This window comes from Equus caballus, chromosome 17 (genome assembly GCF_041296265.1).
Source record: "Equus caballus isolate H_3958 breed thoroughbred chromosome 17, TB-T2T, whole genome shotgun sequence".
In the NCBI taxonomy this organism is placed as follows: Eukaryota; Metazoa; Chordata; class Mammalia; order Perissodactyla; family Equidae; genus Equus; species Equus caballus.
Window position 1 is genome coordinate 63,872,774 of NC_091700.1, and position 72,089 is coordinate 63,944,862.

The 72,089-nt window shown below is 35.4% G+C and overlaps 1 long non-coding RNA gene across 2 annotated transcripts; it reads right to left on the minus strand.

Annotated features, from left to right (window-relative positions):
- Positions 1-16,218: 16,218 nt before the first annotated feature.
- Positions 16,219-59,622, minus strand: LOC111768689 (uncharacterized). 2 transcript variants are annotated; one of them, XR_011428001.1, is made up of 8 exons: positions 59,424-59,622; positions 48,364-48,525; positions 47,666-47,710; positions 44,763-44,923; positions 28,137-28,246; positions 26,516-26,753; positions 17,579-17,698; positions 16,219-16,983 (listed from the first exon to the last, which is right to left on the minus strand). It is a non-coding gene; the product is annotated as an uncharacterized lncRNA (long non-coding RNA). The 2 variants fall into 2 exon arrangements; XR_002801162.2 differs by lacking the exon at positions 28,137-28,246.
- Between the last annotated feature and the right edge of the window lie 12,467 nt (positions 59,623-72,089).

A 72,089-nucleotide genomic window follows, 5' to 3' on the forward strand; every position in this document is an offset into this window, starting at 1 on the left:
CTACTGTAGAATGCATTGGACAAAGAGGAACCCAACTGCTCCTCCTCTTTTCATAAGCTTAGACTAGCTTATGAAATGAAATATAAAATAAACAAATCATTAAATGATGCTCATACAGGTCTACTTTGTGTGTTATTTGGCCATTTACTCTCATTTGCATGATACTGATTTGTATGGTATAGTCCATTTTTTGTTGAAATATGTTGATAAAATTTTTGATAATGAAATAATTTCACATTTTGAGGAAGAACTTCCCTTAATCATAATCAATTAGTTTTAATTTCCCATTAGATCAAGGGACTTGTTGCATTTAGATATTTTGCATCTGCATTAATACATGAAATTAGCCTATAATTCTCTTTTCTTAGTTTGCCTTTACCTTATTTTGGTAAAATGTGTTGCAAAGTTTTCTCCTCTTTTCCAATACTTTAAAAAATTTCTATAAAACAGTGATTATTTGCTTGTTCAAAGTATAGTAAAATTCATCTGTAAAGCCTATAGGACCGAGATTTTAAGGGGTGCAGAAGTATTTTTTCTAATATTTTCATTTGTATAACAGCTGTTTCCCCTTTCAAGGTTTCTATTTTTCCTACCGACAATTTTAGCATTTTACAAGTGAGGAAATGCTACTATATTAACTATGTTTCCAAATTTATAAACAGAGCTTAAATAGTATTATTCAATAGTTATTTAAAAAATCTCAGCAGTTATTTGTATTATAAAACACTTGGGTTCTACTATTGCTTAATATCACTCGTCTTTCTTTAAAGAGAAAACTTTTTAAAGGATCCCAGGAAAGTGACTGAGAATGAAGATATAAAAATTCACGTAATTTCTATGAATAATAAAAGTAAAATGCGGAGGATTTTGCAATCTAAGCAACACATGATCATAAATGTTTTAAAGTATAAGAATGATTTTAGATACAAATTGAGAGACTATAACATGTCAAAACAATGCGAAATTCTGTTGTAGTAACGTCACTGATCATTGGCTGTTGAATTTAGAGGCATATAAGCAACTGATACATTTACAAAGTTCATTAAAATAACGGCAACTGTACTATAAAGATAAGCAAAGGATATAATTTTGAAACTTAGAACAAACAAGGGTGGCGGTCTTATGTTTTCATATTTGGTGGGAATTGATAACACAATAGTTCATCATAAAATTCTGCAGCAGTTTCAGTCTAAGGAACATTGGAGTGTCAGGATTAGAGGAAGGTGGCAGGGAGGAATTAATGGAGCAAAATATTTCGCTCCATGAGCTGTTATGCAGGGATTTTACATAAGGATTTCTTGTATAAACTCAGTATATACACTCCATAAATTTCAGAACTACTAATTTTCGTATTTGATGTGGATTATCAGGTTGCATGTGATTGTGGGAAAATATTTCTTTGCAATCCTTGGAAGTATATCATATGAATGCATTTTATGTATAAATAACCAGAAAATTAGACTGAATACTTTAATAAAAACATCTGGCATGTTACGTGGAAAGAAGTCTATAGGTCCAGTAGATGCAGAGATACAGAGTATAATTTGGGGATATGTTATATCTAAAAGAACTAATGTAAAGATGGCAACTGATGGCAAAGACAGGGGAAACAATTGGTAATATATACAATGACAAGAACTGTAGAAAATTATGAAAAATTAAGGGAAATAGAATAATGGAATTGTAGAGATAAAAGTTATCTTATATATCGAATACCATAGCGCTCCCATTTAAAAAAAATGATATTGAGTGACTATCCCTGGAAAAAATAGTTAAGACTGTAATCTATATTCTTGATTCCTATTTTACAGTGCTTTAATTCCAGACCTCTGTTAGAAGAGACTTTTCATGTCTACTTCACAGATTAGTTGTGTTATTGATGTTGTATGTTCCACTAACTCTCTTGGATAGAAAATGGCAGAGAAAAAGAAAGTAGATCTCTAGGGAGGAACAGCAGACAGTGGGACAGATAAAAATAGGCTACCATAAGTTCAACTGTACTCTTTTATCTGGCATCATTGCCAACCCCACTTATCTTCTGTTTCCTTGAGTTTTAGCAGCCTGAGGCTTGAGAGTTACTTATCTGAGGCACCATGGCCCCCAATCTAGCAGGAAAAAAAACTGGAATCCTACTCTCCCTGGAAGCCGTTTGCCCTCAAAGTGTCATATGCTAAGTCACTTGTCACTGCTGCCAAATCACTCTTCTGTGCAGGATGCTACAACTCAACAAAAATAAGTGTTCTTTTCTACCCTGTGGCATGTTTTTGGAATTTGTACTCACCCTGTTAATTTAAAGTTTGTGAATCACCCTAAAATCCTTGAAGTTGACACATACATTGTAAAAAATAGAAACTACGTAATATAACAAGGAGATTGTTAAGGAATACCTGAGGTAGTTGGCGTTCTCAAGAGGATACATATCAATGACAAGGTTGGCCCAGAGAATATGCCGGGTTCATGCTGAAGACCTCCAACAAATTAGTCTGGGTTCTTAATTCAAATGAATATAGTTGCTTACGTAAAATAATATTCTTTAGATCTAATAGCAAATATTACTTTTGAGGTTGTGCTGCTGCATTGAATTTTTCTTGCTTCTTTGCTTCTAGCATTTCCCCAAGTTATATTATCAATTCAGCTTCCCTTTCTTATATTTTGATTATCAGCACAATTTATTCATTAAGTCATGAGAAAGATTAAGATGTAATGATAACCTTTCTATTTTGTTTTTAGTAAAAAATCAAGGACATTCAAATGATGGCTACATAACCATATAGAGTTTTTTTTTTAACCTCAGTTTCCTAATAATTATGAAGTCTCTTTATAGAGAAGGATACAGTCTTAACTTATATCAAGATGTAGTGTTTGATATGTAAGTCTGTCAAGAAAATTCTTCAATTCTAATTTTCATAAATTAACCTGGTAATTATTTATTGAGACATTTTGAATTTTATATCTGGTCATTAGCAACTATTAGTGAATGAAATTTAACTATGAAATTCCCAATAGACTGCAATTTGACTTATAATGTAGTACTGGCCTTTTCAATTCACTTCTAAAATAAAGCACTTCTAATAAAAATAATTAAAACATTTAAAATTAATTGGTGCATTAATAGAAAATTACAATATATTCTGAATAATCAGCATAAATAACATTCACATTTTCTCCCTTTAAAACTTCTCACTTTGGGTATTTGAAATTAGGAAGAATGTATTCACACTGAATATAGTTGCCATCATTTAATATGAATCAGTACTTTATTCTATCGTCATGGTCCTATAATGGAATGTATTTTTTCCTCTAAAGAAAGTAGGTAGAAAATGAATGTAATGGTATTTCTTAAAAACACAACAACAGGGGCTGGCCTGGTGGCATAGTGGTTAAATTTGCATGCTCTGCTTTGGCGGCATGGAGTTCGCTAGTTTGAATCCTGGGCACAGACCTATGCACTGCCCACCAGGCCATGCTGTGCTGGCATCTCACATACAAAATGGAGGAAGATTGGCACAGATGTTAGCTCAGGGACAACTTTCCTCACCAAAAAAAAAAAAAACAAAGAAAACAGAAACCACAAGAACAGCATCAACTATAACATATCTCTTTAGATGCTCTGGTTTTAGATCATGGTCTCCTATGTGGTCTTCATGCTGGGGGGAGAGAAGCTTCACTTGGAGAGGTAAGAGAATACTCTGCTCGGATGGGATGACCGTAATCCTCCTTATTTGTGTACCTAGTACTCTCAGTACTACCTGGGAGTAGTAGAAGACAAGGAGGCATGAGTGACATACACATAATCCATATGCACATCTATGTTGATCATTCTCTCGAAGGTACAACTGAGGACTATGGCACCAATATTCACATAACCTAGTCTTCTTATTCCACATTAGTATATAAGGCTCTCTTCCCAAGAGAAGTTAAGGAAAAGAGCAAAACAAAACATTGAATGCTATTTCTGAGTAAGTTGCAGAAATGAAGACATGCAAACATATTGATCTTTTCTCCCTTTTTTCCTCCTCCTGTTGTTTTATTCACCATCATCCTTTTCATCCTTCTCATCCTTCCTCTTTTCATCTCTCTAATTATAACTCCTCCTTATAGTTTCTCTATTTTCCAACCGTCCCTTCACTGTATATTCAGCTTTGCTTAGTACAACATGTCCTGTAGATGCTGAACAAGGAGATTCTATTTTCAATCTTCTCCCCATCCAGGATAGACACAATTCTTTTTCTTCCTACTATACATAACACTATTATAATACCTATTATAGTACAGCCAATGTTTCATAATGATGTGTAATACATAGTGTATACATTTTAACATATCCAAAGGCTTTGGTAAATCAAAATTAGCCAAATTAGGAAAAAAACTAGGTTCACTGTTTAGTTTATCTATATTCACCTTCAAATATGTAGATGTCTGTAATGTTCACAACAATTAAAGTTAGGGACATAACATCAGTATGCACTACTTTATTAAAACATATTTAAAGTAATGTAGAATTACGTATCCAAATGCTTGAAACAGGATGTGATGATTTACAACGCCATCCTTCTTCTCCCTCAGAGTGTTAGAACCACCTTCAATATATTTGTTAGAGGAGAAAGAAAGAAAATTGCTATCACACAGCCACTTCCCTGTGTCTATCTGAAACAATGCATGCACAAACCACCCCACTTTCCTTTGCTCTCTCCTGAAACACTGCATAAATATACATACATACACCCACTCCTAACAAAGCAGCCAAATGAACTAGGCAACAGATGGGAAACCGAGAGTCCATGTGTTCACATTCTTCCTATGCCAATAACTTGCTGGGTGATCTTAGGAAAGCCACATATCTTCAGCTAATTGCTTTCTCTGTAAAAGAACAGAGCCACAGGGCCTGGATATTAGCTCTCAGAAGCCAGTAATGAATTTGTCCCACCATCCTTCTTAATATGGAAAACATATTCAAATAATAAAGAGCTGGAATTGATCTTATTATTATTGCATAATCTCACTAGGTCTTCCCTGCTGTTCTGAAGGCTATAACCAAATGCTTTAGAAAATCCATTTTAAAAAAAGAACGCTCTCCACTGCTACCACAGTAAGAATTATAAAAAGATGAATTCTCTTATACTCACACAAGCAACAAAAGAAAAACAGATACATCTAATTTGTCGAAAGAAGGTAAACAAATGGGCAACATGTGCATGAAATAACCCCCAATATCATTAGTTATTAGGGAAGTGAAAATCAAAACTCTGATGAAATTTCATTTCACACACACTATGATGGCTAAAATAAAAAAATACAGAATATAACAAAAATTGGTAAAGGTGTGGAAAAACTAGAACCCTTATACATTGATGATAAGATTGTTAAATGGCTCAGCCACTTTGAAAAACAGTTTGGATGTTCTTCAAAATGTTAAAGAGCCACCAGACGTTTTACTACTAGCTATATATCCGACAGCATTGAAAACTCATGTCCACGTAAAAATACATACACAAATGTTCATATCAGCATTATTCATAATAATCACAAGATGGAAACAATCCAAATGTCCATCAACTGATAAACTGATGAACAAAGTGTGGCATATTCATACAATGGAACATTATTCAGCCATAAAAAGGAGTGACATACTGAAACATACTATAACATAGATGATCCTTGAAAACATCATGCTAGATGAAAGGTCAGTCACAAAATGCCCCATATTGTATGATAACATTTATATAAAATGTTCAGAATAGGCAAATCCATAGAGACAGAAATAAGATTAGCAGCAGCCAAGGACTAGTTCAATATCACCTCAGTGTACCCTCATGGATTTTAACACTGAATTTCTGGAAGGTATTGGGGTATCTTCACCTGTTTTCTGCAGAAAAGAGAGCCTAACAAAACGCTTTTGTGCAGGTTGCTAATTTGATAAGAGTGAAACAAGGAATATAGTGACAACTGATACCAGATCGCATTATGGAGCAAGTACATGCGCCCTCCCCCATACAGATCCATGTAAAATGCAACTTGAAATCATCTACTGGAGGGAGGAAAGATGATCATTTATCTGCCAGTACCCATTGCCCATTGGTTGAAGTTGACCCATTGCATGTTACCACCCTCACAGTCCCGTTGGTGCACACAAAAAACTAGCAGTTCTCACAAGCATTCCAGGTTGAGGCCTCAGAGAAGCTCCTGTCCAGAAAGCAAGAGACAGAGGCTACAGCTGAGGATAGGCACTGTCAAGCTGCACTTGGTTGCAACATTGTGCAGCAACAGCTACAGAAAAGATATATTGTGAGGCTATCATGCTGAGCACAAGGAGCATGCAATAGAGTGTTTATCCTTCTATTCCCAAATATGTGCGGTGGTGTGTGCTGAAGCTGTTTGCACCAACTCACGAGAGCTGATTTTGTACATCTCTCGCCAATTCTGCACTCAGTAATATCCTTTTAGTTGCTTGAAATTGGACATGTTGGGAGAATTTGCACAATGGAAATGGGTAAACACTATAAATGAGCTTTTTTTCTTTGTGCTGGTGGAACATTAACAATTTACCAGCACGTCTCCTATCCATCATTCTTCCTAGCTTTTGCTAACTAGACACTATACTAGGGAATCAATGTATTTACTTATGCCTAGAAATAGGAAACTACCTCTGCCCCCCATGTTTGGTCTTGCTGAGACAAAAAGTTAAGGAATGTAAGGGGAGGAAGACTATGGAAGTATACGTTAAATGTTAATAGCAACAAAGAACTTGACACATCCAAAGACTATGCTTTTATATATTACGGTTACAGTTTCCACCACTGCTGCTCTGAATTTATGACAGATATAACACTATCTAAAAGTAAATAATATTCATAGAACACCAAATCCGTGCAAATACTATAAAAGGTTTTTTACACTTTATTTTTTTGTTGTCCTCATGATGACCCTATGAGATAGGTAGTTTTATTATTCTCATTTTACCAATGAAAAAACTAAGAATCAGAGAGATTCAGCAATTTATACCAGGTAACAGAGATGGAAGTTATTTAACTTGAATACAACCACAATTATTTCAGACTCTGAACAGCAGTGGTTTTTCTACTATACTTCAGAAGCCACCTTCATAACACATTATTATTGAGAATAAAGGTAGAATTTTATTAAATGAATTGTTTTGGCATCTTCTGATGGATGATCATATAGGTGTTTGTCTCCTTTTTTCCTGCTATGTGATGAATTCCACTGGTAAGTTCAATACTATCAATTTCACTGAAATGTATCAAATATTTTTTGGTCTGCAAGAATAAATAGGAGAGTAAGCTGGTCACTTTATTCCCTCTCTTCACAAGGAAGAACAAACATTGCTACCCATACTTCTTGCTGCTCTTACTGTCTCATCACCTGGAAAATTCTATTTACATTCAGAGGCTAAGAGAGCAAGCAGAATTATGGTGCCTTACAGACATGCTCACATTCCTCACTGCTCTTCATCTTCCCTGTTTCCAAATTTGTTGATCCAAATAAGTGACCCTATACTTTCACAATTTTTTCTGCTATGTCCTAGCCATTTCCTCACTGCTATCATTTCCCCACGTTAATAGCAGGCTTAGCTGCTGTCAAGTTCTGAGCTAAGTACACCAGGCTCAGGGGTCAGTGGCTGGGCTATCTATGACAACTTAAGTCCCGAAGTGAGGGAAACATGCCTTTCTTGCTGTATATTTTATTACTGGGGATGTACATAAGATTGGCCTTTTCATCCAGCGCAGTGGTATAAATTTATCTTTAGTTTGGAGAGTTAAAAATGCAGGAATTCAATGAGTGAAAATAAGAGTCTTCTTACTGGCCAACAGCTAACTCAAACCAGAGAAATCTTGAAATTATGGGGTGGGGGGTGACATGCAGAGGAAAAACGATTCAAAGATTTGCAAAGCCCTTAAAAAATCATACTTTGTTTTCCTCTTGACAGGGAAGAGAAGAAATTACGAAGATCAGGACGTCATATTCCATCTGAACAATTTACATATCAGGGGTTGATTTGGGACCATATGAGGATATTTAAAAAGAAATGAACCTTGGAACAAAGTTTTTGAGAAGAGTCTGAAGATTCTGATGTGGCAGAGGTAGTAACATTAACAAGTCTGTTGCTGTGTTATTGGCAAAAATATTTTCCTTCCAGTAAGGCTCATCCCAGAAGAGACAAATATAGGCAGAGTCGGTGACAGGGGTTAGTAGAATAGTTTTTTTGCAAACTCTGTTTTTATTTTTCTCACCCAGGTTTACAAAATGAGACTTTAAAATAAAAACAAACAATCAAAGAAATAAAAAAAGCAAAGAGTACTAATATGTGATGTTGGGAACATGTAAAGCCTAAGACATTCATGGGCAGCATCATAGGGCCTGGCCTGCTGCAATGTTTTTCTCTGTATCTTTGACCAACATTCAAGGAAGGAATTGTCTAAGAGTAACCTCTGAAATCCTTGTGGCATTCCCCGAGGCTCCTGTAGTCACCTCCCACTCCATGTTTTCCAATGAGCTCTGACATTCACCCAGATTACAATGTGGATTTCAGAAACTCACAGTCTGTGGATAAATCAACATCACCGTGGGGTGGGTCTGCTCAGTGTGCAGACAATGGAGAACAGAGATTTGATACCACGAGATATCGTACCACTAAGCTAAGATAGAGAAAAAAAACACTGTAATTATTATAAACCCAAGGGCTAAGTGATAATTTAAAAATCCTGTTCTCGTAACACTTTGTCAGTTGGACTTAAGATTGCACAGAGATATAGTGAAGAATGAAATGAATTTAAAGAGCAGTTTATATTTTTACTCAGAATTGGAACTGTGTTCAAAATGAAAAAAAAAAGCAAAAGAAGGCATGTTGATTTAGCAAGAGAAGAAAAGAAATTTGCTTAGAAAAATGTAAAGATCTTAAATAGAAATCTACAAAATGGGGAAGAAGAAAGATAATGTGCCCACACAACTGCTTTTGAAATCAAAATTAGCAAAGCTCAAGCTACTTTCTTTCTGCATCAGGATTCAAAGAGATTTCATATAGTAAGAAAGAGTCAAGATGTTAGCAAAATTGAAAAAAAAAAGAATTGGAAGCCTTCCACAAGGAAGGTGGGAGCAGAAAAATATAGAATTATATCCTCTAACAGTGTCCTTTGTTTATTGGAACAATTGCACTAATTTATTAGGTAAGATATGGACACATTTCATAAAGAACGTTTGAGAACATCAGTATGAAATTCAAGCATTTATTGAGTTTCTTGATTAAAAAAATAAGATCCTGGGGCCAGCCCGGTGGCGCAGCAGGTAAGTTCACACATTCTGCTTCTCGGTGGCCCAGGGTTTCCCAGTTCGGATCCTAGGTGCGGATACGGCAATGCTTGGCAAGCCATGCTGTGGTAGGCATCCCACATATAAAGTAGAGGAAGATGGGCACGGATGTTAGCTCAGGGCCAGGATTCCTCAGCAAAAAGTGGAGGATTGGCAGTAGTTAGCTCAGGGCTAATCTCCCTCCGTATTCCCCCCCCCCAACAAAAACAAACTTGGGAAGGTTTGGAAAGGAAGAAAGGGATTGAGATCATACCCAGTTAAGAGATTTCAATATTTTCTCACCACAAATTGGAAGATATGGTTAGATACTTGGAACTTCCCCTCAGTATCCATTCTTCCATTTCTCCTCGGTAAAGAAACACAGATGTTAAACTTAGCACTCCAAAACCTGTCTAAATCCTTGCACCACACAGCCCTCTACAGCTGTGGCCATGTGCCCAGTTATCACCAATGAGATGCTACTGAGTGACATTTGTACCTCTGGAACACCTTAAAAAGATGGGACTGCCTTCTCTCCTCTTTCTTTGTCATACTGCCTGGAATGTAGATGCAATGTCTCAAACACCAGGAGCTGTTCCGAACATAATGTGACCTTGGGAAAAGAAGCCATGCACAGCAGATCAAGAAGAAAGAGCGAGCCTGGGTCCCAGACATGTTGGAGCAGCTTTGACATCCACGACTGCCTAACTACAAAGTTCTTTAAGAATTTTTAGTTTATTTAAGCCTCTCTTTTGAGGTCAGTGTTATTTGCAGTAATCCTAATCCTAAGAGTGACTGTATATTTTTAGACCAAAATAAAGCAAGAGAGAGAGCAAGATTAGAAATGCAAATAATACACCAAAAACAGGGGCAATAAAAATCAATAGCATCAGGAATACAGATGTCATATCTTAGATGGTGAATAGAACACTATTTCTTCAAAGACAGATTTTAAAAAGTGAAGCAAGAAGAAACAGAAATAAAGTCCTTTTGTTTAGAATCATCACTGTATTGAAAATTCATTTGGGAAATTAACTGGAAGAATGGAAACCGTTTGGAATAGTCAATGAGAGGGATGGAATAAAGAGAGTTAACAGGGATGAATAAATGGACGGTGAGGAAGCAGTGTGGTCTAAATTCTTCCTCCTGTGGCTCTGTTAACATTGTCATACTTGCACCACCTTAACTTTCTTTCATTTTTTTAAGGGCTTAAATAACTCTTCCTATGTAAAACTTTTCTCTGTAAAACAAAAGAAGTTGCACATGTACATCTAGCTCCAAAAACCTGCCATTCTCTCCTTCATTACATATTACACTCCTTGTTATCACCACATTACCCTTGAAACTTCAAGTCTATCAATTGATTTTTACTTGAATAGAACACTTCAATCTGTCCCTATTCAGAAAATATATATATATATACACTTTGTATAGTTTAAATAACTATCTAATTTAAAGTCAAGTTGACTTTATTTGGAGTCATGGATCAGCCATTTCCAGGTCTGTGATTGCATAAAATTCTCAAAATAACGTATTCTCAGTCTGCTTATCTGTAAAAAGTAGGATACTAATAATAAACTTAAAGATGTATTGTTATGAGTATTAAATGAGTCAATTTATGTGAATGTACACAGACTCTACGTGATATAATAGTTCACTGTTTTTTAAGTATGGTCTGCAGAACACCTACAGCGGAACAATCGACAGCATTCATTAACAAAAGAAGGCCTATGAAATCTTAGTTGGGTATAAGAAATCTGGATTGCTTTTATAGGCACTATAGTCAGCTGTTTTTCACTGATTATACTGCATGGCACATTATAGGTCTTCAGTGGTGGTTACTATTGTAGCTTTTTTTTCTTTTTCTTGCTTTAAAACTGATTTACTTTGCTACAACTGATATTAGATTAAAAGTGTTTAGATTCATATGGATATAGATAGCTGTAGCTACAGATTTAGACATGGGTATTGATGTTTGGTCTATCACTATTAAGGAAAATAGCATAATACTTTAATTTTACATTAAACTTTCATATCAGCCATACAATTTTTGTGTTGATTTAAATTTATTCCTTTCCCATTAAATGATATTAATAATGCAAGCATTAAACAGACAACGTTGTAATTAAATAACCCCAGCTTATACAATATTATTCAAAACCAGAATATTGTCTGACAGAGAAGAAAAATGAAAAAAAAAGATAAACCACATTGACAATTCTGTTATATACTGTTTCTCCTTTAAATACCTTTCTTGGTATATTGGGTTAAAAATAAAACTATACAGATAATTTTCATAGATACACAAATACCACACCTTTCAAATTTAGTACACATACTAAAATTAAAGAATGTTGAAAATTAAACTGTATCATTAACAATAAACTTTTATAAATACACAAAAAAAGGCAGATAGTAGAATTTAAGTAACTTTAGGCCAAATGGTTGGCTTCAGTAAAGCTACAACTATTAGTTATAAATGTAAGATAAATTATAATCCCCAAAACAAGAAGTATTTTAAAATATAATTGAGCAAGTTAAAAAATGATACATTATCTTTACTTTCTCCCCTCAGGGAAATGAGAGAATTGAGGCTGTTTTGACAAATTTGTGAGTAAGAAAATAAGTCACTCAAATAACACAAAAAAAAGAGAGAAAACAGAAGGTAAGAAGTGTACAAAATAGTAATCAGAATGAAGAGTTGTTACAAACATCCTCCTGAGTCAAATTCACTGTGTTTCTTTAACTTCACAAAGGCATAGAACCTTATTAAGTTCATTAAGGAATTCATAGGCTTTCATTTTTCTTTCATTCTCTCTTTTTTTTTGGTGCTATACATGATCAGTAAATGTGCATGTCCCTATCAATTTAGTTAGAATCTCCTAGATTAGAGACCCAAATGTCATGTTTCAAAGAAATTCATGCATGGCTTTGTACCATCTGACACATATTTGTATAGTTTTGTTGTTGTTGTAACGTACCTGATGCATACTTCCACATTTAATAAATAAAAATGGGAACTGTGGGCAAATTAGTTCTAATGATGGACGAGAAATGCAAAGATATAAATGGATTCCTTCAAAGTCTGATGGCTGGTAGGTGGTAAATCAGGAAAGGCCAATGCATAAATCTTTCCAATCAAACAAGTGTTCTTTTCACTAAAACATAGCATCTTTTATTAATGGAAAGCCTAGAGCTGGTAGGGCCATACAGTCTTGAGAAAAATAACTTTTTAGAAATGCTAGTGAATCTATGCTGAAAAAAATGCATTTCAGAAATAAAACCACCACTTAGAAAGCTGAATTTAATGTTGCTGTTTGAACCAACTTGCTATAAACTAAGAGAATGAACAATTAACTGTTAAGATAGTCCCAGCCCTAGAAATTATTGAAGGGAACTTACAAATAAAATATACTTCTCTTTCACTTGATATACATTTGATCTCTTGTTAAATCATCTTGGAAAGCTACCCAGTTATCAGATAGGTCAATCCTAGGGCTGACACACACACTCAAAAACACAGTCTGCCAATGAATGCTTTTCTTCGCAGAACAATTGTCACATAAAATACTTTTCCCTCTAGGAAGTATGTTCTATACTAGAAAAATACTGGCTTTGAATTTTAGCTGATATCTGAGATAAGGGAAGAAGTGTGTTACATTTTATTTTACTGCTCTGTACTTGTGTAGCTAATTCGATCACTCCTCCTCCCAACCTGATTGAAATACTAGGTTATAAAAAGAAATAATGATTTATTTCCATGACTTTGAATCTCACTGAACTTCAGTCACCTCCCATATTTGTAGTTACTGGAGGAAAAATATTACAACGCCTGCCTAAACTAGCCAAGAGGGAAGGAGGAGGGCTATTTAGAAACCAGAATTTACTTCAACAAATTACAAAACTGTTATACACACAGACACATGCACACACACAGTCAAGAACATACAGAAGTTTACAAGTCACCAGACTCTGGAACTGACATACATATGCTTCTTAACCAGGAGAAACTGTGCTAGCCTTTGGAATAATAATTAATATGACTGGCAGATATAGCAGCTAAGGAATATTTCTTAAGTAGAAAAAAAAAAACAATGGTCATCAGGGTTTCCAATAAATCCTGTGGAATCTCCATGAGAATATATATTTTCTAAACAAAGAGATCAGGGGCCCATCTGGTGGCGCAGCAGTTAAGTTCGCTCATTCCACTTTGGCAGCCCAGGGTTTGCCCGTTTGGATCCTGGACGCAGACTTAACACCACTTATCAAGCCATGCTGTGGCAGACGTCCCATATATAAAGGAGAAGAAGATGGGCATGGATGTTAGCTCGGGGCTAATCTTCCTAAAAAAAAAATTATAAAACAATGCGATAACTAGTTACGCTTTTAGGGACAATGGGGTGGTTCATTTTATTCTATTATTAGATTATTCTATTAGATAAACAAAGGTATTGACACAGATGGCTCAGTGAGATTGAGTAAATTTTTGGAAAAAAACATCTTTAAAATCCCTACAGACAAACAAAGTCCATTTTTTAAAAAGTAGCATTGCATCTTTTCTTCCACAATGGAATGACAGACTCCCCTGCTCTTCATCTTTGTATTGTCCTTTTCTTAATTTGTCAAAACAAACTGGACAAAGGAGATGTAATTCCCAATTTACAGATTAGATTGGTGTCCATTACGTTTTATTGGGGACTCGTTTAAGTGGATCTTGAAAATGTAAAAGTAAATTTTGCATGCAAATTTAAGGCAACTGCAAGACATAGAGGAGATAACATCTCAAAATTATAGACAAAAATCCCAATTATATTTATTATGTAACTTTTCAGATACAAACTAGGTATAAAGCACTCTGAGTACCTCTGTCTCCACCTCCTAGCTTAAAAAATTAAATGCTACAAGTGGTGGAATTCTCTACTTCTCACAAAATGACTAGTATGCTGATTATGTGGTTCATCAAGCTCATTTATGCATTCATGCTTTTATTAAATACAAATATATCCCTTGTCGATGGACAGTCTTGTGTTGCACCAGGTAACATCATACCAGTGGCATCCTACTGAGTGTTCCTGTTACTTCCCTCTCCTTCCACGAGAGAGAGGAATGGATTTTAGTTAGGTCACCCACACTTGATATCAAAGTATTCATTCTTTTTTTTTTTTTTTTTTTTTTTTTTTTTAAAGATTTTATTTTTTTTTTCTCCCCAAAGACCCCCGGTACATAGTTGTGTATTCTTCGTTGTGGGTTCCTCTAGTTGTGGCATGTGGGACGCTGCCTCAGCGTGGTCTGACGAGCAGTGCCATGTCCGCGCCCAGGACTCGAACCGACGAAACACTGGGCCGCCTGCAGCAGAGCGCGCGAACTTAACCACTCGGCCACGGGGCCAGCCCCACAAAGTATTCATTCTTATATTTTATATTTCTGTTCTGTATTCTGGTGAATGTTTTTACAGAAATAAATACTTATTGCTTTAACTTGAAAACTAGATGTGTGACATTGAAAATAAGGAGAGATCTTTGATATTCATTGATATCATTCAATGATATTCAATGATAAAAAAATATACGGATCATTTTTTGGAGGAAGTTTGCAAAATGTTTTAGTGATGTACAGATGTGTATTTTAGCATGATTCAGTGAAGACTAAATTAAACTGTGTGGGAAAAAAAAGTCTATTGTCACATCCTAAGAGCCCTGTGAGGAAGATTTCAATGCGCTGCTTCTCTGTGGAGAAGGCTGGGATTTGGTAGGGAGGGGGCAAGGCCACATAGGTTCCAGAACTACAAATACTCTAACCAGTATTTCATGTACAGATTTTGAACAAGGGCTCCTGCACCAGGAAGTCAAGGGAGTCCAGGATCACAAGCAAGCCAGTCTCTGCAACTGTCTCCAGTAGAAAGAAGAATGAAGAGGATGGAGAAGTTCGGCCATGACAACACGTACTGCTGATCTTCAATCGGAGATCTGGGTGCTGACTTGAGATTAAGAGGAACGCACATGCTGGTTCTGAAAAAGAACGGCCGGTAAAGGCTGGATCTAATAATTCAGGTGATGAAATGTATCATTCAGCTTTGTTAAACGGACTCATATACAGTCATGTGTTGCTTAACGATGGGGAAACGTTCTGAAAGATGTGTTGTTAGGTGATTTCATCGTTGTGTGAACATCATAGAATGCACTTACACAAACCTAGATGGCACAGCTACTCCACCCCTAGGCTATGTGGTACTAATCTTCTGGGACCACTGTCGTATACGCGGTCCATCACTGACCAGAACGTCATTATGCAGCGCATGACTGTACATAGGGCAACGACTGAACATATATTCGGTGATAATATCAATATTCTTTTGCATCGGACCCTGTCCAAAACAGACAGGCATATATTTTGATAATACCTATGGAAATTTACAAGCGTTACTGGTGGTACTAAAAACAAAAGAAATGCCAATTCCTAGATTTTATGAATTGATTGTGGGAAAAGATTAATAACCAGTGACGAACTTCTTCTAATCTTTTCACAAATTCATTAGGTAAAGCCCTCCAATCAATACCCCATCTGTGATTGTTTTCAAATATTTTAAACCTGTCAAGAGAGGCAAAGATAAATGGTTTCACATTGTAATAAAAAATATATGCATATGTATACACACAAGTGAGTGTGTATGTGTGCGTGTGTGTGTAGGTCTGTGACAGAAAGAGAATGGGTATAGTAACCCAAATAGGTGCCCAGAGAGGTGTATTTTTTTGGGCTATCTATCATAGATTTGGTTTTTATTGACTAATAACCAATGTTAAAATTGCTCTTCTTTATAAGCCACTGTGTCAGTTTTAGATATGTTCTCTATATGGAATTAATGATACAAAGGATTTAAATTCAAACAAATGAATTTAAAGAAAATAAAGACAAATCTCCACAAACAAGACCAATAGCATTTATTAAGAATACTGTTTCATTTTTAATATTTCAAGTTTTTATCATTAATAAAAAGTTACTAATATACCATAATACTTTATATATGAAAGTTAGGATAAAGTACATTGCTATGCCCCATTTTCCCAAGAAGTATCTTGAAAAATGAAATGATCTAATTATAGAAAGCATTAACTTTCTGAAAGTGAAACTTCTGAAAGTTTAATCATTTTTTTTTACTGATCTAAGTGCAAATCTCAAAATTCTTATAAACTTGTCCTACAGATATTTTTACAAGATCTCCCTCTTCTGGCCACAAGAGTTATTTCATTCCTTTTTATCAATAGAGGTCAAAATCTGCTGCAAAGTTTGGGTAAAGCTAATTTATACTAATCTGGCATCAAAGAGATAAATAGACGGACACTCCTAAAAATGAAATACAGGAAGCTCTTTTCAATATCTCTAATACACATACTGTTGTATTAAAGTCTGTTTATCTAATTTCATTTAAGCTTTCTGCCTCACTGATAGTCTGAGGATGCATATGCCAAGCTTGGTAATAAGTTAATAAATGAATTGAATGCTTGAGGTGTTCCAGATGGACTTAAATTGCAAATGCTGTCATTCACAAAAGAGACTGAGCTCATACCGCAGGAAGGCAAGCGTCCAAATGCAGACTTCCCTCTGCACCTTAGAATAGAGGTGAGGTGTAAGCTCCATTAAATGCCCTCTCAGAATTTAACTTTTCCTCTCATATTTGCAAACCTGATTGAAAACAATAAAGCAGATCTGAGAAACAGTTATAAACAATAAACAATAAATGCTTACCATGTAACTTACACAATAGTGCACGAAAAATATTTTTATAGTATGTGCTTGTGTCACTATTTATTAGTCTATTTTAGCCATTAGATTTAATTTTATAAAATTTTGGAAAAATATGCAGGAAAAGATTGGTTGGACTTTTTGTTCCTAGGAAGCGTATTGTATGAGTGCACTAAAATTCCCAGTAGCCATTACTTGACAAGTTTCTCCACATCTTCAAAAAATAGTCACCATACAATGGCAATTCAAAATCAACAAAACATATTCAATGTTCTCAAGAAATGCATGGTATGGTGCTAACATTGGCTTACATTAACAAGTTTTGACAAATTTGGAATCTTTTGAAATTATACTCAACTTGATTTTACACATATGTTCAGTTTTCAGGAGAGAGGGTTCATAGATTTCATCAGATATCAAAGATGTCAATGACTTTCAAAATTTAAGAACAATCAAGTAAGATAAGCAAATAATTAGAAATTATATAATAGTTGACATTTTAAAATACCAGTATAAACAAAAGACAAATAACTACCTTTACATGGGAGAGTCAAGACAGGTTTCCTGAGGAATGGTAAACATATGCTCTGAATTTTGAAGCTCAAGGAGAAGTTTGTCAGGAAGAGAAGAAAGAGAAGAGGACTTGAGAATATTTCTAGAATACTGGGAGAACAACAAAAAGAAAATGAATTTTTCAGGTATCTAGAGAAATAATTAAGAACTTTAGATAATTAAGGGAATGAATGAATGGGAATAGGAATGATTGAGAACAAAACCCAGTTTTTTAGCTTAGATGACTATATATGGTAGATACTATTACTCAAGACTTTTTTTTAAATGAAAGCAGAATTTTAGAAATGAAGCGTTTAGGGTAGTGACAGGAAAAATATGATCAGTTTTGTGGTGTAACTGTTATGTGAAGGAATAAAAACAAAGAAATTGCCAAAATCTGGAAAATTTTTGAAAATTTCTAAGTAGAGAGTTTAAGTTTAGAAATGTCTATGCTATAGCTACAATCTTGAAAGGCCAGATTATTCACATGGCTCAACAATGACACTAAATGTTGGTTGATGAATACAACCAAGATTTTCTAGCATCAGATGAGTTGAATTTAGACTTTTAACCTCATATTATGTACATGAGAAAGATGACAGATGAGATCACATAGAGTTCACTCTATATTCTGTTTTCTGATGTTTTAGGAAGTTTTCACTTCTTAGAATAACTGTAGCTGGTTATGAAATGTCACCATTAAAATAATGTAAATTAAATAAAATAAAGTAAAACTACTTATCACAAATTCTTTGTAAAATTGAAGATCATATTGGGTAATTTCTTTTTTTTCTTTTCTCTTTTTTTTTTTTGCTGAGGAAGATTAGCCCTGAGCTAACATCTGTGCCAATCTTCCCCTTTTTTTGCTTGATGAGGATTAGCCCTGATCAAACGTCTGTGCCAATCTTCCTTTATTTTATATGTGGGTTGCCACCACAGCATGGCTGATGAGTGGTGTAGGTCCTCACCTGGGATCTGAACCTGCAAACCCAGGCCACTGAAGCAGAGTGCACCAAACTTAACCACAGGGCCATGGAACTGGCCCCCATATTGGTTCATTTCTAATAGGAAGGCATGACATCATTTTTAGATGCTTTTTCTAATAAAAGGAATGCATTACTTTGGTGATTCTAAGCCACAGATTCCTTATCTAAACTTTTGCCTCCAAATAGAGGGAATAATGAGAAGATTTAAGGAGACAAAACAGGGTACACTGTCTGGTATATAATTCTAGGTATCATGTAGACAACTCCCCATACCATTAATTATATATCAACATATTTCAATTTCATATATAAGCACATTTAATCAGTTATAAAATAGTTTCTCTCTTTAAAAAAAGCATTTGCAAATGCTTTTTTCCCCCCGTGAACCATCTGAATTATTAATTTACTGAAAATCATTTTAGAACTTATGCTACACTGATCTCACCTGAAAAATAACATAAATAATAGATTATAATTGAGCCTATCTTTGTTTCATTGTAAATACAATATTAAAATGTTCATTTAACTTACTGTACAGAAACTAATATTTATACCTCATGCTGACATACCCAAATCAGCAAGAACTTGGATTATTAGGATTTTGAAGTCATGTTAACATATTTTTGCACAATCAATCAATTAACTACACTGCATTTCAAAGAGCCAAAAATAACTGAAATTTGGTTCTTTTGATTATGTAGCTTCCACACAAAATTGATCATTCTGTTGAAGCAGCTGGACATGCAAAGGGTGACTGACCAGAAAAGAGCTGCATTAATCCCAATAATAACTATTTAGAATTCTTGAACAGGGATTAATTATGGGAGAAGACAAATAAAAGAAAGTTCCTGAGAAATGTAGAATTTCAATCTATGTGAAAAGGCAGACACACGCAGAGTCTGATATACTACAACATGCTAAGTGCTATTCTTTGGTGATTCCCCAAACCAGTTGGCCGTGATCACCAAAGATACCACATTTTCCCAACCCATTTTCCAAGAGTAAGTATCTTACCCACCTTGCCAGCCTCCCTGGATTTATACTCCTGTTCCATAGCACGAAAAACCAGCTTGTTCAAAGCAACCTCCCTCTTTGGCATAGCAATAGAAGTTTTAGGCATTCATTTTGGCCTCTCCATTGCATTCATCCTCTATGACCATTGTTTGTCTACGCATCACTTAATATTCCATTTACAATTTCACATCCCTGTACTTGCAGTAGCAGGAATAACTACTGCTTGATTATGATCCTAAACTTAAGGGAGTGAGAGAATTCAAATAGTCATGTGTCACTTAATGACAGGGAAACATTCTGAGAAATTCATTGTTAGACAATTTTGTCATTATGCGAACATCACAGAGCAGACTAACACAAACCTAAACAGTATAACCTACTACACACTTAGGCTATATGGTACCAATCTTATGGGACCACTGCCATATATGCACTCAGTCCTTGACTGAAATGTTATTATGTGGCACATGATTGTAGTCCTACTCAATGAGGCATTATTAGTATTGAAGCAATCCCTACCTATTGTTAAAAAGAAGACAACAGATTCAAAGCGGAGTCACTTATGTAAGCCCCACAACACCAAATGGAGACTTAATTATAGTTTCAGCTCTGCCAGAAACAGAATCTCAAAGCAGTCAATCAGGAATCGCCTGCTCAGTACTAGTTAGGTAATCTGCCTGATAGATCTCCGCAATCCCCTAGAGGAAAGTAACCTTGCAATAACCAGCCCCCTTTTTGCCTAGTAGAATTTCCTTGTTCCCACTTCCCTCTGCCTCCAAAACTCTTTATTTTGTACAGCTCCTCAGAGCTCCTCTCTATCTGCTAGACTGGACGCCACCCAATTCATGAATCACTAAATAGAGCCAATGAAATCCTTAAAATTTACTCAGTTGGATTTTGTTTTTTAACACTATCAACTTTGAATTAGGTAGTAAAATTTTCAAGAAAGGAGATTTCAGGAAGCTGTGCTTTCAGGACAATAAAAACTTTTTATTTTTCAATGTTTCTTAGGCTGCTGAAAAAGAACTATTCTTGAGGGTCTAAAACAAGTTTTCTTCATATGACTACTTTACTGCAGGATATTGATAGACAATTTAATTGAAGTAAGCCCCAAGCACCCTGGATAAAGACAGATTACTGGGGCCAGCCTGGTGGCACAGTGGTTAAGTTCTGCTTCTTGCTGGCCCAGGGTTTGCCGGTTCGGATCCCGGGTGCGGACATGGCACTGCTTGGCACGCCATGCCGTGGTAGGCATCCCACATATAAAGTAGAGGAAGATGGGCACGGATGTTAGCTCAGGGCCAGGATTCCTCAGCAACAAAACAGGAGGACTGGCAGTAGTTAGCTCAGGGCTAATCTTCCTCAAAAAAAAAAAAAAAATAGATTACTTACAGGGAAAATACTGTCTTTGTTAAACTGTGTCTTGGAATGATTACACTGATGCTTTTTTTTTTTTAATCTTTAAATAATAGTCAAATGTTCTAAATAGCTATCCATATATGTAGCTAATTAATACAGCTATAAACATGGAAACTCGAAATTGTTTGGTTTATTTCAGAGTATGCCCTTCCTCAAATAAGAAAACGGTAGTATGCCTTTACTTAACTGGCATTATACTATTTTTGCTATGGCAAATGACCTGTGTTTAATGACCAAGGAGGTTTTATGTATAATTATATCTTATTTTTCCAAATATATATCATGTTTAAAAACAGTTTCAATCAAGATTATTTCCACATGTCTTTGGACATAAAGTCAATATCTCCATAATTAAAAAGTAGCTAGGAAAAGAATTAGAATAAATTTTGGCATGCTTTTTTCCATTAGTAAATTCTATGGACATTTATATTAATCTAGGTATAATCTACTTCTGACTATCTGCAGATAAATAACACAAATAACAGATAAATACTGATAACAGACTAATTTTAATCTATTATTTTATAATTGTTTATTTCTTCTCTAAATCTTATTGCTTAGGGATTCAGCCTTTCCTTAAATCTCTGTTGATACTCATTTTTTTTTAGTTATTTTATACATGCCATCTAGAGGAATACTGAAAATAATTTCTAGAAAAAAGAATTAGAGATGTTACATAAAATTCCAGTTTTTATGAGGGTAACTGGGTAGCTCTAACATATATAACAACAATAATTAATAATAATATTAATAATAATGGGTATGGTAGGGCTTCAAGTTAGTGTTTTGAATCTAAACTCCCCAACGATAAGTGGATAATCCCAAATGTCCTATATGCCAAGCAACGTGTTCAGTGATTTTGTATTACATGTTCCGTTTTTCGACCTTGCTCTACTATTTATGAGCCATGGGGCCTTCGTTTAAGTTCCAGATCTCTTTGAACCTTGGTTTTGATACTCAAAATTAGAATGAGTATAATAACAACCAACATAGGAGGTAGTAGCAAGAATTAAGAAAGTAATATTAATGAAGTATGTAAATCTCAATTATGTACTGAGTATTTAGTAAATATTAAATCTCTTCTCATGTCTATTTGTATATACATCCTACGTCTCCAGTCATATGGTAGGTCTAATAAGAGCATGGACTATTTCTTATTCCATGTGGTAACTCTTGGTTTTATTAATAGCCTCAGTCTTATTCAAAGCTCCACATAATCTTGTTATTCTTTAAGTAGGAAAAATCCTATGTATAAGTTTAGGACATAGACAAATTAATACGGATATTTTTAGAGACTACCATAGCGGCCCCAAATAGCTCTTCCCTAAGTGTACATACCAGAATCTTAAATCCCAACATCAAAGTGTTAGGATGTTTTCTGTAAAAAGTTTTCAGAAATCATACTTTTTTTAACCTGGGAGAGAAATTAAAAGACGAATCTATTTTTTCATACATTTATCACAGTAAATCCATAATACTCTGGGTGCTGTGAATACAGCAGTGGACAAAATATATAAAACCCCAATTCTTATGGCACTATAGCCTGATAAACTAAAGGGGATGCATAAAAAAATATTTAATATATATCAGGCTGAATTAAGCCATCAACAAAATAAAGCATGGGAAAAAAAGTAGAATATGACCAAAGTTGGTAAAAATTTTTCTGATAAGGTAAAATCTGAACAAAGGTCAGAAGGAAGTGAAGGAGTAAGCCATGCAGATCTGGGAGAAGAACATTCTATGCATAGAGAGGCCAACCCGGTGGCACAGCAGTTAAGTGTGCATGTTCCGCTTGCGGCCCAGAGTTGCCGGTTCGGACCCCAGGTGCAGACATGGCACCACTTGGCAAGCCATGCTGTGGTAGGTGTCCCACATATAAAGTAGAGGAAGATGGGCACAGATGTTAGCTCGGGGCCAGTCTTGCTCAGAAAAAAGAGGAGGATTGGCAGATGTTAGCTCAGGGCTAATCTTCCTCGGGGAAAAAAAAAGTAGTAGTCTCTGCATAGAAAGAGTAAGGCTCTTAAAAACTGGAGCAAGGAGATTCTTAAGGCACACAAATTAAGTATAGGCAGGAGCTGGTGGAGAGTTTTAAGTGGGTAAGTGGCATGATCAGATTGATATTTCAAATATATACATAATAAATCATTACCAACTATAATGTAATGTTATTATTTCAAATTTTTGTTCATGGAATAGTTGATAGCCTGTCTTGCATGTTCGTGTAGTGGACATTCTCATCCTTACAGATTTTACAGTCTATTAGAAATGGATATAGGGGAAGGAGGGCACAAGGACATAGATAAAAGCTGATTATGATGCACGATGGAAGGTCAAAGATAACAAGACACAGATAGCACTAGGAAATTACAGAAGGCTAACCCCAGCCAAACATGGAACGCCAGTTTAGCCTTACTGGTAGATATCTTAACGTATAAACAGGAGCGAGGCAAGTGAATTGGAGACACTTAGAGGCATTTAGACGTGAACACGTGATGCAGACAAGAAGTATATGATACCAAAAACAATTTAACGTTATTGGAGTGTAAAGTATAAGGCACTGGTTTATGAAATATTCTGTATTATGTATATATGATTAAAGAGATTGAGATTTACCCAATAAAAACATTGAGCCATTAAAGTATTTAGGTAATTACCTAAAATTGCACTTGTTATGCCATTCTAACATGTGTGAGAAGGGCAGATGTGAGGGGAACAAAGAAAGGAAGAAGCAGTTACTATGGTTTATTTAGTTATGAAAGAATCAGGATCTGAAGGAGGGCAAATGTAATAAGGATAGAGGAGTTAGACTGATTGTAAAAATACATGGAGAGTACAATCAGGGAAACTGATAATTCATCACAGGACGAGATTAGGGAAAAAGAGAATTCAAGAATGACTTCTAGGTCCTAGGTTGTGTTAACAGATCAAATAGTGCTGCCAGCAGAGAGAGAAAATACAGAAGAAACAGGCCCTGGGAGGAAGAACATTTGTTCAGTTTTGACATTTCTGAAGCTCCTGTGTGTTGTCCATGTTTGTACAGCAAGCAAACGGTTTGATTAATTAATCCTAGACTGCAAAGAGAGGTCTAGAAGGACAAATAAATTTGGAAAAAAGAGGTATATAATTAGTAGTTGAAACAATGAGAGTCAATGAGATCACCCAAAGGTAGTATATGGAGGAAGAAAAGCAGTATGCAAGGAATTAAATTTTAGGATGAATAAAGAGAGATTTTTGAGGAAGAAGGAGAGAGATGGAGACAGAGACACTAGAAATTTTTAAAAATGGAAAGAATTATGAAAAGTTTTATCCACAAAGAAAGCAGAGGAAGTGGAAAATTTCAAAGACAGAGCTCTTCCAAATTTGACTGTGAGCTTTATAAAGGCAAGGGCTGGAGCCTTGACATTTGTTCTGTCCGGACCTATCACACAACCTGACAAATAGTAAGCTCTTAGGACAAAGTTGGCAAAATGAATGAGAAGAAGAGAATGGATAAAAGTAAAGACAAAAATTTAGATAAAAATTTCTAAATAGAAGGACCACTGGATTCATTGACTGAAGAAGATCAGAGTCTAACAGTGCCTCCTAACAGAGAAGCTAAGAAAATTATGAGAGTTTATGGGGCTGGCCTGGTGGTATAGTGGTTAAGTTTGCATGCTCTGCTTCAGCAGCATGGGGTTCACAGGTTCAGATCCCAGGCACAGGCCTAGCACCATTCATCAAGCCATGCTGTCGTGGCATCCCACATAAAATAGAGAAAGAGTGGCACAGATGTTAGCTGAAGGCTAATCTTCCTCACCAAAAAACAAAAAAAGAAAGAAAAGAAAATTATGAGGGTTATCTATCTTGTCTCCACTCCATCTACTTTCCAACTACCTTAACTCCCTGAATCGATTTTCAGATTTGCACACCAGAGAAAGGAAATATTTGGGGGGGGGGGGCAATACTAAAAAATAAAAGCTAAAAAGATAAGATCTCATTCAAGTACTTATCATTCCTAGAGTTAGAAATAAGTTGGTTCAAAGAGAGCAAATTTAAAATCAAGGAAACTACTAAACAGAGGAGTTCAAATTCACCAGCCTTAAAATAGAAGTTCATCATGACAAGCCTCACTTTGAATTGTGAGTGAAAATAATTTTCTGAGGCATAAAAAATGGTTATATTATGGTTTTACTAGGCTAGACTACCTAAGAAATAAGGGTCAAAAATTTGCTGGACAAATTAGATGATAAATCTAGTGGACAAATGTCCAAGTGGCCTTGGCCCAATTACTAGATCTTCCTGGATGTAAATCTTCATACATGTATAAAAAAGAAAGTAGAACTAGATAAATTTTTGGTGATTTTCAGTCCTGAAGGAAATGATTTTAAAATTGCAACTATGGCCGATACGTCAGATATGTTTCTTTTAAGGATTGGCATCTGGGCTAACAACTGTTGCGAATCTTTTTTTTTTTCTGCTTCATCTCCCCCAATCCCCCCCACCCCGTACACAGTTGTATATCTTAGTTGCAGGCCCTTCTAGTTGTGGGATATGGGACGCTGCCTCAACGTGGCCTGACGAGCGGTGCCATGTCCGCGCCCAGGATCTGAACCCCGGGCCGCTGCAGAGGAGCGCGCGAACTTAACCACTCGGCCACAGAGCCAGCCCCTCAGATATGTTTCTTAAACTCACTCCTTACCATATAGAGCAACACTGGAAAGTGGAAGGAGAAGAGAGGGTGTAAAACCAGAGATGGATAGAGATAAGTATGAAAAGGGAGTGGGAAAGAAAAGGAAGAAAACAACAACAATAAAAAGAGATAAAACCTATTGAAAATACTCAAAAGCAAACTGAAAGAAAGATAAAAAAATCCTTAAAAATACTTTTAAAGAGTAAGGAATTCATTTGAACTGACAATTTGGAAATACACATTAAGAACAGATGAATCACTAAATTAGCCCTACACCTTTTCCTAGATAGGATGAAACTGAAGCGCAATGTACAGCTGGGTTTACATAAATGGTTCTTGAATTTGCCTATATTTTCAAATTAATAAGTCTGGGACCTTGTAAACTTAATAAATTTAATACTCAGAATCAGATGTGAGAGGTGGGCCGCGGCACAAAATCAGTTCATACCTAAAGACAGGTAAGAATTATGACTCGAATTCGAGAATTTTTTTTTTTAGTTCACAAACACACACTGTGGCAAACACATGAAATCAAGAAATAAGATGGTGTGGATGAACTGGAAGGCCCACGGTCTTAGCATTCCCAGGGAAGGTGAAACTTTCAAGGTTGGAGTTGCTTAGAACCTTAGGATCATTCCTTTGTAGGATGGGGAGGGGTTATTCAGCATTTAAGTGTCTGGATTATTATTATAAAAAAGATATAATAAAACCCTAAACTTAAGATCTAGCCTTGACTAATAAATCCTTGCTATGCCACAGTGCCAAAACTGAGTTGCACAACAGTTTCAAGCATATCAAGTTAAGCAACTATTTGATGGGCTTTTGGGCTCACCTGAGATTATGCAGCAGGACCAGCCATCCAAAAATAAAGCGCTTTGCTTCATATACTCTACTTCTTCAGAGTTAAACACAAAAAAAGATACGCTTGCTTCTGGAATATTATACTTTAGTGAAACTCCATTGTCCATTTTCTCCCAACCTCTCAAGATTTTCCTAATATAAGAAAGCACTGCTAGACGTGTAGTATTTCCATTTTTTCAGTCAATTCTTCTATCTAAAGATGTTTTTACCTAGAAACAATTTTAGCTGTCCTGAGACACAGAATATCATTTAGGTAAATACCATAATCACAAAGCATCTACGATGTGCAAAACATAATGTTAGACACTAGGATATGATGAGTTATAAATAATTTTCTACATATTCTACAAACTGAAAACATAGTTCAGAATAAATTTCCTAAGTCTAACAAAATCAGTTACATTTTCCTTATATTTAGATTCGCAAGAATATAAAAACAAAGTAAGTTTTTTTACTATATTTATAAATTTAGAATACTGTTCTTCTTATTGTACATTTTATTTACTTTCCTTCAATTTACATTAGAAATACTATACTGAAGATCTACCAGATTATAAACTGAAATAACCACCAGATGTCAGTATCTGCGTGCAAATGTTCTACTTTGAAAAGAAACTGCTAGCAAAAAGTTGAGTCAAATCTTTTATTAAAAGGTACTCTTATAAGAAATATAAAGTGAATGCCTTTTCTTTGAAAAATTACATTCTTTAGTCATCTATACTCTATCCATAGATCATTGAAAATCGTCTCTGAAGTTTTTATTCTTGCCAAATATAATTCTTTATTTTGTCAACTGAAAATTTTTTCTAGTATTTTATGAAAGTTTTTACTTAAAGAAACAGCTAGACAACACTCAGTTGAAACTTTTTATAGAAATGAATCTAAAACTTGTACTTAATGAAATAGCACATGAGGAAAATGACAGAGAACAATTTGAAAATCCAGTCAAAACAATAAGATTATTCAATAAGATGATCAACCACAAAATTATAAGATAAAAATGTGTTAATTTTCCTAGAGATATATTGGGTAAAAATAGAAAATGAAAGAAAATATTTCATTATTAAAAGAAAAAAAAAGCATATGTAAGAGAAAAAAAGAGAAGTGTACTGTACCTGAGGAATAATTCAAAATTTTACTAGAAAACATTAAACAGTACTAAAAAATATAATTTGAAGCAAAGATGAGTCACTGTGGGAAAAAAATGCTATTCTCTCTACATTAGTCTGTGTCTTTAATGGCAGACCAATTAAGATACCAATTACATATTATGAGGATTGGTCACAACTTCACTAAAATTATATAAAATTACATTTTTAAGAAACGTTTAACTCTATAGTTACTAGAATTTCTTATAAAGCTATAATTATTTTTAAAAGGGTAAGTATTGAGGAAGAAACCCTTGAATGGAAGAAGTAGAATCCAAAAATACACCCAAAATGAAAAGTCTAGTTTAATATATGACAAATGTGGTGTATCAAATCAATGAAGAAAATATTTATTATTGAATAAATATTTTTAAGATAATTGGCCTGCCATAAAAATAAATAAACAAACATGATTAAGTTTCACAAGAGTAAATATGACATTACCTGAAGTTATGTTCTGGAAGTATATTCAGGAAAATTACTGCAATGTTGATTTTCTAGAGGCATACTACTTTTGTCATTTTCCATCTTTATGTATACTGCTGTTTTATAAGCTTAAATTTGAAAGAATTAAAAATTCTAAGTATATCAAACAAAATAGAATTTAAAACAAAAACTGTAACAAGAGACAAAGAAGGGCACTACATAATGATAAAGGGAATAATCCAACAAGAGGATAGAACACTTGTAAACATCTATGCACCAAACATAGGAGCATCTAAATATATAGGGCAATTATTAACAGACATAAAAAGAGAAACAGACAGCAACAAAATAATAGTAGGGGACTTTAACACTCCACTTATACAAATGGATAGAATATGCAAACAGAAGATCAATAAGGAAACATTGGTCTTAAATGACACTTTAGACCTGCTGGACTTAGTAGATACATGCAGAACATTCCACTCAAAAATCATGGAATACACATTCTTTTCAAATGCACATGGAACATTCTCCAGGATAGACCACAGATTAAGCCACAAAACAAGTCTCAATAAATTTAAGAAGATTGAAATAATATCAAGCATTTTTCTGACCACAAAAGTATGAGACTAGAAATCAACTACAGAAAGAAAATCAGAAAAGCCACAAAGATATGAAGATTAAACAAAATGCTACTGAATAACAATTGGGTCAATGAAGAAATCAAAGGACAAATCAAAAAATACCTGGAGACAAATGAAAATGAAAATACAACATGCCAAAATTTATAGGATACTATAAAAGTCATTCTAAGAGGGAAGTTTATAGCAATAGAGGCCTACTTCAACAAAGAAGAGAAATCTCAAATAAAAAATCTAACAGTGCACCTAAAAGAAGTGGAAAAAGAAGAACAAACGAAGCCCAAAATCAGTAGAAGGAAGGAAATAATAAAAATCAGAGCTGAAACAAACAACATGGAGACTAAAGCAACAGAAAAAAATCTAGGAAACTAAGAGCTGGTCCTTTGAAAAGATAAACCAAACTGAAAAACTTAGCCAGACTCACCAAGAAAAAAAGAGAGAAGGCTCAAGTAAATAAAATTCGGAATTGAAAGAGGAGAAATTGCAATGGACACCTCAGAAATACAAAAGATTATAAGAGAACACTATGAAAAGCTATATGCCAACAAATCGGACAATCTAGAAGAAATGGGTAAAGTGTTAGAATCACAGAACTTTCCAAAACTGAAAAAAAAAAGAAATAGACAATTCAAATAGACCAATCACCGGTAAGGAGACTGAAACAGTAACTAAAAATCTCCCAAAAAATAAAAGTCCGGGACAAGACGGCTTCCCTGGTGAATTCCACCAATCATTCAAAGAAGACTTAATACCTACCCTTCTCAAACTCTTTGAAAAAATTGAAGAGGAGGGGAGGCTTCCTAACTCATTCTACAAAGCCAACATTACCCTGATACCAAAACCAGACAAGAACAACACAAAAAAAGGAAAATCACAGGCCAATATCATTGATGAAGATCAGTGCAAAAATCCTCAACAAAATTCTAGCAAATTGAATACAACAATACAATAAAAAGATCATACACCATGTTCAAGTGGGATTTGCTCCTGGGATGCAGGGAAGTTTCAACATCTGAAAATCAATCAATGCAATACACCAAATTAACAAAATGAAGAATAAAAATCACATGATCATCTCAATAGATGCAGAGAAAGCATATGACAAGATACAGCATCCATTTGTGATAAAAACTCTGAATAAAATGGGTATAGAAGGAAAGTATGTCAACATAATTAAGGCAATATATGACAAACCCACAGCTAATGTCATTCTCAATGGAGAAAATATGAAAGCTATTCTCTAAGAACAGGAACTAGACAAGGATGCCCACTCTCCCCACTCTAATCTAACATAGTATTGGAAGTCCTAACCAGAGCAATCAGGCAAGAAAAAGAAATAAAAGGGATCCAAATTGGAAAGTAAGAAGTAAAACGGTCACTATTTGCAGATAACATGATTTTACATATAGAAAACTCTAAAGAATCCACTAAAAAACTTTTAGAAATAATAAATTACTAAGGTAAAGTTGCAGTATACAAAATCAACATACAAAAATCAGTTGTGTTTCTATACACTAACAATGAAGTAGAAGAAAGAGAAACCAAGAATACAATCCCGTTTACAATTACAACAAAAAGAATAAAATACCTAGGAATAAACTTAACCAAAGTTGAAAGACCTATGCACTAAAAACTATAAAACATTCCTAAAAGAAATAGAAGAGGACGCAAAGAAATGGAAAGATATCCTGTACTCTTGGATTGGAAGAATTAACATAGTTAAAATGTCCATATTTCCTAAAGCAATCTATGGATGCAATGCAACTCCTATCAAAGATCTGATAACATTTTTCACAGAAATAGAACAAAGAATCCTAAAATGTATACGGAACAAAAGATCCAAAATAGCCAAAGGAATCTTGAGTAAAAAGAACAAAGCTGGAGGTATCACACTCCCTGATTTCAAAATATACTACAAAGCCACAGTAACAAAAACAGCATGGTACTGGCACAAATGCAGACACACAGATCAATGGAACAGAAACAAGAGCCCAGTAATAAACCCACACATCTATGGACAGCTAATTTTTGGCAAGGGAGCCAAGAACATACAATGGAAAAAGGAAAATCTCTTCAATAAATGGTATTGGAAAAACTGGACAGCCACATACATTCAAAAGAATGAAGTAGACCATTATCTTGCACCATACACAAAAATTAACTCAAAATGGATTAAAGACTTGAATGTAAGACCTGAAACCATGAAACTTCTAGAAGAAAACATAGGCAGCACGCTCTTCAACATCAGTCTTAGCAGCGTATTTTAAAGTACCATGTCTCCTCAGTCAAGGGAAAAAATAGAAAAAATAAACAAATGACACTACTTCCAACCAAAAACCTTCTGCATAGCAAAGGAAACCATCAAGAAAACAAAAAGACAACCTAACAATTGAGAGAAGATATTTCCAAACCATATATCTGATAAGGGGTTGATATCCAAAATATATGAAGAGCTCGTATATCTAGACAACAAAAAAACTAACAACCCAGTTAAAAAATAGGCAAAAGATCTGGACATTTCTCCACAGAAGATACACAGCTGGCCAATAGTCACATCAAAAGATGTTCAACATCATAATCAGGGAAATGCAAACCAAAACCTCAATGAGATACCACCTTACACTGGTCAGAATGGCTATAATTACCAAGACAAAAAACAACAAATGTTAGAGAGGATGTGGAGAAAAGCGAACCCTCATGAACTGCTGGTGGGAATGCGAACTGGTGCAGCCACTGTGGAAAACAGTATGGAGATTTCTCAAAAAATTTAAAATAGAAATACCATATGACCCAGCTATTCCACTCCTGGGTATTTATCCAAAGAGCTCAAAATCAACGATCCAACGGGATTTATGCACCCCCATGTTCACTGCAGAATTATTCACAATAGCCAAGACATGGGAACAACCCAAGTGCCCTTCCATGGATGAATGGATAAAGAAGATACGGTGTATATATATATATATATATATATACACACAATGGAACTCAGTCACAAAAAAAAGACAAAATCATCCTATTTGCAGCAACATAGATGGACCTTGAGAGTATGATATTAAGCTAAATAAGTCAGACAGGGAAAGACAAATACTGCTTGATTCCACCCATATGTGGAAGATAACAAATACATGGATAAAGAGAACAGATTAGTGGTTACCAGAGGGGAGGAGACTTGGGGGGTAGACAAAAGGGGTAAAGGGCACATACGTACGGTGATGGATAAAAATTAGATTACTGGGGGTGAACACGATGAAGTATATTCAAAAATTGATAAATATAATGTATACTCCAAATTACACAATGTCATAAACCATTATGATCTCAATAAAATTACTGGGAAAAAAATCTAAGTAGTCCTGTTTTAGTGAAAACAGGAGTTAGCAAAACATGAAGAAGAGATAAATACAATTTTTAAAATAATAAATTGCAATATTATATAATAATTATACATATGTTCACAACATACATAGTGAACAAAGAAATTAGTAAGTTGAAAGAATGTGAAGAGATCAAGGAAATAAAGGCCATAATCATGGTAAAAATAAGAATAGATAATTAAATGAAGTGATAGCTCACCATCACTATAGAAAAGAGAAATCAAGTTATCCATTCTGGATTTTAGTAGTCACAGTGTTTATCATCTTCAGGCACCATTCCAAAAGCAGTAGAATTTTAGGACATTGGAATTTTTCTAAGCAAAACTTTTGCTACTCAATCTGCAGTAAGGAAGATTAATTCACCTTAATTCATCTTGTGTGATTTAGTCAGTTTTTCATGCAAACTTGTATGCCAAGCTCCCACTACGTGTCAAGAACTGTGCCAAAACTCAGTAAATATTTGTGCACAAAATAGGCATCTCTGCCTTGGGATTGACAATATTTATAGATGATGTATTCAGACTGAGGAAATGGTACAGAGAACCAACTAAAGCTTTCCTGTGCAGAATTTAAACTTTTTTCAAACCTATTTCCCATGTTTAACGGGAATATTTTACTAAATATTTTCCCTAGTCTTCAATCTCCTGACTACCGCTCTGAAATGTGCAATGATTTAGCCTCAATATTTCTGGGATTGTGCAACCTGTATGGGTTTTAACTACCGCTTCCCTTTCCAGTCACACTTTATCTTCATCTATTATCTCTCGTTTATCCTTTATGCCAGGGAAAATATGCTTTCTTTTTGCTAAAGCAGACATTTCCACATGCGTCATAAATTCTAAGTTCTCTCAACACTTCTGAAAAACTGTTCAGTCCATTTAACCCTAGTCCTTTCATTTTCTGTGTCTCTCATCACAAGAAATGTCTTCTCAGGGAAGAAAAATATACTAAATTTTCCAATCTAAATACCCACCAACACACACACATACACATTTATCACTACCCTAGATAAACTTTGGAATTATATCTTCCTTTTTCATTTTATAACAGCTCCATAATCTTTATTCCCCCCCCCCACTATTTGTTTCTTAGTCTCTTTTCCCAGTGTCCATGTGATAAATATTTTACACAAATATGAATCTACTGAATATCATGGTTCCATACGTATATATTCTATTTTTTTCTGATTGAACAGGTGTTTCCATACTCATGCAGAAAACTTATTACCTAAAGAAAAATTGACAAAAATGTCACTCAGAATCCATTAAGCAGAGAAAATAACTTTTTAAAAAAGTTATTAAGGGGGCCAGCCCAGTCACGTAGTGAAGTTGATGCACTCTGCTTCGGCAGCCTGGGGTTCACAGGTTCAGATCCCAGGGGTGAGCCTAGCACCACTCATCAAGCCATGCTGTGGCAGCATCCCACATGTAAAGTAGAGTAAGACGGGCACAGATGTTAGCTCAGTGACAATCTTCCTCAAGCAAAAAGAGACAGATTGGCAGCAGATGTTAGCTTAGGGACAATCTTCCTCACCACACACACAAAAAAGTTATTAAGGATAAATTGGATTTATCTTAATGTGTAGTTATTATTTAATCATCTCAGTATTTACTGAAGATTTTTTGTGCCTGATTTTCTCCACTGTAAAATTACTGTTTTTCCATTTATAATTAACAGACTTGTTTTAGGGGAGAAAATTTGAGACTGCAACTATTCTGCTGCACCTTATATTTGCCCACTAATTTTAGCATCTATTAGGGGAGCTTGCCTGTAGCAAGTGTTCTAATAGTGACTTTTTAGTTCATTCATTCTTTTCCTATTTTTTAATTGGAATTCTTCTGTAAGGAAGAGGTGCCCCTTCTTCCACATTTATTTTTCTACTGAGTTATTTATTGATACCAGTGTGAATTCATAGATATTTATTTTAGTTGATTATAACCCAATACTATTATTATTTACTTTGTTGCTCAAATTGTTCCGGCTTTGGCTATTGGGAGCACTTTGAATTTGTCTCCTATGCCCTTTCAGTATAACTCAATTTTTCTTCTTATTTTTTTTAGCATTTCTTTTCTGTCACCGCAACATGCTCTGGGCTCATCTTGCATACTCTCGATGTCCGCAGGGAATCGTCAACTTCTCCAAGGAGCCCTGGTTCACTTCTTTGGAGAATGGTTGTAGAAATCAAGATCTGGATGCTAGATGTGCTCATTGCTACTGGGGTGACACTGTATCTAGTCCCTTTCAGTGGGCAGAGCTAGGAAATATATCTATGTATATTAACCCCATGTATACACATCTATATTAATGTCTACATCTAATATTTATTAAAACAACAACAGTATATTAAAATATGAGTTCAAGCTGATTCCACTTGACTCCAATTCAGCACCACAGGGCTCATTCTATATTCTCCACCCATCCATCCACTAGCCCTCCTGGCTCCCATTCCTTCTTTGCAACTTGTTTCTCCAACAATGAGAAACCCGGATCCCATTACCTACAATATATTTACTCATTTACTCATTTACACTTACCGATTTTACAGAAGCAATCAGACAATGAAAAAGGACCTTTCATGAAGGAGATTTGCACTGACTGGATATGTTATTCTTACCAGTGAAGCAGGGAAACATGATTCAAGTTATTCAATATTAGTTACGACATCTCCTAGGCAAGACAAACATTAATTGTGCAACTCTAAGCCAATCTACTTTTGGGAGAACAATTTAAACACTTTGTTAGGAGTTATTTTAATAGTGTTTCAATCTCATAAATAGTTGAGTATTTTTTATTAGAAAGAGCCAGAAATGAAGGGCCTTGGGTGATAGAGGTTGAAGAAAGATTGTGTGGTTGTTTGGTTGGTTAAATTTTTAGGTTGTAATAACGCACACATACATCCACACAAGTCCACATAAATTATAGAGAAAAGCCACTAAGATTAAAAGGCAATTTTCTGACATGGTTTAGGAGAAGAAGAACAGCCAAGAGCAGAGCATGATCAAGTTTTCCTTCTGGGCTATAGATTTTTATCAAGGATGGGAAGTTGAGACCAAGGGAAATAGTTCTTATCTTCCTTTTGTCTCCCCGTATTACTGGTTACTCTAGGCTTTGACACTTCTTTGGGTCTTCATTTCTTTATGAGGGCTCCTGTGTCATGTAGTACTTAAATTTGAATTCTTTCTCATGTTAATCTGTCTTTTGTTATGGAGACATAAAATGAATAAAGGAAAAAACTCTCCTCCCTTATATTATTCTTCAAATAAATGGAGAATGAAAGATGCTTGACTGTTTGAGATGCACAATATTCTGAAGGCCTGGTGAGCTGAATGACCCCCCAAAAAATCCAAGTCTTAATCCACAGAACCTATGAAGGTTACTCATGGGACTAAATTAAGGATCTTAAAATGAGGAGATTATCCTGGATTATCTAAGCAAACCCAGTGTACTCACAAGGTTCCTTATAAGGAAAAGAGGCAAGGAGGAGAGGGAGAGTCCAACAGGAAATGTTACCATGAAAGCAGAGTTCAAAGTAATGTATAAACACAAGCCAAGCAATGCCGGCAGTCTCTATAAAAAGCAAGGAAATGGCCTCTCCCTTCAAGCTTCCAGACACAGCTCTGCCTACCCCTTTTAGACTTCTGAGCTCCAGAAATACAAAATAATAGTTTGATATTGTTTTAAGTCACTAAATTGTTTTCTAGTTTGCTATGGCAGTAATAAGAATTAATTCAGGTGTTTTGAAACACAGCCCCATATAGCAGAAAGATGAGTTTGAGGTTGTTTCCTGTCTAGCTTGCTCTTACCATTCTAAAGAAGCTGTCAAGCATTGGGAAAGATATGAAATATCTGGGAGTAAATCTTTAGGTGTGACAATCACCATGCTGCTTCTGAGCATGGTTAGTCCTTTTATTCTGTTTCAAAACAGCTCCTTTAGCCTGATAGTTAATGAAAATTGTTCTCAGAGTTTAGCAACAACTTAACTGTCAATACTCCAAAGTTGTTTTGCTTCTTTAGCAGAAGTTTCATTTCGGTCTTTACAGTACGCATGTGTTTTCCTTTGTATGGTTCCAAAGACACGTCAGGTTTTTCTAGTTTGGTGATATTTTAAATCAAAGGTATAAAAATTATTTATCTCATTATTTAGGTACCGATTCATTCATTAAATAGCAGTTTGGTTAGAACAATCATTGTATCTGACCTCAGGGAGTTTACAGCCTCGGTTAAGAAGAGAGTCATGGGACAAGTATCTATAATTGATGAATGTTTTCAAAACGGAAAAAGAGAGACCCTGAGATTTTCTGATAGGGAGAAATTACCTAGTCTACAAAGGTTCAGGGGAGATATCCCTGAGGAAGTGAGATCGCTAGATTTACTACATGAAATTAGAGGCAAAATGTTCCAGTAATTAAAAACAAAAAAAGTATGTGAATGCCAGAGATTAACTTCAAAGAGCAATGGGAAGTTATGGAAAAATCGGAAGCAATAAAGCTGCATAATCAATCTTCATCTTTGGAGAGATTATTCTGGTTGCAATTTGAAAAATAAATTAATGAAGCAGAGTGTTTTCTTAATGTGTTGCTTTAGTAAACACAAAATATTTAACAACTCAACAACTCTTGTGCTTTAGGATTGGTATAATTGATGCGACATTTGCGGTTTTCTTTACTACAGCTTGGTTAGATTTTTAAAGTAAATATTTCTTTTCAGTAAGACTGTTCACTTCTCACTACTGATGTATCTCTCAGAGCCAACCTTCCTTCTCAGTGGGTAACTTTTACCCAGAGATGTGCCATGTGGTGCAAATGGGAGCCAGAAAATCAAACCTCTTCAGCTTTATAAATATTACACAAGCTGCTAGATGAAAAGGAAACTGCTGAGTAAAGCACATGGGCTTTGTGAGACCTATTCTCCTTTCTTCTCAAAGATTATTACTATTGTTGTCTATATTATGCTTATTTTGTGTTTGAAGTTGTTAAATATTCCACTACATGATGTCGAGTATTGTACATGAAATCGCGTGTTTTCTCACATCCACTTTGAAAGTATAAATTTCTTGCTGTTGTACCGTGAGACTGCTAATATATAGATAATAATGAAATAATCATATTTTAAATATTTATTTTGTCCCCATGAAAATGACATGTTAGCTTTTGGGGCTGGTTGGACATACTAAACATTACTAGTTTTGTTACAGAGTGCCAAGTTCTACCTCAATTAAGATATCATAGACTAAAGAAAAATATTTCCTACAAAGGGGCAAACACTTGTAGCTAGAACGCACGAAATTCAAAATGGCTTTGAAGATTAAAATAAAGGGTATCTGATTTAAAAGAGTGCAAAATTACGAGATTTTTCTCTCAGCCATGATGAAATCCCCTACTACTTGTGCATTTCTAAGAAAAAGTGAATGGATGAACTTTCATTTCTATTAATATATAAGATTTAACATGTTAAAATCTTTTTAATGTGCAGTCCAAATAAAGCCACTATTCTAGGTCATGCTATTTTCCTTTCTGATATTAAAGAAATGTAAATTACTTGGCTATACTTCTGATTGCTCTTTCCTTAAAGCTATCTGTGAAGTGAAACACTTTTGTCTTTCCAGAAATATGGCTTTCAGTGCTTTTGATTATTTCAATTTTCTAAAGTCTTTGCTTCCTCTGATCTCCTTCCTGGAAAATCTTTTACATATCAGTCTGCCTAGGAAAATCATCTCGTTGTTTGTGATTCTGTTCAAATTATGATGCATTTTAAAAGCCATTCCTGACACAATATTCTCAAATAGAAATTGTTCCTATCAACTTTTCTACCCCTAGTATATCCTATAAAAATTTATACCATAGAATATATAAAACTTCATTGTATTTGTTTTCAGGTCCTTCTCTTCTATCTCTCAGCAAGCTTCTTCAAAGCAGTATCTATGCCTCTATATCTAATTGTTTTTACAGCCCTCAAACATGTGGGGCACATTTAAGTCATTAAAGAATATTTAGAGCTTGAGTCACAACTCACACTGAAAGTAAATCATGCTGATCCCAATCTAGACTGGGCAAATCTTTTGTGCACATAAAATATGACAAAAATATAGCTGATGAGCATGATAACAATACATATCATTTTCCCCAGTACCAAATGAGCAGCATTGTACATTTGATAACTTCTATCCAATAATTATATGTCAGTGCACATTAAAAATGATCTATAATTTAAGAAGTGTCATTGCAACTTCTCCATATAATTTCCCATTATATATATATATATATATATATACACACACACACACACACACACACACATATCTATACAGTCACACAGATATATACACACATAGGCTATATTTCTGATATACATTTATTTATAGTAGGGGGTATACATGGGCATTTATGTATTTGTGTGTGCTTGTGTATTTGTGTATAATTTTGCTATGAAGGTCCTCACATAATACACGGAGTGTGCATGTTTAAGTTTATAAGATAATCACAAAGAATTTTGCAAAATATTTCTAGGAATTTACATTATCACCAATAAAATATGACTGACTTTTGCTCCACATCTCTAACAATCCTATCCAAAGAAGGGTTCAATCCTCTGTGAAGCTGGCTAGAAAACTGCTCATCCCGTTCAGTGGGTCCGAAGTCTAGAGTGGTGGGGAAGGGAGTGTTCAAAAGATCATTTTGGTCTTAGGCACAAGCTGCAGTCTGGTATAGCAACAACACTACAACACAAAACAACACAATACAACATAACATGTATATTTTGGTCTCTATCTTATTCTACATCTACTTCCTAATTGTTTCAAAATTTGAATTTTAGGAGTATATGCAAAATTACTACCTTCACACTCTAACACATGGTGCCTTGGCAAGGAAACCTTGAGAAATTGGCAAAAGGAGTGAGATTTTGGGAACAAAACACTCCAGAGTGAGAACTAGCCTCTCGATGCAGCTGTCGCGGCAGTGTGTGCAGGCAGGTGAATGGTCTGTAACAGGTGCGGGCTTGAGCAACGCAAGCTGCACAGGCTGGCTGAACAGATGGCGCAGACCTCTGAGTTCAGCGGACCTCAGCACTTGACCACAGCTGGTTCTGCAGGTACATGGCACATCGTGATGATTAGAAACGAGGCTTTAAAGCAAGACAAGGCTCGCCTCAAAAGGGACACAGTTTCAATGTATGGGAATTTCAGGCATTGGTGGGTTGAACAATATTCGTTTATTTCCTTTCTCAGCCAGAACTGCAGTCTTGGGTTAAAACCACAAAGGGGCAAGAGGGGTATAGGCTACAAAATACCCCATGCCACGTTTTGGCCTTTAAAGTATTAGTACGAAACACGGATAAGGAACACTGGACCACCTCTTTCCAATTCTATTTCTTTTCTTTGTATTTTTAATGTTTTCCTATGAAACAGTTCATTGTGTAATACGTGGACCACAAAAAGAACGCATGTATTGTGCACATAAGTCAAGACACAGGATAATAAAATGGACACCTTTAAATTCACTACACACTTAAGAAGAAAACATTACCAAACAAAAAAATTACATGTGTGCATTGCCTTAATCTCATCTCTCTGCCTGAATTTCTCACGTGTCAATTCCTTGCATTCTTTCAATATTTGATAGTATGTGTGGCTATGTACATATGTATGCATCTCTAATTAATACATCAAGCATTTTCCTTGTTTTAGAGCCTCATGAAATAACATCATACTGAAAGTACCATTTTGTGACTTATTTTTTACTAAATTTTGTTTCTAAAATAATCCAGGTCATTCTTACAAATCCAATTAATTTATTTTCAATCTTTATAATGTTTCATTTTTAAAATATATCACAATTTATTTATGCATTGTTCTGTTGATGGACACTGTTTACAGATTTTTTGCTATTATGAGTCATTTTGCTTATCACCATTCTTTAATATTTCTCTTCATGTCCATGTGCAAGACTTCATGTAGTTTTTGTATCTTGGAATGGAATTGCCTGACTGAAAGGCATGTATGTTGAAATTTATAAGATAATGTCAAAGTATTTTTCAAAGCGTTTATAACCAATTACCTTCCAACAATATATAAGAGTTTTTCTTGTTCCATAATCTAATTTATATTTTCAAACTTTTTAATTTTTTCTACTCTTATTAGGTATAAAATCTAATGTCATTCCTGTCTTAATTTGCAATTTATTGATTATTAAAGAACTAGAAGTTTTTTTCATAATTTAAAAGCAGGAAATTTGTTTTTTTATTTTGCTTACTTTTATACTGGGGCTTATTACATTTTGTTTGATTTTGTTTATGTAGTTGACTTTGATGTCATTATAGATTATGAATTTTTTTAAAGTGTAGTGTAAATATGCATTTTTTCATTTTTATTTTGTTCTCTTCTGCTAAACAAAATGTTTTCATTTTAATGCAGTCTAATTTTCAGTCTTTTCCAATGTTATAATATTTTCCTTTATTTACTTTACTTTTTTTTAACTTTTGTCATTCATACTTACTGCTTTAATCTATCGGGGACTGATTTTTGTGAATGATAGAATAAGTACCCAAATTCTATTCTTTTGCCAGGGGTAAAGAAAAATGACCAGTGGAGGTGCTTGCTGAGGCAAAGGGCATAGGGAATGGGTAGTAGAAGAAGGTAGTTATAAATACCAGCCATGATCACGTGGCCAGTTACAGAAATGACAACTATAATTGTTATAAGTATCTCTTCCTTATTTTGTTATGAACATGTTTGTATGATATGTATGTCTGTGTGTGTGATATATATGTGATACGTATTTTATATGTACTTAGGTACACATCTTTGTTTTCTTCCCTCTCTTATCCCCCATCACATAACACAAGATGTATTCACTTTAAATCATAGTATTTAAGTATTGTTAACTTTGCATCACAGTATTTGAGTTATGGGATATCAAGAACAGTAAACATCACTCAAGAACTTTTCATCCTTTTCTAGGCAAAGAGTATGTTTTTTGTTGTATGCAGAATAGCTGTATCATGTTAGTTGGAATTGTGACTTTGCCATTATCTTTGTTTAAAGATTAACTATGGTTTACAGAGATGCAGTTGGGTGCCAAGCTGACAGGGGGTGCTGGGCCATGGTGTCCAAATATGTGGTCAAACATTATTCTGGATGTTTCCATGAAGATGTTTGTGGATTCAATTAACAATTAAGTTGGTGGACTTTGAGCGAAGCAGATTGCTCTCCGTAATGTGAGTAGGCCTAATGCAATCAACTGAATGTCTGAGAACAAAAATGACCTCCCTAAGCAAGAGGGAATTCTATAAGCAGATGGCCTTTGGACTTGAACTGCAACACCGGCTCTTCCCTGTGTCTTCAGCCTGACTGCCTTTGGATTTGAACTACAGTATCGACTCTGCCCTGGATTCCAGCCTGTCAGCCCACCCTGCAGATTTTGCACTTGCCAGCCTTTACAATAGCATAAGCCAATTTCTTAAAATAAATCTCTTTGCGCGCGCACACACACACACACACACCCTATTGGTTACATTTCTTTGGAGAACACTGACTAATACATCTGTTGTGGTAGAAAACAGTCCAAGTTTGCTTCTACTGAATGAATCTCAACCTCCAGCACACACTATTTTATGACTGCCTTTTTTCCCCCCACAAATAAATCTTATCAATAAACAAGCAGCTATTATGGCTGAATGAAGAGGCTGAGTTTAGGGAGAGAGACAGAGAAATATTAAGAAAAGTAGGCATACAAACATACGAAAATGTGACACTAATAGCTTAGAGCCTGGATCAGAGTACAAATTCAATAAACGTAGTCTCTATTATCATAACCATTATCAATTGCAATTTTTACTGAAGGCAGAAAAGAATCATAGCAAAAGGAGAAAATTAAACACCCTGTGGCTGTGTTGATTTAAAAATGCTCAACCATGAGAGAGCTGAATTAAAGCTGTACCTTTCTTTCATGCTTTATAATTCATCATAATGAATGTGCAAAAAAACTATTCCTTTAAACTGATTTGATTATACCTTCACTGATTATCACCCAATATATAGAAACAGACCAAAATTGAATTTCCTTCTACTTTGCAATACAAAAGATGCTATAAGCATGCATGGCAATTTGCAAATCAAAAATTTTAATGCTATAATTTGATTTAAAATTTATTTTATTTCATGTGTGTTAAATCTTGAGCAACTTTAAAAAATAATTAAGGACCATTTATATGGTATTACATTTCCTTATAAGTTTTATAATTAAGTTTTTTCTTTATTCTCTTGGTCTGTCTAAATTAAATTAACTATGTAAGCAATGATAACTCCAAAAGTCCATCAGTGACTGCATAAACTCAAAGACAAAGAACTCCAGATAATGAATAGTTATCATCATCCAGCCCAGATTTAGCACAAAAGTATCATAAAACACGTAGAAAATTATATCTAAGTTTCAGATGTTAATACTACCTTATTAGAAATTCCATTGAATGTAAATGGATTAAAACACCCAATCAAATGCCAGAGACTTATAAAACAGGTTTTTTAAAAAATATGACCCAAAGTATATGCTGTCTACAAGAGACACACTTTACATTCAAAGATACAAATAGATCAAAAGTGAAAGGATGGAAAAAAATATATGTGCAAAAAGTAAACCAAGGAGAGTAGAGTAGCAATTGTTATTGCAGTTGGGCTTCAAGACAAATATATACTTAAAGACAAAAAATGGTTACTAGAGACCAAGAAAGACCTTTTCAATGATAAGAGGGTCAATACCTCAGAAAGATATAACAATAGATGTATCTAAATACAGGAAAAAATTTAGTAACCTGACCAAAAAAATCCCCAGAAGACACAAATTAGTAAAATCTGGTATGAGAGAAAAGACATCATTGCAGATTTTATAGACATAAAAAAAAATTATAAGAGAATACTATGAACAACTGAATGCCAACAAACTAGAAACTTGGATAAAATGGAAAAAATTTCCAGAAAAACACAACCTACCAAAATGGCTGAAGAAAAAAACGATAATCTGAATAGTTCTATAGCAAGCAGAAAAATTGACTTAGTAATTTAAAAACTTCCAACAAAGAAAATCCCCAGTCTAGGTAGCTTCACTCATAAAATCTACCAACATTTAAAACAGAATTACTACAAATCTTTTATAAACTATTCCAAAAATAAAAAGAGAGCGAACACTTTCCAACTCACTCTATGAGGCCAGTATTACCCTGATACCAAAACCAGACATAGACATCATAAGAAAAGAAAACTACGGACCAATATCCCTTGTAAATATAGAAACAAAAGTCCTCAACAAGATATTAGCAAACTGAATACAGCAAAATATACAAAGAATTATACAACATGACCAAATAAGATTCATTCCAGGAATGCAAGGTGGCAAAACATAGCAAAATTAATCAGCATAATAATATATCATATTAAAAGAACAAAGATCAAAAACTAATCGATCATCTCAATAAAGATTTCATTTAAGATAGAGGATTTGACAGATTTAATGTTCTTTCATGATAAAAATACTCAGAATTTAGTAATAGAAGGGAATGTCCTTAACTTGATAAAGAGAATCCATGAAAAACCCACAAGAAACGAAACATAATACATAATGGATAAAGATAGAATTTGTTCCCCTTAAGATCAAGAACAAGACAAGGAACAAGTGTCACCTCTGGCTACTTCCAATTGACAATGTACTTGAGGTTCTAACCAGGGCAATTAGGCAAGTGATGGGGTCCAGGGCAGGGCGCCCCAAGATGCGCGACTCTGGTATGCAGACTAGTTCGAGCTGAAGACAATAAAGGCTCAGACTCAGCAAGAACATTCCATCTTTCCCCCCTAACTACCTAAAAGGAATTTAAAATAAAAGCCTGTCCCCAGGACAGGCCATCACCATAGATAACTTTGGGTTCCTGTAGACTGGGAGGATCCTTGCTAAACTCACTCTTACCAAAGTTATATTTACCTAACATTTGCTTTTCCATTTCCATGTGGGTTGCCTTCCTCCCCTTTGAAGACCCAAACCACTACCCTAAATGTCCTCTTTGTCTGCAGCTGAAGATACTTAAACAGACAGCCTCAGCCAGTTGGCTGAGTTGCTCAGTTTGCCTGAGCCTCTCCCATGTATACATGCTTTAAAGCTTTGTTTAATTTTCTCCTGTTATTCTGTCTCATGTGAATTTAATTCGTTGCCTGGCCAGAAGGACCTAGAGTGGGTAGAGGAAATGTCTTCCTCCCCTACACAAGATAGATAAAAGCAATTCAGATTAAAAAGGAAGAACTAAAATTATCTCCATTTATACATGGCATGGTCTTATATAAAGAAATCTTAATAAATCTACTAGAAAAATATTAGAACTAACGAACAAGTTCAGCAAGTTTGAAAGATACAAGATTAATATACACATATTAATTGTATTTCTATACTCCTTTAATGAATACTACAAAAATGAAATTTAAAAAATCATATTCCAATAACATCAAAAATTATAAAATAGCTAGGAATAAATTTTAAAAAATAAGTGCAAGATATTTACATTTTAAACTACAAAATATTGTTGAAAGAAATTAGAGAACCTTGAAATAAATGGAAATGCATGCCTTCTTGATGGATCAGAATACTTACCACTGTAAGTGTAGAGACCATGTGGACCAACTGGAATTCCCAAAGATGCAAGTGGAAGCATGAGAGAGTACAGCGACTTTGGAAAACTTGCAGGGGTTTCTTTTAGTAATCTTGGGCCTTGATATGTTCTATGATGCTATGATTTCCCAAATAGAAATTTACTAACGAGAAATGAAGAAAGATATTCACAAAAAGATGTGTGCAAAGATGTGGATAAAAATAACAGCTATTTTAATAGCAGACAGAAACTGGAAGCAACTAGAATGTTGAGAGACCAGATAAACACATCGTGATATTTTACGCATTGGAAAACAGAATTCTTTTTTCCTTGTATCAATCTTTTCTCTTAAGGCTGTCAACCGATTGAATGAGGCTTACCCACATTATGGAGGGTGACATGCTTTACTCAGTCTTCTGATTTAAATGTTAATTATATCTAAATATACCTTTGTAACAATGTCTGGATTGATGTTTGACCAAAAACTAGGTACCATGGTCTAATCAAGTTGACACATAAAATTAGCCATTGTGTATACTTATGCGATTATTGCTTACAGTAGAGAACTGATACCATAAAGAAATAAAAGTCTTATATAGAGATATCTACAATATTCAAATGCATCTAACGACAGAATAACTATAAATACACATACACACACAAAGAAGAAAGAGAACAAATCAAACAAGACCACATTTTTTTTTCATTAATATTGTACTCTCTAATTCCAATCTACTGCACATTCTGAAGAATAGTGTGACTAATCAAACGGCCCCTTCTATGTGTAGTTTTGGGATAGTCCAAACTCATTTTAGTCCATCCTATTTATCTCTCTTTTTAATTTTATTTTTCGTATTCAGGTATGCTTCTACAGGGGCCAGAAAGGTAACATAAAGGATTGGATCACCTATGTGATAAAATGCATGTTAATCTGCAGGAGACTGAGACTTCTCAACTGCAGCTAACACTGCTATGCAGAAATGTGCAACTAGCACAGTCAGCTACTGATTCTGAAAGAAAAATCAGAAATGTTGATTTTTATTTGATGTCTTTTAAAATCAAAATGTTGGCTCATTTTTTTACATTATATAGACAGAATAAGTATATGGGCCATGTATGATTTCTTAGCTTCAATTTATGACCAATTTATGTTTCAAAAACAAATAACTCTTTTTTTTTTTTTCTGGTGAGGAAGATTGGCCCTGAGCTAACATCTTTGCCAATCTTCCTCTATTTTTGTGTGTGTGGGATGCCACTAGAACATGACTCAATGAGCAGTGTGTAGGTCCATGCCCAGGATCCGAACCTGCGAATCTGGGCCAACAAAGTGGATCATGTGAACTTAGCAACTATACCACTGGGCCTGCCCCACAAATAACTCTTAATAATACCCTGACCAAATGAATGAAGGAACATTTAGGACACTAAACTTTCCAAATGTTACTGGAGGCGGAGGGACAATGTGTTTTCTCTAACTCTGTTATATGAAGTTAAAAGATGAGAAACAAGTAATCTCATTTCTCTCTCTAGATATTCTGTCAGAGACTTAAAACTTTACTTCTTCATTTACCCCAACAAATTTTTTTAAGAAGTAAGTTGTCATGGCTCCCTTGACAAAATGAGAAATTTACTGTCTAGCCACAAATGTATTTGAGTTTTTAGTTCTACATTAGTACTACGACTTGTATATAAATTTATTTGGAAAGCCATATTTCCAGGTCAGTGTCTTGCAGAAAACCAGAAGTATGGGTGGTTCTTAGCCCCACGTGTATATTCCACTCTTCAATGGCATTGCTCTCGAGTGCAAATGGCCCACTCCCTAGGGAATGCTCCGGCCCTGGAAGGCATTCAGGACCTGGAAGCCACATCTTCTGAAATGAGGTCTTGGAGCATTCTGCTACCAGATTCTCTGAGTATGGGAATGCTTAAAAAAGAACTTACAGTTAATTTTTTTCCTAGTACAGTATAAGAAAGAAGAAATCACCAGCATTGGTCTCTCACTGTGAGCATATTGACCTCACCTTCCACATATTGCTTCTTGACAAATAACAACTATACATGACGTTACAAAATTGGCCCTGTCCATTTCCCTCTACCTCGAGTCACATTACACGTCCATTGTACTCTGTGAACAGATGCTGAAAAATGAGACCTCACTGACGGAAGAAGAAAATCTGGCTGCCAGGCTGCTTTTTCTCCCCACACTGCAGAGAGCGCATAGGCTGAAAATCAGGTTTTCAACCATCACAAAGCCTGCCACTGGTAAATTTTTTCTAAGATACACCATCTAAAGTTATCATTTATCTCAATGCCCATTTTTTTAAAGTTTTTGTTTAACTCCATGGGTATTTAATTGAAATGTTAGTAATATGCATTACCATTGCAACTACAAAGTGATAGCATTGAAATGCATTTTAATGCAGAGGAATTAGTAAATATAGAATGAATACAGAATATAGAAAAATATACATAAATAAATATAGAATAAGAAAAGTCAGCCATAGGCTTGAGATGACAACAATACAGTGAGATTTCTGTAGAAAGCGTGACAGATAGTGTCCATTGGCCCACTCAATAGCAAATGGCTTTTTACCCTGCTTCTAAAATAGAGGCTGGAAAAATTTTTTAAGCCTCCTACATTTTTTAAACCCCTTTGAACATAAGAGTGTTCGTGTGACTCACTCTAGCCCTCAGAATGAAAGGAGAGGTCAACTGGAGCCTTGATGGCTTTTCCTTCTTCCTTTCTAGAATGCTGGTGAAAACTGGGAGTGCAACAGTCATTGCTAAGGACAATGTAGCAAAAGATAGAAGAAGACCATTATCTGTCATTATTCAGACAGAGTTTCCGTCTTAGAGTACCACTTGGAGATTTCCTTTTGTATGAGATAAATAAATCCTCACTCACTTGAACTCTTGCAATCCAGTCTCTCTTCTGAAACACAAGGTGTAACTAAAACACAGTAAAAAAGAGCTTTAAGGACTGCATGATCGCGGATACCAAGGAAACAGGGTTTATCTACTCTAAGTGCTAAGCCAGGTCCAACATTATTATAAAAATAAAATAAGTTTAAACATGAGTGTAAATTCATTTGATAGTTTAACAGAAAAATATACTTAACAAAATAGGAAAACTATTTTCATTACAATATTTTAATTTTTTTATTTTTAATATTTTCATAATATATCTTATAAAAATATCAATGTTTTGAAAATGTCAGCCAGATCCATCAGTACCATTTAGAAACTCCCAGATTATTCTAAAGGTATGGTTTAGTAATATATTTCTGCATTTAGCCCTTATTGCCTGTCATGGTGAGTTCTACTCAAGCAAACTGTTAATTAGTAATCACTTATGACAATAAGTAAAGCTTGTCAGTTCTGGCTCTCAGAACACTCACTGATGTGTGTGCACTTCGTGGTGAGCAAATCATCTGCTCTGACAATTTTCCTTGAGGCACTGATACTCATCATTAAATACTCCCCTTCACCTTGTAGACATACACTCAATTTTTAAAAGGTCTGGTTCTGGGTGGGATTATAAGCCAGCAGTTAAAGAGCTTTCACTTTCTCGAATTGAGAAAACACCAGAAACTCCAAACTCACTCTGCAAGATGAATCTCCTGATAAGGAAGGGCTCCTGGTCCACATGACCTTGATCATCGATTCCTGAATGTCTCCCTGGGGATCTCTTACTCCATGCCACCACCACTCCAGCAGCAGTGCAAAGAGAATCAAGCACGAATAAAAACTTTTCCTTTCTTCCTCCTGGAACAGTTGAAAAGAAGAGGAATTTTTAGGAAAGTTTTACTGAAGAATAACAGCCATCACCAAGTGAATGAGGTCAAGTACTTAAGAGGCTGGTTTTTAAAGGATAACTTGTGCACAGCAACTAACATGTTTATTTCACTTAAGAGGCCAAGTTAAAAAACAAAAGATATCCTACCCTGGATCCTTTACTTCTTACCTCCCATCCTATCTTTGATATCTCTCACTCCTGAAGAACTTAGACATTTAACGTGTACCAAGAGAAGCAGCCTTTATGACAATCTATCTAGGACACAATTATTCAATTCTAGTTCCTAGTAATAAGACACCTGTTGTTTTCAATAGAAGGATTATATGATTTCAACATGACACTCAGTTTTATACCAAAAAAAAATCCCCAAAAATGCAACTATTTTCCATTACAGAATAAAATTATAATTTCACTTATTAGTGAAATGCTTTAACAAAACATGAATGAAACATATCCAATAAGTTACAATATCACTCAAGTACAAAGAGGTAAGAAAACAGCTTAGAAAGCCTTTGGACTACCAACATTTTGTACGCCACTCACTCATTCATTTTTAATAAAACATTATCTTACTACATAATCCAAAATGTGCCCCACACTATGCCTTGTGCTTCTGGGAAATAAAAATAGGCAAATCATTGACAAGCTTTACGTTTTAGGACCTATCAAAAGAGGTAAAAATAAATAAATAAAGTGCAATGCAATATGTTAGATGGATTTTTAAGGGGACCATATGGTACAGTAATAGCACATTAGGGAGACGGTTGCTTCCCTCAGGATGGGAATCAGTAGGCTGCATATAAGATTTGATACTGGATTCATGCCTTAAAAATGGAATAAGAATGCATCGTGTTATAAAGAATAGGAAGATAATACTCCATAAACTCATGCAAGAGGGGTAACTTCTTCCTATACAGAAATATTACACTAGTGTTGCATGATAATTTTATCCAAGGGTATAGACCCAAAATTGTATGGTAATCTCCCAGAGGACATCTGGATTTTTATTTGTTTTGCCCAATTCTGTTTCCCCAGTGCTTAGGACAGGACACTGGTCACATAGTAGCTGCCCAATAAATATGTGTTGAATGAAAAAATGAACAAAAGAGACAAGCAAATTTTCAGTCTTAGTCCTGGTAATTCACCTGGGGCTGTTAAACCTTAATTCTAATTGTATTTTAAACAGATCTTTAGAAACATATTTCCCAGCAATTATGGAATTGGAAAGTTACTAAGTTTTATTAAGGTCCCACTTGATACAAAGTAATGAACCAGGGTAAACAAAGATCCAGCTAATAAGGAGAAAGCTACACGAACACTTCTAGAGGAACTCCAGTTACAACTGAGGAATGGAAGATACGCAAAACACAGTTTAATAACAATTAGTAAAAATTCTATAAGTTCAAAATTAATATATTTAAGCAAAAAAGGTAAATGTGAAGGATATGAAAAATAGAGTCAATATTAAAGTGGTATTCAGGTATAACATAAAACTTTTCCAAAGATAGCAGTATCTCTACTGAAAATTCAAATGAAATCTAATCTAACAAATAAGACATTAAGATATTTCTATCAAGTGATAAGGAAGTCAAAATCAAGAAGCTGTAGTCATCAGAACTGCCAAATGCAACAGCCTCTTGACATCTAGGAAACTGGGAAGGAACGTTTGAATAAAACTGTAGTATTAACTAATATTTCTTCATCTTTTTTTGGTGAGGAAGATTGGCCCTGAGCTAACATGTGTTACCAATCTTTCTCTTTTTGCTTGAGGAAGACTGGCCCTGAGCTGACATCTGTGCCAATCTTCCTCTATTTTGTGTGTAGGTCACCGCCACAGCAATGACTTGATGAGTGGCATAGGTCCATAGGATCCGAACCCACAAACATGGGCCACCAAAGCAGAGCCTGCCAAATTTGACCACTACATCACAGGGCAGACCCCAAACATTTTCTTCATCTTCTTCATTAGTAGAAGGAACCTAAACGAACACGCAGATGATCTCCACTTTACCTCTACCTTACAAATCTCTCACAATTATGTCAAATATTGAAACCCAAATTTCATATAGACGCTTTTGAAGATCTTTATCTTCCATGTGTAGGGTCAGGGTGGGGTATTCTAGGATGAGTAAGTGAACATCACAGACATTTTCAGCCATCAAATCATTATCAATACTCAGATTGTGGAGATTGAAGTATCACACAAAGTTCTGATCTGTATAAATAAAAAAGAAATCAATTTTTAGGCATATGGTAGTGAAGCTGCAGAATACAAAGATGAAAAGAAAATCTTAGAACCTACTAGAAAGAAAAGATTTATTCCAAAAATGGATCAACAAGTTGACTCAAAGTGTATATTTTTTGTAGACCAGAGACAAGACAAAAATGGAATAATATCTTCAATATGATATCAAATAAAGAAACCTATTCCCTTTTAAATATTCCTCAAGATTAATAATTAAATACAGATATTTCAATCAAAAGAATTATTTTAAAATGTGCTTCCAAAAGAAATTAAATCCAAAAGAAAGATGAGGATGGAAAGAGCAATGACATATTATTTGTCTTTGAAAGTATGTTTTTGTTTAAAAAATTTTATAATTTTAAAAAATTTATCTAAACATAATAGGTTAGCTCAATGTTAAAAGTAGTATATCTTAAATTCCTATCATTTAGCAATTGACAAATGTGAGCTAATTGCAAGTCTTATACAAGCAGAAAAAATGGAATTTTGTTTTATTCATACCATGTCTCTATTTCCAAAGAACTGTCTTAAAACAAAAAAAGAATTATTGATTTATACCATCCGCTTTAATGTCAGTCACAGAAAGAATTTTAGCATTCTATTCCTCACTTTTAAGAAAAAAACACTGCTTTTTTCCTTTACAGAATATCTTGGAAAAACAGTTCCTTTGAAACATTTCTTTTATTCTATTTAGCAGAATGGTAGAAAAAGAAAATATAATACAAAACACACACTTGTCTTTTTCATTGCAGGTGAAAACACTTTCGTGAATGCAACATTAAAGAATCAGAGCAGGATTTGTATCTAAATCATTAAAGGGAGAAAATAGGAAAATCTCAAGAGTAATATTATAAGAATAATAAATCGAGTCTGTGGGTTGAGTTTTTATTTATTTTTTAATTATTGAAATATTTTATTTTATGCTCTTTTGTTCATGATTTCCATTATGTGGAAATACTCAATATGGCTAAAATAATATAGGATTAGATCAGTGAGTATTTTTTTAAAGCATAGGAAATTTAATGATAAATCTACATTCAGCAAATGTAGGGCCCCTGGATCTTCCGTAAAGTGCACTAGTAATACTTTCTGGCAAAAAAGGGCACACAGGAAATGAGTGCACACTAGATGGCAATATTTCCTACTCACGAGCCTCTTTTTGTGCTTATGTAGAGTAGCCCTTTTTATATGATCAGCTAAATAAATGTTTCTCCTTCCTCCTGCTCCTTCCTTATCCCTCCCAATACCCATTTCACGGCTTGTTTGCTAAAATCCTATTGTTCAGTAGTTTGGTGACCAGGCTCTGTCTCTATTGATTCCCCTCCTATACGCTTTGTTCCTTCATGCTGAGTCTCCTTTGTATCAATGTATATTGATATCAATATTATATTGATTATCAATATAAATTTTGAAGGCTATGGAAAGAAATATGTCAGAATATGAGAAAAGCAGCCCTTATGATGAGGATAATGGGTGGGCATGATAAAAATGAGACAGGATATGAAGAAACTGACTCAGATACTGAGGAGTGAGCAGTCCAATGTACAAGGTAAACTGAAGTTTGATTCCTTTGCCTATTGATAGTTTAAGCGAGCTATCTAGTCAGAAAAGTCAAAGGAGCAGAAGTGCAGACAGAGAGACAAAGATATCAGGGAATGCTGCTATGGCAGAGGGTAACTCACACGTTAAAAATGGGACTAAATTGAAGAGCTGCAGGTATAAATATACTTTATTTTTGTTATAACTCTGTCGACAAAAATAATCCATAACCAATCTATAAATGAAAATTTGAGTGAGTTTATTCTGAGCTAAAATGTGAGGACCATGGCCCAGGGCCTTTCTTCCCGAAGGAAGAAAGGGCACCAAAGAAGTGGGGTGCACAGAGTGGTTACATACCCCCAAAGAGAATGTTTCACATATGATTGAAATGTCCCTTTTACAATAGTCGTGAGCCTGCTCTGTTGGCACAGCGATTGATGGACACAGCAGGTAGGTCTGCTGTCTCGGTGGACACAGCAGGGTGGCAGGTCTGTTGTCTCGAGCTGGGTGGTCACAGGTGAGCTGGGTAGTCAAAGGAGAGCGCAGCAATCAGTTCCTAGCCTAAGGAAAGATGCTTATCCTTAAGGAAATTCCAGTGTGGGGGGAAGTTGCACCTTTATCTTAAGGCCATTTGTTCTTGCCATAGGAAACGTTTAAAGCAGATATACAATGCATGCTCAACAGGCACAGTCAGGCCCTTTTGGAAAAAACAGAGTCAAGTTGAATTAGGTTTACACCAAATGGCTTCCTCATATACTCCAATATATACTACTGCTTGCCATTTCTATTTGTCAACTCTCACTGACTTACTGCTTACTGTTGCTCAGAACTATGATAAGTGCTCTGTTACATTTAATCCTCAGAGCAATCTTATCCCCCTGTCTATGGAGAAGTTGGTTAGTTAAACGGGCCTCAGCCAAGTTGCCCAAAATTCAAAGCAGATTTCTTGTTCAATTGACTAAAAACGATGATACAAAAAGAAACTAAGGCATATATATCAAGTGGATAAATTTATCAACCCCATTAAAACCATTACAATACAATGGTACAATTGTGAAAAAAAGAGAAAGGAAAGATGGTCATGTCATACAAGTGGCAGAGCATTCCCTACAAATCAACATTTATTTAAAAAGATCGTCCTCACTTGGTAGTGGAATAATTCATTTGTTTAGCCAGTCAGCCTGCCCCAGGTCTGCTCTCAGGAAGACTTCCCTGGTCCACTGTCCTTCACGGCCATAGAGAGGAGAATTGGAAAGGATGTCTCATTTGGGAGATGGTACTAATTAAGCAGGCTTCTCATCGTTAATGTAGGTTTGAAGGCCCAGAGATTAGCTAAGGAGTTGAACAATTACAGCTCTTTGTTTGACTTTTGTTTTCAAATTATCTGAAAACAAATGTACGTTTGATCTGTTTCATAAACTAACTGAATCCAGAGAATTTATCACATCTAATAGGCCTTGGCCAGAACAAATACTGGACACAGTGGACTCAGCTAAAAAGTCTCCCCCTCCTTCTCTTGCTTTACTCCCTTCAAGCCACAATGACCTTCTTGCTTTATAGGTGTGGACCGAGAGACATGCAGGGATAAACATTTGACATTCTGAAGGGTGATCCAATTGCTCATGCAAATTAGCCTTCCCTTCAGAGCCTATTCCTGCCTTGTTCCAAAATCCCACTTCTAATCTGCAATGCAAGCCTTATAGTGATGCACTGTAATGCATGTGCAGATGATCAGATAATCTCATGAAAGTTCTGCCTAATCAATCATTGGCCTTTTCATTCGGAGTTCAGAAGGGAGTCAGTCAAGCAGTATTTCTCCAAAGAGTCTTCTCTATGATTTTAAGAATGAGGCTTGTTCTATCTTCCATAAAGCAGTCCATTCTTGCAATACCTCTTAAGAGTTACTTGCTTTGTGTTTTGGACCAAGTGGAGCTTGTTTTCTTGTCCTTGGCAATATTCGGGGTTGGTAGGTTTTTGGATCACCTGGTAAACGAGTAAGAGAAGTGTACTGAAATAAGTAATATTACATCTTCCAAATCCAAAAAGGCCAAAAGGAAAGGTGGGAAGTTCCCTCAGTCCACACATTTTCTGCATTCTACTTCTTAGATCTCCATTCTTTACTGATCAATTAATTTTCACATACAAGAAGTGGCAAATTCAGTTAACACAGTAAGTCGTCATATGTGCTGTCTACTCAGCCTTGGTCTCACAGTTCCACATCCACCCTTTTTTTTTTGTAAGATTGGCACCTGAGCTAACATCAGTTCCCAATCTTCTTTTTTTCCTTCTTCTTCTCCCCAAAGCCCCCAAGTACCTAGCTGGATCTTCTAGCTGTAAGTCCTTCTAGTTGCACTATGCAGGACACTGCCTCAGCATGGCTTGATAAGTGGTGCCAGGTCTGCGCCCAGGATCAGAACTGGCGAAATCCCAGGCCACCGAAGCGGAGCCCGCGAACCCAACTACTTTGTCACCGGGCCAGCCCCCAACATCCACCCTTTTACACTCTGCTTGGTGTACTGGAAACTCAGAGCTGCTTTGTTTTTGTTTTTTCGCCAGCTGATTCCATGGTAGGTTTCATCAATAGGGGGTGCTAGTAAGAGATTAGACAAGAGAAGGCGGTAGTTGAGGAGATTTATTCCTTCCTACCAGCATCATCTTCGTGATTTTTTACTTCGCACTTGCATTTAGTTCCAGTTTTGTTGTTTTCTACTCTCCCAGTATCAGCTTCATTTTGCCCCTTCAAAGGTGACAGGCCCAGCCGGACTTCAAATATCTGAGCATCAGCTTCAAGGGGACTGTCTTCTGGTCTCCGCAGGCAGCAGCACTAACAAAGCGCCAGCTCGGGTTGAGAGGTTGGAGTCCTCCCTGTGTAGGGGCTCCTCTTGCAAGCTTCTAGGTTTTAATAACCCTAATATCTTCCCACTTTTCTTCCAGCCCTGGTGGTGACGGCTCCTTCCTGCACTTTTAAATTCTATGTCTATTCAAGATCTCCTTTTCACCTTGTAATACCTATTTACTGATTCCTTAGAATAAGTGTTCTCTGGGAACATAACTAAAATGATTTCTTTTTTCCAGACTGCCTCAAGGATATAGCAACTGCTAGGATCACTTTCTGAGGGATGATTTCTTTTGTTTTGAACCCTAGTTTTCGCCGACAAATAGTTACAAGAGCCTCACAATTATTTTAGCACAATCATAAAATCCTGAAACCGACTTCATGCCCTGAGGTGTAAAGTTAGAAATCTGAGTTCATCTTCTGTCTTTAAGTCATCAGCTGCCATGAGAAGCAGTCACCTTTCCCTACGACTTTCAGATTTTATGTCAGTAACAACTCTATTCCCCAAAAGTTTAATGTCATGGTAGGTAATAAGTTATATGTTAATTATATACTTTGCCACTGGCTGCCATAGCCTCAGCCTATAATATTGACTAGATTGTTTTATTTCCTTCATTCTTATGCAAACTAGAAAATCAGTTCTTGATTCCCCAATTTACCGGAGAATCTGTTAGTTTCAGTGTCTATATTAGTCACAGTTGTTTCACACTAGCAATGGTAATAAATTCAGACTGATTTTTGAAGAAAATGAATGCATTAAAATAATACTAGTTTACAAAACATCAAAGTAGAGTAGAAAAACATATTCAGAATATGGAGATAAAAAAGAGAGAATGCAGGCAGAATCACAATTCCACTCACACAATAGAACCAAATCAGTGAGTTGCTACTGCTGAAGGCTGCGTGTTGTCACTTCTACAGCTGATAATTCAGCAGAGGCCACAGCTGGTATGATACCTGGTACTTCCCCGAAACGCAAGGCTATTACTATCAGAAAAAATTCTCCATTCTCCTTGATTCCTTCTGTCACTATCACCAAATTAAAACATTTAACTACCTGTACCTGATTACTCAAGCCAATGCCATGAACCTATGCCTCCGCTTCCATGAGGGCAAGCATTTTTAGCCTTGATAGTAACAGGCTTTGTAACCAGCCGAGATTTGGAAAATAGGAATTTACCAATTCTAAGAAGGTTCAGTTGCTAAGCAACCAAATAATAAATAAGACTCACCTCTAATATTCTTACTTCCCACTGACTTCCAAAGCTAAGTCTATTCTCCAAAGAGAACTCCATTGGACTACGAAAATGCCCTCTTGTGATTACATTTGTTATAACAATTCTCTTAATATACCATGAAAGCATACAGTTCTCAGTTGTAACAATTTTCTGAACATAGAGTTTAGACCTTCTGAAATTGTTTGTTTCAGTTTTGCTTTGATCACTGGGAGCACTAATCTTATCTGACTTCTTCAAGTTATTGTCATCATGCTAGAAATCTCTGTTAAAGTTAATCTTATACGTAAATTGACACACTAAAGCTCTGGTGTTGTGGCCACTAGGTAGCCATGAATAGCCTATTTGTGGAGTGGAGGGTCAGAATGCACTGTTTTGGTCTCCATTTTCATCATTTACTCAACCTGCATTGTTCCATAATTTTTTTAACATTGCTGTTCTTCAACTTCCTCACTTGCAAATTGGGATATTCAGTGTGCCTCTGTTGCATGCTGTTGTAAGAAATACATTACTCAATACATTACCAGTTAAGCCTAGAATAAGTAAGTATTAAGTAAAAGTTATCATCATCTTCATCATCATCAGTATTACGTCACTTTGAAATTGATGATTTTCTTGAAAATTTTGAAAATATGCCCCCCTCCAGTAGGACTCCTCCACCTCTAATTAACATACAAATTAACTAGACTCATGCTAACTATAATCCAGTCCCTTTTTCCCCTAGTCAGACTCTGTCTTCCCTTCCTTGCTTCAGGTTTTATTAAATAATTTAGTTCAATATATTATGTATTTTATATCAATTACATAACAAGCCTGGTAAAATAGTAATCCTGAAACGATAAAAAGAGAGGTGCTCTCCTCAAGTAGTTTACATCCTGGTGGAGAAGACAAAACAAAATATCCCTGGCTTCTATGTAATATAGTACACTTAAGATGGCAAACGTCCAGAGGGCTGTGGAGCACAGAAGAAGAACACTTAAACCACCCAGGCATTCTCAGAAAGCATCAAGAGCAGAAATAAGCCGAGGTTTGAAGAAAGAGAACTATAAAGCTTGAAGAAAAATGTGGAGCCAGCATTTCTGTCAAAAGAAACCATATGAATAAAAGAAAAGAACTGTGAAATGGTATATTGTGTGAAGCATTTTGTAAGAAGTTTGTGGTGTAAAATAGAAAGAAATGAAGCAGGACCTATAAAAAGGGGCCGATTCATGAAAGGGCTTATGTACCACGCGTAAGAATTTAGACTTAACCTTTTAGGTGATAGGGAACAACGGAAGAATTTAAGCAGGGCAGTAAGTGACACAGGCAAACTTTGATTTCCAAATTGATTTCCATTCTAAAGAGACTTGCATGAGTAAGCTAGCTCAATCACTTATCAACTGAGGGATATTGAGGAGTTTGCTTAAATTCTCTGAATTTCAGATTCCTCATTTCTGCGAAGCTTATATGAGATATATAGAAAGATTTATGAGATCAACAAATGCACATGTTGCGAGACGCAGTCATAATTCAGAAATGTAAAAATGGCAGCTACACATTCTACAAATGAGGAGACGTGCTACTACAAGCGTCATCATGGGTGATCAAGACAATGTTCTCAGACTGAACTTTGACCCCTTGATGATAAAGCTACTGTAAGAATAGCCAATGAAGAATTCCTCACATCATTTGTGGAAAGATGAAGTCAGGCATACCATGCTTAGAGGAAAGAGAGAGAAATTAAAAATGATAACAAGAATGATACTGAGATCACAGTTTGGAATACAAAGAAAATCTAGATAAGCTTCTATCTAGCTTCTAGATAGTTACTGAGAAAATATCTCAGTATTAAAAAATAAAAATACAAACATTCCATTAATGGGGACTGTGAAGCTGGGGGCTTAAGAAATCAATCACTAACCATAACAATGACAGAGATCCCTAAAGAGTATTTATTTTAAGAAGAACAGAACAAGAACTGAACAGGAGGCTGAAATAAAAAAGGAACTTTCTTCCCCATGTCACAATTCATTCCTTCATCCATTACACATACATCTATAACATTCCAGACTGGTATTACAATAGTCTGTAATCAGACATGTCATTTTTCTTCTGAAGTGCAAAATTAGTTGAAGAAAAATCATTAAATAACCACATTAACACATTTAAAAAGAGTTATATGCAATGAAGATAAAGTAACAGATTTAACAACAGCAAAAACATCCTTAGAATTAAAGAAGAATTCCCTGAGAATGTGCTATATTATTTGAAATATGATGGTCAAGTAGGAATTAATTATGTAAAAGTAGAAGAGCATTTTATATACAGGTTGTCTAGGCTAAATCTTGTACTGGGAGAAACAAGCTGAGTGGTCCAGCAGAGGGATGTGGTTGGAATAGAAAATGCAATTTAAGGGTACATAAAAATATTTAACCACCATCCTAAAAAAGAATGATGCAGTCGTCAGGGTGATTTCGACTGTGAATTTGGAGAAACCTCCAAGAATATATTGCAAAAAGAAACATGGGGTAAGTCAAAAAGAAAGAAAAGGCAAGAGAGAATCAAACCAGAAATTAAAATACGTAACTCAGAAAGTGAGACCAAAACCAAAAAAAAAGGAATTTTTTTAATCAAGAATTTCTCCGACTTGAAGGAAAACAGGGGTCTTTAATTTCAAATGGCATGCAGAAGGGCAAGCAGGATGAGTGTAAACAATTCATTACTGAAAACTTTATTTCAGAATTTCAAGGAGAAAAAAATACATGGAAAAGTCTTCCAGATTTTTTAAAGCAGGTCCTCTACACTGGAGCAATTAAATTTAACCCAAGTATTTCCCTCCATTTCCAGACTAATTATAAATGTCTTTAAAATTCGGGAAGAACAAAATTTTGATCGGAGGATATTACTAAACTCTCAATTAAGTCAGAAGACGAAATGAAGATATTCTCTAAGACACAAAGATTAGAAAGTAAAATTTCCATGTATCCATTCTAAGGAAGTTTTTAGTATCAGTTAAAAGAAAAGCCAGTCTACCTTGATTGAAAATTAAGGAAATATCTTATTTCACATAACTGCAAAGTCCAGAGATTTCAGGATTCAGGCTTGGTTTGCCACAAAGCTCCAATAATATCACCACAGACAAGTTTTAGTCTTCTAATGCTCAGATCCTCTTCCTGGAGTTGACTATTATGAAGTAGGTTCATCTCTCTTGGCAGCAATATGTTTGCAGAAACTCTCAAAACTCTAAATTCTAGGACTACTACTACTAATAATAACTACACCTCTTCTGGATGGACAATTAAATATATTTGGTTTCCTTACCCCTGAACAGGTCGGTTGGCCAAACTGAAAGCAATGCTCTTTTTCTCTTAGTTTTATGAACTAACACAGTTAGTCCTCACAGTTGGTTCAGTCCCTGAAGCCACATGGACAGGGTGAGCTGATTCCCATAAGGAAAATGAGGGCATCAGTCTTAAAACAAAAATAGAATAATGTAATTTGGCTAAAATCAGCTAACCAAAAACCTCTGATCCACCCAATGATAATAAAGTTATCCAAAACTTGTAAATAAGGCCAAAAAAAAAGGTGATCTGTTCTTTCAACATCACACAGGGATCCCAAACTAAGTCTTCAGGGAATGGACTTTTACTTTTTGCTTTTTTTCCCCCCAGGTTTACTGAGGTATGAGTGACAAATAAAATTATGAGATATTCAAAGTGGGAAATGTCCTTTGTCAATTGATCTATTGATCACAGGTCCCAGACTTAGTAAAATAGCATGTTAAGCTGGAGACTTTGCCAACAGAGGTGGAAATGACTCCTGTCCAGTGGCAAAAGCAAAGACTATAGTTTATGACTCTGTAGGACACTCACCAGTTTTATATCAAAGTCAGCACTCTTGTGCTAACAGTCCTTTATTTAATTGCTTATGATATCTGAAATGCTCTTTGGACCTATGTTAATATCTTACTGTTCCTCTTAGTACCTGATGTGTGGAATAAATTTCTTGAAATATTTGTTTATAGTTACAGGAGAACTATGATTTAACGTTTTTGAAAATTATACTTTAGATATCTGTATATACCCTCCTTCCCATACATATGTTTCCAAAAATGTTTCTGACAATGTAGCAATCATTAATCCCCTCCTTAAAGTTTCACCCTGACACTGCATCTATCTCCCTTTCCAGGTAAAGTGTGATCTTTTCAAGTCAACACATGTCTCCATGTGATCTGGAGATCTTTCAATAAATATTAATTACCCTCAATCAATACAACACAAAATGGAGGATAAAAATAATACAGCAGTAGGGCCTGGCCTGGTGATTTAGTGGTTAAGTTCGAATGCTCTGCTTCAGCGGCCCGGGGCTCACAGGTTTGGATCCCGGCCATGGACCCAGCACCACTCATCAAGGCATGCTGTGGTGGCATCCCACATAAAAGAGAGAAAGATTGGCACAGATGTTAGCACAGCAACAATCTTCCTCAAGTAAAAAGACTGGCAACAGATGTTAGCTCAGGGCCAATCTTCATCACCAAAAATACATATATATATAATGATAATAATATGACAGTGAAAAAAAAACATTGGAGAAAGGAATGAATTGGAAACAAAGCAAAGTGCTCATTGCTTCACACTCATATCCTGTTTGAAAGAATATTATGAACTTTTCACCCTTATAGTGGAATGATTCCTAGGTATATTTCTGGAAGATGCTTCTTCGTCCATTACTCCTATCTCAGCCACTATGCCTCTTGGTTCTGGCCTCTGAGAGGAGTCCCTTATTTAGTGTTATCCACAACCACACCTGAGATGGGAATTGGAAAGGATGCATATTCTGAGTGTTGATTCTCCTTATCATTTCACTTCTTGAGGGTTTGTGTGCATATGTCTTCATTTGTGTGTGAGGAGAGCAAGTGTGAATGGGGTGTTGAAACCGCTAAGTGAAAGACCAAACACAATCTCTTAATCCCAGACAACTGGGAAAGCAACTCCCTTAAAGCCAGATATCGCAGTGAGCCATGTTTCCTGATTCTAAGGCTGGAACGTGGAGTATCTGTTTCCTAGCAACAATTCTCAGTTATACACTCACTTCCCTAGCCCTCAATTTAATGACCTCCACTGAGGCATCCGCTTTGGACGATTCGAAACAATGGTTTGGGATGGAGAGGCGCAGTTAACCTGCACTTGTCCCTGCTATCTGTACTTATACCATAAACATAATTGTCTCCTGTGTCTGCCTGGTAGTATATAAAAGGAAATTCATGCAAAGTGACTGTGGGAATCAGGCTTCTCCCATATCTCAATCTGATTGCCAATTTTGGTTCTGGCTTCTTCAACTTCACTAACTAATAAGCTTTTTGTTAAATAATTTAGCTTTTTCATTGCAACAAGGATCCAGGTGATTACACTCTCAGCCATCCTTGGAGGTTGGCCAGAGGCAAAAAATAATGCCTTTTCTTTCCAATAAGTCAGTTTCAACTCAAGTCTGTATCTTTATTACAGGATATTACTGAATCCATAAGAAGGGAAAAAGCTAACAACCCACCAACATCCTGAATTTTCCCCACCAAATCTCACAATGTACAGTCATGTTAGATACATGGTTTATACCACAAAGTACAACAAAAAGCATTTTGTCCATCTCTTTGATAACAGAAAATAAGAATTGCAGCCTTTCTGCTTGGGATTATCGTCATTCCCATTGTCTCTCAAACTACTTCTACCTAGGCATTTTGAGTTTTAGACTCTGCCACTTGCTTGTTTACTTCATGAAACCAAATTTCAGCATCACTTCGGATGGGTACTGACAGCTAAAGCCTGAAATGGGATAGTGGTAACCTTTTTTTACCCACAGTACATACTATATTTCTTAGATACATTTTTAAAAAATTGTTTGTGTATAATTACCATTTACTTCAGGGTTGTTTCTTCTTTAATCACAAACTTAACTCAGCCTTCGACTATGGTTTTAGTAGAAGATGTTTTACTTTCTATTACAAATATGACACTAATATACAACAATGAACTCTTCAGTTTTTCACTTCCATATAAAATATAACTTCTTCTAAGATAAAGGGCTGGAAAGACAATTTTCAGAGAGAGAAAGAGAAAGAGAGAGAAACACATTTTGTTCCAGGCATGTCTCAGAACTGCCAAAAATAAGTCCATTGATCAAAACACTCTGAAAATAAACTCTGCAGTCTCTTTCTTAATCTCTTAATTTAAACACAAGAGATTAAAATGATAATTGTGTCACTTTGTGTCAAAGCCCTGCTGAGTTCAGTTCTGTCTCCAAATTTTATGTCCAAATCTTGCAGGGGCTGCCTCCTCAGCACCTGTCAGTCCCGGCTCAGCAGAAGAGTGAAGACACCTGTCTGAAGCCCTCTACGCTACAACGGGAGAGTGTAAATTACTCAGTCAACAACTTCAGCTCTCACAAACCAAGAGATGATTTAGTCTATGCCCATCACTGAGACAAAAAGTATTTCCTAAAAAAAAAAGACGTTTCTGATGTTCAAGACTACTCAGTCCTAGGCTAAGATCACCAGATATTGCAAAACGACATTTTCCTGTAACATTACCTAGAGTAACTCTTGTAAACAATGTTTTCAAACGTCACAGCTGACATTGAGGTTCTTTCAATTGGCTCTCTGAGGCTTAAAATTTCCCATTTCCTTTACCCCTGCTGTCCAATTTTTAATCACTAATTTAATATGACTAGTGTGATTATGCATTGGAAGTGACTACATATTTAAATATTGCTTAATCTCTCTCTTGTATCCATACTAGGGTGATTTTTATTTTAAAAATTTCAAGGGCTGGCCCTGTGGCTGAGTGGTTAAGTTCGTGTGCTCCGCTTCAGTGGCCTGGGGTTCACCAGTTCAGATTCTGGGCACCAACTTAGCACCAGCCATCAAGCCATGCTGAGGTGGCATCCCACATAGCAGAATTGGAAGGACCTACAATGAGAATACACAACCATGTAATGCAGGGTTTTGGGGAGAAGAAGAAGAAAAAAAAATAAAAGATTTGGCAACAGATGTTGCTCAAGGCCAATCTTTAAAAAAAAAAATTCAGAAAGTCTGTATGGAGAGAATTAAAATGTGGAATAACTTTAAATGTCAAGAATATATCGGTGAAACTAAATTAAAATTTAAAACCTAAATAGTAATAGAAAATAGAAAATGTAGTATAATATCAATCTTATGTTTAATAGTTACTATAGTAAGAATCATTTAACCTTTGCTTAAATTATTATGAATTCTGAATTAGAGACAATCCCCAATAACTCCTGAGTTATAGACTGACAGCACAGGTTCCTGGTTCATCATAATTGCCCAGTAATTGTTTATTGAAATGGATTGACCCTGTGGCAAAGATTAGCTAACCCTTCACCAAACCTACTTTCTCTACTTCCTGGGCATAAGATATGGACTACAATTCTCCAGATCCTTTACTGGATCCCTAGTTGTAACAAAGCAATCTGAGTTCTGGCTATGAAATAGTTACTAAAATGTGTATGACTTTCAGATCTGACCCACTAAAAACTTCCTACACTGTCATTCTCTCCCCTTCCATATTGAATTTGAAGCCATGTGTTGATGTTGGAGCGAAACAAGAGAAGAACTGTGGGTTCCTGAATTTACATTTGGAGGAGAATAGGCTTCCAGTCAGGAATACTTGCTTTGGGCAGTTACATGAGTGAGAAATATTGTTTTTTTTTTTTAAAGATTTTTTTTTATTTTTTCCTTTTTTCTCCCCAAAGCCCCCTGGTACATAGTTGTGTATTCTTCGTTGTGGGTTCTTCTAGTTGTGGCATGTGGGACGCTGCCTCAGCGTGGTCTGACGAGCAGTGCCATGTCCACGCCCAGGATTCGAACCAACGAAACACTGGGCCGCCTGCAGCGGAACCCGCGAACTTAACCACTCGGCCACGGGGCCAGCCCCGAGAAATATTGTTTTTATCATTTTTAAGTCATTAAATATTTTTTGGATGTGTTACAGCAACTATTGTTACCTTAGCTAAATCAGACCCTATTAAAAAATAGAAAACTCTGTTCTCCTTTAATAGAAGGAATCAGTGATGCTATCCTTCAAAGCCAAAAACACTCGCTGTCAGCCCTTAGAAGCATACGGCCCCCTGCGAGTGATGAGAGTTCCTAGAGGTCTCCTTTTACTCACCTTTACAAAGTCCCTTTCCTAAACGCCCTGTACAAGGGTTCTTTTGGATACGGGATCTATATTAGTTTCCTTTGGCTGCTGTAACAAAGTACCACAACTGGGTGGCTTAAAACAGACATTTACTCTTTGACAGTTCCAGAGGCCAGAAGTCCAGATCAAGGTGTCATGCTTCCTCCTGAGTCTCAAGAGAAGAATCCTTCCCCGCCTCTTCTAGCTTCTAGTGGGTGTGGGTAATCCTTGATTTTCCTCATACATGTCACTGTTTCTGCATCCAACTTCCCCTCTTCTTATAAGGACAACAGTCATACTGGATTTAGTGCTCACCCTAATTCACTATGACCTCATCTAACTTGACTTCATCTGTAAAGACTCTATTTCCAAAGAAGGTCACGTTCTGAGGTTCCAAATGACAACAACTTTGCAGCAACACTATCAACCCAGTAGAGTGTAGGAGGGAATAAGAAAAGGGTTAGAGGAAGAAAGGTCTTTTGTAGGATAAGTATGTGCATAGCATTCAGAATAAATTTACATACATAAATAATATCATAAGAGGTGCGTATTTTCTAGAATTTGAAAATGTAAATGAGGGAAGAATATTGAGATGAAGAGGACACAAGAGTGTCCAGTACTACAACTGACAATGACCTTATCATGTTACTTTTGGGGGTGCAACTTTTTCAGGGTCAAGACTGTGGTTCTCAACAAAGTGATCTTGACTCTGATCTTGAATTTGTTAGTCATATTCGATTGTACTTTTGGATTCTACCTTGTATTTACTAATTCACAAAACACTGTCACAACAACAGTTTATAAATTCAAAATAAAAATATAAACAACAGAAAATACATACTGCTATGCAAAACTTCATCTCAAGAATGACTAAGCATAAACTTCAGAGTTGGTTATTAAACTTGAAAATGAGTGATGTAAAGACACACACCTGTCATTTTCCTGTTTCCCTAACAACCCCTTTCCTCTCTTCAATAAAGAAATACGTGCATTCTCCCTTTTGTCAATCTTACTCCAAGAACTGACATCATGCTTTCTGAGTGAAGTAAAATAATAAATAAAGTCTGCTTGTGTCAAAAAAGACATTATAGATTGATTCCATAAATACTGAGTCAGAATACACTATGTGCTATGCCTTGGGCTAGGTTCTCGGGATATAATATAAGAAATTGTCCAGGTATACTTGATGGCTTCCTGTCTTCTTCTCTGACTTGTCACACCCTATATACAGATGGGCCTTTGATTACAACTAGAACTTTCCTCTCAAGAATAAAGCACATCTGCTTTCCCAAGGTCCACATGTAAATCGGCATTCCACCCTAATATCCCTAGCCTACTCTAGCAAAGTCAAAGTCTTGAGCTTGCTTCATTTTCTACTTCAATTTTATGACACTTGACTAGTTTTTTCATTTAGTTATAATAGTAAATTGGATATAATTGAGTGTTTTGAAACCTGGGCAGGCATTAAAACGAAGACTAAATTATTCTGATTCTCCTTCTTCCTAAAAATATGCAAGTTAGACTCTGAAAATTTGAGAGTGATTCTCATTCTATTTCTGATTTGTACAGATGGGTTTGCATGAATTATTGTCTGTAACAATTTTTCTTAAGTCAGAAACTTATCATAATTTTAAAAGAGATTATCAATTAAAACCAAATCCAGACTTAGATAAGGAGAAAAGATTACTGTAATAGGGGGAGTAGGACTATGACAGTAGGGAGAACTCTCTGAACTTTTAAGATCTACAAAACTCTCAAAGGTCAGGCAGAATTGACTATTATTTATTGGGATCAGTAAACAAGGCTAGAACCTTGTTTGTGGGGAAGTGGGATGGGCAGACCTGTGATCAGACAGTTGATCAGGAATGTTTTTTGGTGAGTTCAGCTGATTCTCAGGAGGGACTCATAAAGGTGGGACCAAAGTTCAGGATCCTAGAGAAAACTGACTAAATTTTGGTCAAGTCAGGTTGCTGGGTATTTTGGCCATATTGCTCAGTGGCACAAATGGTTTAGCTACTCATGTATGAGCCAAAGAATGGGAATTTGGAGGATCTGTGTCTAGCCTTGTCATATATAAACAATAGGGTCATCTATGAACCTTATCTAAGTAAGTAGTTCTTTGCAATAGGCCATTTTCTAGAACACAAAAAATGGGTGGGTACAGGGCAGTGGGGGAGGGCATTTCTTAACTGTTGTTATTTTCTAGGAGCCAATGGCTCAGGTAAAGTTCAATATTGTCAGGGGAAAGCTAAGCCAATTGAAATAGAGAGTCAACTAATACACAAAAATAAGTTATTTTGTACTCTTAACTAAACTCTTAGTCATTGGATGCTTAAATCAAGTATTTTATTTCATAAGGTGAACTGCATTCCATGCAATCAATACACAAGTAATTATTAAATATTTACCGGAAGATTAAAAACGGAAAACTTTCCTTAGTTTACTTTTTTTCCTACCTTTTGCAAAAACATAAAAACATGCATCTTGTCTGTAAAATTAGCATATAAGTCACATGACTAGATACAATGCCTTCTTTAGGAAACACAGTAATCTTAAAACCAATCCATTAAGTAAAAATTCATTCTTCCACTTTACATTTTAGATTCTCTGTCAGTTGGTTAGAAATAACTTTATATGCTCTGCGATTAAAATTGCTTACAAAAAAGCCCATGAAATAAAGCCCATAAATGAGTTGCAATTTAACAGACCTATTTCATCTTTTAAATCTCATATTACCATTTCCACGAACATGATTTGCTGAAATTGAGTCACTTGCACGTTATGGGAAGATTACATTTAATACACATTAAATAAGTATTTAATATGTACTTTTTCTCCATATCAAGATTTAGGAAATATATTTTTTTCAAAAGTCTTAATATGAGATATACTAACAGTTCTGTTTCTGTGCAGTTCATTAGAAGTTGCACTAACCTTAATATATAACTTATTCATTGGAAAAAGAGATGGTAATTAGTGCTGAAGAAGAATTAAATCAGGTTACACTGAGAGCTGAGTGAGTGCACAAAAAGAAGTGGTGGGGTGGTGATTCAGCTACTTCCCACTGTGCCTCAGGAAAATTCCTGAAATGGACATTTCACAGAATTTTTTTTCTATCTACTTATAGTTGTACAAAGAATATAAGAAGTCATTGTTTTAGACAAAAGATGAGCTAGACCAGACATAAAAAAGATGCCTTTTTCCTTATACCCTTGCACGTATAATAAGTGGGCACCGGAGATTTAACAACAATGAGAGAGAGAGGTGTTCTGCCAAACGGAGTTTGAGAAAGTTTATGGGAACAAACTTTCCTGCGCCATGGCTAAGAGAAAAGCCTCATAAATTCCTCACCCTTGCCCCATTGGGGCATCCAGAATAACCGATGTAGAACTGACCCAGTAACTGTGTTCCCAAGTGCACAGTATGTGTGGAAGAAGAAATATTACAAGTATAAGAATCAATACTTTAAACAAAAATCACTAACAAAACAGCTGGAGGGAAAAGTCTAAAGAATAATTATAACGGCCCTGTCCATGTGGAAAAAGCCACTGTCCTTCTGGTCATAACTCAAGGCTCTCTGAAGACTTCCCTAATGTCCCTAGGCACTCTTTACTTCTTCCTTGCATGCGTGTTGAGTTTATATAGTGTCAACTATTTCTCCTGTATGCTCTAAGAGATGAGAAAGAATGAGATGTGCTGAAATAAATAATCAAAATCAAGATATGTAGAATATACTTAAAACTAAACCTTGCCATATCATCCCCACTCTTGTACTATTTAACAATATAAAGTTAACATTTGGCCTATGTTTCTGGTATAATTTCTTATTTTTAGTGTAACTAGGACAACATTCTAACCAAGAAATTTATATACTATGCTACGTGGTATATACACCTGAAGATTAGGTGATTGCTGACATTCTTTCTTGTGCTGTGGTGTGCGAAATTGGTTAAATATTATGCTTCTGAAAACACTTTTAAAAAGTGAGCATTTCATGTTCAAAGGGAAAAAAAATATATGAAAACTGATATATCGAGAGCCAAGAGTAAACCATACAAGGTTTTGCAGTATCTCTGTGCCATGTCATATGCCCTTTCTGGCCTACAATATAAGAAACTAAAAAGCTTAATAATTTCAACCAGCTCACAAATAAAAGAGTTATTTCATTAACTACTTTTACTGTCTGCACTCTTCCTGGGGTGCCTAACTTACTCCATATAAGGGTCCTTGATAAAGGTCTACCTCTATTAATAATCCAAGCTTTGGAAAGCCTGACACGGTTTATTGAACACATATAAGATCTTGAATCTGCTTAGATTTCTAAGTACTCCAACTTATGAACAGACATTTTCAATAAGTAACTATAAAATGCGATTATTACAAGTAAAGTGGGAAGAACAAAATTAAGGCTCTGAACTTTAGGATCAAACCAGGGACCACACATCTCCCTTGGGATTCCTGTAAGTCCACTGTAGGCACATCAGCAATTATTGATTTTAGTTCACTTTAGGAAAATATTAGTTTAACAATTCTGACCTTGGGATGACATGCTACTTGCTGCTTTTCAGAAATCAGGGGGAGAACAATAAAGCATGATCACCTATCTGTATATTAGTTATTCACATATACTTTAAAATATAGTAAACTTATGTGTAAAGTATGGGTTTATACATTTTAAAAATACATATGATATAGGAGTGGATGAATGATTTTTTACTGGCAGAGTTTTGAATTGTAAGAAAGATAAACATTGGACACAGAATTTCTTAAGTTTTGGGGAACTGATTACTTTTTTAAAATCTGTCTTTTTGCATTATCTGACCATTGGGTGAAAGTATAAAGACGTGCTAAAGAGCAATGCCACGTTCAATTATGAATTCACATGTTGTTTTGCTTGTGTTACACAATCAAACATCACTTTGAAAGTGCAGGATGTTTTACTGTAAAAATGCTTATGACTCTATCTAACTGTATCTCTTTGGTTCTTAGGAAAAAAACAACATTGCCAAGAAGGTTTGGGCTTTTATATTTAATATGAATTTAAATCCATCTGTAGCAACTCTATGTATTCTGCAAAATAGACATGAGTTTGCATTTGTATAATCAATGCCTTAAAACACTTTATAGATTAAATTTTTTGTAGCTTTTAATTACATCATTAGCCTGCTGAAAGAGTTTCCTAGCTGACCAGATGTGTATTTTGGGTTTTACAACCACATAAAATGGCTTGTATAAAATTTGACTTAAAATGTGAATTTTTTTCTCTCCTTCTCTAAAAGAAATAGCTCAAATATAATGTCCTCCACAAAAACATAACCTACTAAAACATTGTGGAGGTGCTCTGGAATTTCAATAATCATTTACAGCAACCAGACTTATTTAGAAACATCTAGTAGGAAAGTGTTTCATTGATTATTTTATTTTGTCACATATCATTCTTTGAGTCAGAAGGTGGATGTGGACAATCAGTAAGATGTGAAAAATACTTAGAGTAGTAGAGTATTTCCACCAAAATCTAAGGTTTAAGAAATAAGCCTTGCTAAGTAAACAAAGATTTATTAGCTCACAAAAAGCACTGAGATAAGAAAACAATGAAAAGTTGAACATCACTAAAATTTAAAATTACAGTTAATTAAAAAATACCATTAAGAGAAGGAAAAGACAAGCCACAGAAAGGAAAAAAAACCTATTTGTCTTACATATTTCTGAGGAATGACTCATTTTCTGAATATATATCCACAATATATAAAAGACTCTTAGGGGCCAGCCCCATGGCTGAGTGGTTAAGTTTGCGCACTCCACTTCAGTGGCCCAGAGTTTCACCAGTTTGGATCCTGGGCACGGACCTAGCACCGCTCATCAGGCTGTGATGAGGCGGCGTCCCACATAGCACCGCCAGAAGGACCTACAACTAGAATATACAACTATGTACTGGGGGGCTTTGGGGAGGAGAAGAAGAAGGACAAAAAAGAAGAAGAAGATTGGCAACAGGTGCCAGCTCAGCTGCCAATCTTTAAAGAAAAAAGACTTACAAATCAACAATGAAAAACGACAGCAAAAAACTAAAACACATATGGGCAAAAACTTGAACTGAAACTTCCCCAAACAAGATAGACAAATGACTGGTAAACATGTGAAAAAGTGCTCAATATCTCTGCTCATCAGAATAATGCAAATTGAAATCACAACGAGCTAGCATTTGCACTCATTAGAACGCATAAAGTTAAAAAGTTTAGCAGAATGTTGGTGAAGTTGTGGAGTAACTAGAACACACACACACTGCTGATGGGGGTGGTAGGAGATACAAACATCTTGGAGAATTGTTTGACATTTCTTAGCCGTATAACAAAATAACATGTTGTTATTACATAAAAAATGGCTATATATATATATATATACCTTATGAGCCAAAAATTCCACTCTTAAACATTTACCCAAGAACAATGAAAATATAGATTCTCAAAAAATTCGTACAAGGATTTTTAGGCAAGCCTTATTCATAATAGCCAAATATGTGAAACAACTCGAATGGTCATTAACAGAGAAATGTATAAATGGATAAGAACTCGTGGTATATTTAAACAATGGATTACTACTTAACTATAAAGAAAGAGTAAACTACTGGTACTCAAAACAACATGGATAAACCTTTTTTAAAAAACAGCCTGAGAAGACAGAAACAAAAGAATAAATAATGTATATAAGATTTATGAAATTCAAGTAACAGGCAAAAGTAGACTCTAGTGATAGAAATCAGATTTGGGGCTGCAGGAAAGGAGGTGTGGAGGAATGAGATGTAGGAGACAAAAAGAAATTTTGGTGGGGTGGACATTTTCTATATCTTGTTGTATGTAATAGCTACAGAGGTGTATATGTCAGTCAATAAACATGAAACTGACCACCTAAGAACAATATATTTTATTAATATGTTAATCTCTACCTCTATTAAACTCTAAAGGTAAAATATAGCAGTAGCACTAGCCATGATTCATGTTCCTCAAGGCACAAGAGATAAATTATGATACTACACACTAAATTTAGGATAACCGATGAAAAGAGGTGATACTTATATGATGCCTTTACTTAACCTATCTAAAATCTATTTGAAATTATGAAAGTAATATGTAATCATAATAAAAACGATTCTTTTAGAAGAATACAGTGAACTAAATTAACCCTCCACTCCCTCTCCCAAAGCTTACCCCACTCTCCTCTGCATTATTACCAATATTAAACATAAAATAGTAAAGGTTTTTTCCTTCCTAGAAAAGGAAAGAATGTCAGAAGTGAATTTCTGAGTACTTGCATGTAAATTTTTGTTTTATTCCTACATTTAAGCTTGGGTTTAAAATTATTTTCCATGTGCATTAGAAGGCACAAATCCATTGTTTTCTAGAATATACATTATTTCTGGTTAGAAGGATGATGACAATTTGTCTCTCATTTATTTGACAGTAACCATATCACTCTCCCTTTTTGGGTGATACTCTCTCTTTTTAATTGAAAA